Source organism: Nannobrachium achirus (genome assembly GCF_963921795.1).
Source record: "Nannobrachium achirus genome assembly, chromosome: 11".
Classification (NCBI taxonomy): domain Eukaryota; kingdom Metazoa; phylum Chordata; class Actinopteri; order Myctophiformes; family Myctophidae; genus Nannobrachium; species Nannobrachium achirus.
Genome location: NC_137820.1, coordinates 41,773,662 through 41,845,750, shown reverse-complemented (window position 1 = coordinate 41,845,750; position 72,089 = coordinate 41,773,662). Strand labels below are relative to the sequence as shown.

General features: G+C 42.3%; 3 protein-coding genes across 3 annotated transcripts in view; 1 reads left to right on the top strand and 2 right to left on the bottom strand.

The window, feature by feature from the left end:
• slc13a1 (solute carrier family 13 member 1) overlaps positions 1-7,420 on the bottom strand; it is a gene marked incomplete at both ends in the record, with an annotated part of 52,199 nt that extends 44,779 nt beyond the window's left edge. Inside the window, one exon of the mRNA XM_080737081.1 lies at positions 7,201-7,420. Coding sequence (XP_080593207.1) covers positions 7,201-7,420 — 220 coding nt within the window. The remainder of the gene's footprint in view (positions 1-7,200) is intronic.
• Positions 7,421-15,013: 7,593 nt separating this feature from the next.
• On the bottom strand, positions 15,014-33,653 carry iqub (IQ motif and ubiquitin domain containing; the record flags this gene model as incomplete). Its single annotated transcript, XM_080737080.1, has 13 exons — positions 15,014-15,232; positions 17,319-17,504; positions 18,777-19,034; positions 20,287-20,463; positions 20,792-20,962; positions 22,967-23,142; positions 23,508-23,718; positions 24,546-24,704; positions 28,432-28,613; positions 30,772-30,939; positions 32,051-32,185; positions 32,668-32,806; positions 33,480-33,653. The coding sequence occupies 13 exons, from the start codon at positions 33,651-33,653 to the stop codon at positions 15,014-15,016; spliced, it is 2,355 nt and encodes a 784-aa protein (XP_080593206.1).
• A 4,871-nt stretch (positions 33,654-38,524) lies between these two features.
• asb15a (ankyrin repeat and SOCS box containing 15a) lies at positions 38,525-69,915 on the top strand (the record flags this gene model as incomplete). The annotated part of the gene is made up of 19 exons (XM_080737079.1): positions 38,525-38,628; positions 38,773-38,825; positions 40,661-40,795; positions 41,336-41,500; positions 43,204-43,453; positions 44,728-44,895; positions 48,188-48,713; positions 50,410-50,563; positions 51,225-51,399; positions 53,938-54,067; positions 54,626-54,683; positions 55,613-55,744; positions 56,576-56,734; positions 62,665-62,910; positions 65,214-65,385; positions 66,047-66,352; positions 66,929-67,169; positions 68,017-68,170; positions 69,737-69,915. 19 exons carry the CDS (start codon positions 38,525-38,527, stop codon positions 69,913-69,915), a joined length of 3,507 nt encoding a protein of 1,168 aa, XP_080593205.1.
• Between the last annotated feature and the right edge of the window lie 2,174 nt (positions 69,916-72,089).

Below are 72,089 nucleotides of genomic sequence, written 5' to 3'. Positions count from 1 at the left end.
AGGTGCCAGACCATTAAGAGCTTTATAAACAAGTAAAAGAATTTTAAAATCAATCCTAAAAACAACCGGGAGCCAGTGTAGCGACGCTAAAACTGGAGTAATATGTTCTCTTATCTTAGTTTTTGTTAAAACTCTGGCTGCTGCATTTTGAACAAGTTGTAATCTGTCAGTTGTTTTCTTTGGCAGACCAGAGAGAAGTGCGTTGCAGTAATCAAGCCGAAAGAAAACAAAAGCGTGGATCAGCGTTTTTGCATCGTTCAGCGACAGATAGGCTCTAATTCGCGCAATATTTCTAAGGTGAAAGAAGGCAATCTTCGTGACATGATTAATGTGTGTATTAAAATGTAATTCAGCATCAATGATCACCCCCAGATTCTTTACAGACGTGTTACTTTCTTTAGCCAGGTTACCAAGTCTATTTATTATTGATTCTCTCTGGGCAGTAGAACCTATTATGAGAACTTCTGTCTTGTCCTCATTTAGCTTGAGAAAGTTCTCACTCATCCAGCATTTTATGCTAGACACACACGTCAGCAATGGGACTAGAGCACAGGGGTCATCCGGAGCCACCGAAAGGTACAACTGGGTGTCATCAACACAGAAATGGAAATTCACACCGTGAGCGGAAATAAGTTCTCCCAGCGGCAGTATATAGAGGGAGAATAATAAAGGACCAAGAATTGAGCCCTGTGGAATACCAGAGCAGATGTTGTGTTTGCTTGACTCGAAGTCAGCTAGATTAACAGAGTAGCTTCTGCCTGTTAGGTAGGAGCAAAACCAGGACAGAGCTGTCCCTGACAGTCCTACCCAGTGTTCGAGACGTTGTATTAGAATTGTATGGTCAATTGTGTCAAAAGCCGCCGTTAGGTCCAGCAGTAGGAGAACGGACACATCTTTGTTGTCAGCAGCCACCCTAAGATCATTAATAACTTTTAAAAGTGCAGTTTCTGTGCTGTGTCCTTTCCTGAAGCCGGATTGGAATTTGTTGTGCACCTTATTGTTCCGCAGAAACACATCCAATTGTTGAAAGATAATTTTTTCTAGGACCTTGCCCAGAAAAGGCAAATTAGAGATGGGTCTATAATTATCCAGCACGGACGGGTCAAGGTTGGGTTTTTTGAGTAAGGGCTTAACTACGGCCGTTTTCAGTGAGTCTGGAAAGACACCTGATTTTATAGAGCTGTTTACTATTTTTAGGATATCTTCATTAACACAGTCTACAACCTCTTTAAGAAACGGCGTGGGTATTGCATCCAGCGAGCAAGAAGACGATGTCATTTGCGATATGGTTTTACGAAGTTCCTCTTCATCAATTGCACAAAATGATACTAGGCTCCCCCTAGATTTATCGACGCTTTTACACATGGCACCATTAACCGCATTTGCATTTGTGACAGTATTATTCATAATACCAGCTCGAATGTTAACAATTTTGTTGTCAAAGAAGGATGCAAACTCATTACACTTTGCTTTAGAAGCAGGGAGTGACTGCTTGTAGGACTGGGGGGGTTTAAAAGGCATTCAATGGTAGAGAATAAGACCCTAGCATTGTTCTTATTCTCATTAATAATTCCGGAAAAATAGGCCTGCCTAGCCAGACGCATGGTTTTATTATAGGTGGCTGTTGACGACTTAAATATCTCTAGGTGGATAGTTAATTTATTTTTTCTCCAAGTTCGCTCTACTCTGCGGCATTGTTTTTTGAGTGAACGTATATGATGGTTTATCCAGGGTGTTAATTTGGAATTATATTTCTTTTTAGTTTTCATAGGAGCCACTATATCCAGAGCTGACTCTAATTTAAGATTAAAACGTTGAACCATATCATTTACTGAGGGAATATCAGGAAGGGGGGGTGCACATGCAAGAAGGCTAGCAAACTCTTCTGCTGCCGAAGAGCCGAAAAATCTATTTTTTATAGTATATTCTCTATTGTTTTTTTCTAGATCAGAGACAGTCATATTAAAACACAGTAAATAGTGGTCCGATAAGTCAGGCTTAGCGATAATCCTGTCCATAGAAATATTTAGCCCTTTAGAGATCACGAGATCAAGGGTGTGGCCTTGATTGTGGGTTGGCCCGGTGACATGCTGAACAAAATCAAGGGAATGCAGTAACTGTAAGAAACTCATAGCTGTAAGATCTGTAACAGTGGCTGCGTCCGAAATCCACCCTATTCTCTAATGTAGTGTACTAAAAGGGGGCTCCGCCATTTTGAACTAGTGTCCGAATGTATAGTGAGCATTTTTGTACCCTAATATAGTGTACTGAAGTACCCCACAATGCATTTGGATTTGTAGTGAGCATTCGATGGTCACTATTCAAGCGCTATTCAAGCCCTGCCGCCCCACAATGCACTGCGCTGCGGCCGCTGTCTCGCGCTTTGAGCACGCACATGCGGTGTGCACGCGCACACGCACACTGCAGGTTCGTCTCTGCGTCTCTGCATGGCAGGAGGTGTAGCCACCTGTTGCTGAGCAAACGCAACAGAACCGCTCGTAGCAGAACCACCGGCTAAAGAAAACAACTGTCCACAGCATTGTCATCAGAGAACAAAATTTGCTCTTCATCATTTAATGATGTAAACAGCTCTAAAGTTGTTTATGAAGAGAAAATACGAGAATAGACGCTGGAGGCTTTTGTTTTTCGATCTTTTCTTCCCAACCTTCCACAGCTGATAATAATCATGATAAAATAATGTTATTTAAATTAGCAAGAATAACCTATTTTATCACAAACATGGGTGTATGTCTGCATGTGAGACAAATGAATGTGGCATAAGCATTATTCATTCATTGATTCACCAATGAATGAATACAATTTAAAAAATATATATAGGCCTATACATTTTTTAACATTATTTTATTGAATTGTGATGAATAAAAACATAATTATATTTGGCCTATTTCTCATAATAACAACACAACATGTTGGTATGTTATTTCCAATCCACATTGGGGAGTTGATGTACAAGCTCACAACGCGTCGCTTCGCCCCCTGTTGAGAGCTTGTAGATCGGCTATCATTTATTGCTCCAAAAGCCAGCGCTAGAGTGTTTTAACTGTGCGACAGCGATGACGCAACCAGATGGCGACGGGGTAGTGTCCGAAATGCGCTGATTTGTTCACTACTGTAGTACACTACATCTGGATCCCTCATTTAGGGTTAGGGAGTAGGGAACGTGTTCCGCATTTCGGACACAGCCAGTGTCTACATGCAAGTTAGTATCACCAGCAATAAGGGTTCTCTCATAGTCCGTGGAACAGATAGATAGAAGTTCTGATATTTCTGTAAGAAATAAGGCTTTGCTACATTTTGGTGGGCGATATATCGTAATCATTAGAACAGAGGATTGACTCTCAAATAAGTTAGCTTGATATTCAAAGGATGAAAAACTTCCAAAGGTCAGGGACTTAAATTTAAAAATGTCAGAGAAAATGTATGCCAAGCCTCCGCCTCTTTTTCCTTCGCGCACTGATTGAATAAAATGATAGTTTGGTGGACAGGCGATGCCAAGTGCAACAGCTCCATCTGTGCCCAGCCATGTCTCCGTTAAAAAAAATATATCTAATTTCTCTTCACAGATTATATCATTTACAGAGGAGGGCTTGTTTAAAAGTGACCTGATGTTAAAAAGTGCCAGGTTTATTTTATGACATTTTACTGTACTATAGCCCCTACAGGGAATGTAAGTTAGGTTAGCTAAATTAGCAGAGCCACTGCTTGTCCTGGACACTCTATTTGAAATGACAGTAGAAATGTTGTGAGCCTGCTTAATAAAAGCGCCTAGAGGAGCATCGGGTCCAGATACGTTAGTTGCTGGGAATAATATCGGACCCAGCTGACATCAACGGCTGAACGTATTGTCCAGCTGGGAGGCCCGGGTCTTCTGTCGTTGTGCTTGTGGAGGGATGGGTGGGGGCAAAAGCACCCAGGCCACAGATTTCTGGGGCACGCCGGGGTCAATTTCAGGCGTTTTCAAGGATGGTGGTTGTGGAGCCGGGCGTTTGGCCGGTGGTGGTTGTGGTGCCGGGCCTTTGACCGGCGTCTGGCCGGGGTCATTTTAATCGCAGTGTTTATAAGTTCATTCATTCCATTCGTGAATTCTAGAAGAGGCATTGGAGATAGGGAGAAAGAGGAGGATTGGGGTGATGGTGCCTGCTCTTCCTCATTGGTTGACTCATAGTTCGGGCCAGCCATGGCTGAGTCCATGGCTGTAGACTCTCCATTGTCTGTTGCCAGTTCACTCTGTTCGGTTGTGCCAGCCCCCTCCTCTTCTTCTGTCAACTCTCCGTTGTCATTTGCCATTTCACTCTGCTCATGGTTCGGGCCATTTGCCATTTCACTCTGCTCATGGTTCGGGCCACCCACGGCTGAAGCAGAGAATCCATAAAACTCTTCTTCATTACTCTCCTCTTCAAACATTTCCCTGAGTAACCCCATCTCTGCATTCACCATAATCAGTTCCTCGTCAGAGAGGGCAGGGACAACGGTAACTGTTGTTTTTGAATCTCCTCCGTTCGCCAAGGCCGTTCCCCCCTCGGCCGGGGGGGGCTCTTCAGTAACCATAACACCATCTCTTGTTATGGTTTCTTCGTGGGTAGCAGATAAGAGTTGTTCATCACAATCTGTTGTTTTGGATTGTTGTGTTCTGGCCAAGGCCAGAGCATGGAAAACATTCTGCAAAAACAGCTTCGCACCTAGCTTATTTAGTTGCCGTTCAGCAAAGAGGTGTCCTCTGTCGAAGAAAAAACTGAAGTTGTCAATAAAATGCACATTTTTGTCGGTGCATGCAGCTAAAAGCCATTTGCTCAGAGAGAACAGTCTGCTGAAATTCTCGTCTGTGCCTCTGATAGGCGGTAGGGGACCGCTGATGCATAGCTCTATGTCGCTGTTCAGGGAGCTCAATGTGTTGAATAGAGCCCTGAAATTCTCCTTTAAGATTTCTGACTGTTTTTCTTCTGTATCACATGTGCCAGTGTTTAGAATCAGGGTTTTCACCGTTTGGTGTTTGTTGACAAGATCCAGACTGTGTCTTTGGGAAAACACATAACTTTTGCCTTCTTCTTGCTTAAGCTTTTGACACCTTTTAAAGCAGCATCGCCCACAATCAAAATGTCAGGATCAGTTACTGAGGTGGTTCTTACCCTGCTGGGTGGGACGTTCTCTCTGTCAACAGGGGCACTTCGGGGGGCTTCTAGCAGCTGTTCTGTTAGCCAGCTTGGGGAGATGCTACCCCTGTCATCCTCGGCCAGTGGCATGTATCTGTTTGCCAGCTGCACACTCGGTGTGTGTGGAGATTGGGCTGCGTTTGTCTGTTTAGCAGTGTTTTTCCCCTTGGCAGTAGTCCATTTTTGAAGGGGGGTCGAAGCAGCGCTGTGCCGGGGTAATGCCGGCCATTCGTCGGTGATAAGACGACTTTGGGAGGGTGTCCTGCCTGTCGTCCGTTCTTTCATCTTTGGCTTTTCACCAAGGGAATTCCAGGCGAGTGGTTTATCCAGTCTTCGGGTTTGTTTTAATTGGAATATTTCCGTTTCAAGCACTGCAATCCTCTGAAGCAGTTTCTGATAAACCCCTGTTGAAATGGTAGGGCCGGCCATCTTGCTAGTTAGCTAGATGCTACGTATCCAGTCACCAAGTGGCAAAAAATAGAATAATGTTAATCGACACATTATTTGTGAATCGACATCAAGCTTTTTTTCCCCACTAAGCAGCAGCTGAGAGGAGAGCACAACGGCGCATTACTTTAACACTTTCCAAGCCACGGGGAGCCCCTTAATATTAAAACCGGAATATACCGGACATCTGAGCAAGGAGTCTCAGCCGCGCCGTCTTTTACCGCACGGGGAGGAGATGCATCGGCCGAAATCGCCACTCTAAGCCAATGCAGAGGGAGGAATTTGGCTGGTGACTGTGGTGAGTACACAACAGGGATTGCGTGATGTTTATGGGGGATGAAGACCACGTGATATAGCGCTGATGCTCTTCTAAAATGAATGCAGTTCAGATCATAATATAATAATAGAAATTTCACGGCTAATCTACAACAAGCCATTCTATTTCGGCTGTCGAAGTGTTAAGCAACACCACTTATGCAGCTGCACCCATCAGAACTTGCATCAAAGCCCTAATAATAATTATAATAAATAATTGCTCTTCCTTGCGTTAGCATGGAGTCTGTTCTCTAGAGACTAGAAGTGGAGTGACAAAGTCCATGGAACGTAGTGGGAGCGCTCTGGCTGGCACCCCAGGCTAGTGTATCAAATGTGGAGCTTTGGTCTGCCTCACTCTCCCTCCCCGACCGCGTCCACGGGTGTGTCGCATTAACGACGAGTAGAGTATTTTGTGTTGTGTTTTATAGTAAATCTTGACAAAATCACCGCACACGAGGCGACGCTGCCGTTAACAAGCGAGCTTTCGTGTCAAGCATGCATGCAAAGGCAGGAGGTAAACAAAACACATCCAGTCAGCGCGCACTGCTATGACCAGTCCAGCAGTGTTTCTCAAACAGTAGTCCGTGGACCTGACTAGCGCCGCATGCATGCGAATCTGCGATGCATGCATGCACAACACAGACATGCACTCGTCTCCGACACAGACACACACACACCGGTCCTCTCACATTTGGAAAACATTAATGCTTATAACATTTTTAAGCGATTAAAACATTCTTTTGGGAAAAACGTTAGGAAAAAAAATCGACTCATACTTTTTGAGTCCCTAACCTCAGTAAAACTATGCCTAAACCTAACCCTAAAACCTAACCCTAACTAAATTCTGAATAATGAGATGTAGGACTAATGAGATTTCTGACTTATGTGCAGTCCCCCATGCCATCGGCCAGACAGTGGATTGTCAGTAAATTGTTAGAACATTGCCATTGGATTGTTAGTAAACTGTCAGAACATTGACAGTGAGAAAGGAGGGAAAGGTGTTGTGATGTAAATGCTGTTCACATTCTTATTTCCAATGAAAAGAAGTGTCGAAAAGTGACCTTTGTTTTCAGTAACAAAAGAAAAGATTTAGCAGTGCAACGAATCTTGGAAAGTATTTCCAGAAACAAATGCAGGAAAAGTAGTACAGGAAATGCCGACGCACGTTTCGGTGAACATTGCTCGTATTTGCCAAAACATAGGATTAGGTTTGAATGCAAGCCAGCGTGAAAGCCTAGTGTTGTAAAGTCACACCAATCATCCTCACCTGCATCTTCTGTGGTTCCGTGGTCGTGGTGATGGTCCAGGGTCAGCTCCAACTCTGTTCCCTGAGGGTCCAGGGTCAGCTCCAACTCTGTTCCCTGATGGTCCAGGGTCAGCTCCAACTCTGTTCCCTGGTCGTCCTGATGGGTCAGACTGAGCTGGATGTCAGGGGCAGCCTCACACACACAGAACAGGACCAACAGCAAAGCACCGCAAGCCTTCATCCTGAACCTCACTGACTATAGTACACAGAACACAGATACACTCACTGACTAGTGGCTCAGCACAAACCTAACCTCACTGACGAATGACTCAGCACAAACCTAACCTCACTGACCAGTCACTCTGCACACAGCTAGACTCAATGACTAATGACACAGCTCACAGCTGTCTCATATTATATACTCACCACCTCCAAAAGGAACAAAGCCCTTCCCAATACAATGCAGGCTCACATGTAACCCAGTCCTTTAGGATAAATGTCTTTTGTATACACACCATCCTTTTGAACAGGTCTCGATGTAACAACCCCAGTGTCAGGGCCAGTGATCATAATCAGTAGTACATTTCCCTTATTGTCTACCCCATAAGAAGTGTGTGTGTGTGTGTGTGTGTGTGTGTGTGTGTGTGTGTGTGTGTGTGTGTGTGTGTGTGTGTGTGTGTGTGTGTGTCACAATAAGTATGCCGGGTCACTCTACATCCTGAGTCACTGCTGCTGTCTCCGTACTCAGTTATTTTCCTACACTGTATTAAATTCCACTTCAACAAACACTTTTCATTAATCTATTCATTCTTTATTCTTTATTTGAAAATATGTGTGTGTGTGTGTGTGTGTGCGTGTGTGTGTGTGTGTGTGTGTGTGTGTGTGTGTGTTGTGTGTGTGTGTGTGTGTGTGTGTGTGTGCATACTTTGTTGTTTTCCTTTTTTTCTGACTTGGATTAGTAAATATATTTATGTGTGTACTGAGCTTGTAGCACTGCTATTTTTGGAAAAAGAGATAGAGGTATAGATGTAGATTGAAAAAGAATGCACCAGGTAATAGTAATAGAAGTATAGAAGTATTCTGCAACACCCCTGCACCATTTGCACCCTACTATAAACCAGTGGTTCTCAACCCTTTACATTTTAAGGACTCCCAGTTTGGCATATTAGGACACGGACCCCCATAAATCTCACCGTACACGAATGGAACCAAATGGACCCGAAAGTCGGTTCCCTTCGTACACCAATCACAATTACATACCTGTAGTGTTGCCTATGCAGGGCGCGCAACATTTAGAAGGCAGTGAGACAATTGGAATGGGATCTGAAAGATCTGAGTGATACAGTTTCTCTTGATCAACTCAAGCCCCAGAGATAATGTGTACCAGGGACACGCAGAGAATGTTAGAGAGGCAGGGGCTGACATTTCTAAAAGGGCCTTTTGGTGAAAATACTGAAAAGAAGATTTTGATTGTATGACCTACAGTGTTATATACCAACACATGAAGCTATAACTGCCTTCCAAATATTGTGGGCCCTGGGTATGCAACTCGGCCTTTTCTAGTTGTATAATCACCTTGCTTATCTTGCTCTGATGTCACTGTTCCATGGCTTCATGAGTCAAGTGTGGCAAATACTCTTTTTAGTGTTCCCATGCAAGAACTGACCCTAAAACAATTAACCTTTTATCAAAGTTTTGGGGAAACTCAGTTTTCTTCATGTCTTTCCAATCTTTTGTTATAAAATGAAAAATGAAAGCAGCCCCTTGCCCAATTTCTTTTAATTACAAAATTACATTCCGTTCCACTGTTAATTTTTCATCCATGACAGCGAATTTAAATGCTTTGAACTTTCTCCACAAAAAGCCACCCTAAAATCAGCATTCAAAAGGCTTAATAATTTATGATAAGCTCTATGTTTTATTTAGTATTATTTTGGCTGTGATCAAAGCATTCTTCCTTAGACCTTTGAAGTGATGCTGATCTTTGAAATAAATCTATGGGAGTCTGATATTGAGGTGTAATCGGTGTGGTGCAATTCCTTTCTTGTGTGTGTGTGTGTGTGTGTGGGGGGGGGGGGGGGGGGGGGGGGGGGGGGCTTGATCAATCAAGTCTTTAATTGGTAAAGACTGATGAAAGATATGTCAAGAATATTTGTGTCCATCTCTAGAAAATGTGCACGTTCCAGCAGTAAGCCAATTCAATCAAATAAAGTAAAAACACAAAGCAAACATCAACTTGATTTGCATTATTTTGCAAACAAAGGCAATAGTTTTGAGAGCATTATGGATCCTTTAGGGGTTTGCAATCCATCTTTTCTTTCTTTGTTTTTAAATGTCTTTTGTTTACACACCATCCTTTTGAATGACGCACGCACGCTCGCACGCACACACACACACACACACACACCTTTGTTCCCTTTACACCTTTGTTCCTTTTACGGGAATAATCATGAACCTGAGATACATGTCCTTGAGCTGATACATCGTGACACAATTGTTGAAATAATTATATAATATAAAGATATGTATCCATATTGTAACAATGGGGACATTGGTATGTTCTTGGTTGGCAGCAGAGCCTGTTGCGCTGTTTGTTGACGAACAAGCTCTATGTATAGCGAAGTTGCACGGACGATGATTAGACTGGTGACTGCGTCGGAACGCGTCGCGTTCGGGCTGAACAGGTCTCGATGTAACAACCCCAGAAATTGCATTATGGTTCCTTAAAGGGACTACACCATGCTTTTAAAACTCTATTTTTTGAATAAATATATGCTCAAAATTGAGTCTTAGACAGGTCTTAACCCTCAACAAACACTCTGACCATTCCTTTTGTTTCTACTAGCTGTGCTATAATTAGGCTCTGCAGCTGCAATACCAAAACGGCCTTTGTTTGCTCAGGGGCGCATCTAGTGGGGTTTTTCCACCCCTCCCCCTCCCCTCCTCTCCACTCCTCAACGTTGACAACACATAATGTTAATATTGGGCCAATACAAAGAATAGGATAATGTTGCTGCTCTGATTATAGCCTACTGTAGGCCTATGTTGTATGATACTAGAAGTTTGCGGCCCTTCGGGCCGCAAACGTCTAGAGTTCAGGCCGCTGTGCGGCCTTCACCGCCATGTTGCGGCAGTGTGGTGTGTGTAATGGCCAAATATGGTAGTTTTTTGAGAAAAAAAAGTTTTTGAGAAAAAAAAAGTTTTTTGAGAAAAAAAAGTTTTTTGAGAAAAAGTTTTTTTTTGAAAAAAAGAAATTTGAAAAAAAAAATTGAAAAAAAAAATTTGGGGAAAAAAAACGCTTGCGCACACACACACGCGCGCGCACACGCACGCACGCACGCACACACACACACACACACCCCTCTGTTGTAATTCGATACTCTACTCTGCTCAGCTCCTCTCCCCCCTCCCTCCACCTCCCTCCCTCTGTAACTTGATACCCTGATGATCATTTCAGCACTGGCCAGAATGTTCAGAATACTATGTCAGGGACTGGCTGCTCTGCGTGAGGCGAAAGGCGTGATGTTGTTAAATTGAAATAAATGCGTTCAAAGAGTGCATGTTTAAAATTGTGGACAGTTGTAAATTTTCACGCTTGTTCGACGTGGTGGCTATGTTTGTGAGAGGTGTAGCGAGACAATGGAGCTAAACATTCAGGTTCTAAATTGCGACCACTTTGTGCTTACTGAATTGTATGTATTAGATAAGCCTACTGTCAAATGACACAGGGCGACCGTTGCTAGACCAGACATTAGAGAACGTTAATCTACATTAGACAATCAACCCCACCCGCATTGTATTTATGTATAATGTATAAAAATGTATGAAATATAACAGCCCATAAACCATAAAACTGTCTCCGCGACTCACAAAATGGGTCCCGACCCCGTGTTTGGGAAACAGAGGGAAGCATCCATTTCATATAATAGTAAAGTACGTTCAGAATCGGCGATCGCTGTTTGGGGACAGTGAGGGGAGAGGCGGGGTGTTTTAGCCCACTCTAGCCGGGGACAGCGAAGGGAAGACCGGGGGTGTGTGTGCCCTCTGTTGCCGGCCAGCTCCCTCTATAGCCTGGCCACCTGGCCACCGCGGCTCGCTCCCACCCGGCCACCGCGGCTCGCTCCCACCCGGCCACCGCGGCCCGGCCACCGCGGCGAGCTCCGCGGCGAGCTCCCACACGGCCACCGCGGCCGGCCACCGCGGCTCGCTCCGCGGCGAGCTCCCACCCGGCCACCGCGGCTCGCTCCGACGGCGAGCTCCCACCCGGCCACCGCGGTGAGCTCCGCGGCGAGCTCCCACCCGGCCACCGCGGCGAGCTCCCACACCGGTCCACCGCGGCTCGCTCCGTCACTGGATTGAAAATTTAGGCCCAGGCTTCAGAAGGCCTCGGATCATTAAAAATTGTCTTTTGTTTCCTTGTTAGAAGGACGAAGCTTGGGTCCTCGCAGTCTATAACGTCACATATATAGTGCAATCCAGGAACGCTAAGACTTCTCCTTGGACATGTTGATAGCAAAAATGTTGATAGAATAAAAGAAGGAAATGACTCTGTCTACTATACAGGGAGGCAGAGTGAGAGCACTGAGTGAGCAGCCCCAGAACAGTAAGCCAGCTGCAGATGGAGGTGGAGGCTAAGCAAATTAGAAACAAATGAGGGGCTGGGTTTACAACAGTAGCTCTGGTTTTTACCCGAAGGGCGGGGGGGGAATCCGTGTGACGTCACACGATCAACTCTCAGAACAGCACTGTTCTGAGAACCGTGGAAAGCTTTTCAACTCTGCCTTCCCAAAAACAGAGAAAGACACAATGGTCAGAAATAGGACTTTGTAAGGATAGAAGGTGCCAGTGGGACCCCAAAAAAGGTTTTAAAATAGAAAAAGTGAAAATTCATGGTGTAGGTCCTTTAACTCAAACTCTGCCCTCAAAATACCCCTTTGTACCCCTTCTCTGCCATGCCCGTAGAACCCGTAAATGTAATAAAAATTAATTATTATTATTTTTTTTTTATCGGAAGCGGAACTAAAATAGGCCGGAAACTAATGCTCCGTGATCGGTTTCTACACGGACACATTATTGAGCGGACAACTTAACATTGAGTCCCTTGAACCGGAAGCGGATGTCCGTCCTCTATTTTGGCCCGTTAGCTTCTGTCTAAACTCCGCGGCTTACAGATGGAGAACTTATTGATCAATTGAAAACATTTCAACGGATTCGAGAAGCTGATGGAATACGCGAACACACGATGCATAGCAGTGTCCGATCCACGCACGATGGGAACTGGACGAGCGCCCACGTTAACAGGTAGGAGAAGCCGGCAGTGAAAGACATAGAGAAATCTACGGCTTTACGGCCGTAACTACGAATGAGTTAAGGGGTTTGCAATCCATCTTTTCTTTCTTTTTTTTTTCTTTTTAAGATTTGTTTTTGGGCCTTTTACAGTAGACTGACAGGAAATGGGGAGAGAGATGGGGAATGACATGCGGCAAAGGTCGTCGGATCGGAAATCGAACTGGCGACGCCAGCAGGCATCATCGTATGTGGTATGCGCCTTGACCACCAGGCCAGCGGGCGCCCCGCAATCCATCTTTTTCTCATGCTTGCCAACCTAACGAACGAACGCTCGAATCCCGAACGTTCGCTTGCAGCCCTAATAGAAAATATCACAGGAAATGTTAGAAACCAGGGCTGCCCACCGTAGCTTTTTGACTCATTTTAAAATAACCAGCTCAAAAACCCACCTACAAGAAATGTACCTGAGGGGCTCTGGCACTGGCGTATGAACCAAACACACTTGGAATGGGAAATAGTGGTGTAGGTTTCTGGGTTCTTTATAGCTGGGAGGGAATCCGTCAAAAAACATCAACTTTGGGCACTTGGTGACAAGTTTTAGATTTTGGCATGGTGTTAGGTATGGTTATAAGGTTTACAAAAACCATCGCAAACAAGTTGGGCTCGCCCCCTAGTGGTCTGTTTGCAATGAATCAAATATTAGATTAGGTCAGTATGAAACCCCAAATAATTGATGGAAGAGATTTTTCAATGGATTCTGCTACTATTGGTAATGCTAAATAACAAAGGCCTCCTAATAGTTTAGGAAACACTAACTACTGGAAAGGCATAATTTTCATGATGGCGTCCGCTGGAGCTTAAAATGCATATAAATTGGGGAGGGAATATGTGCATCTTGAAAATGACGCCTTTCCAGGAGTTAGTTTTTCTTATTTTTAGGGTGTTATTTAGCATACCCAATAGTACCAGAGTCTATTGAAAAATCTCTTCCATCAATTATTTGGGGTTTCAACCATATACTGACCTATTCAGTTGGATTCATTACAAACAGACCACTAGGGGGCGAGCCCAACTTGTTTGCAATGGTTTTTGAAAACATTATACTCATACCTAACATCATGCCAAAAATCTAAATCTTATCACCAAGTGCACAATTGTTATGATTTTTTATATATTAAATCCCAGTTTATAGGCATTTTAAGCCCCCGGCAGCCTTCGTGGACGCCATCTTGAAATTATGCCTTTCCAGAAGTTTGTTTTTCTAAATTATTTAGGTTGTTATTTAGCATACACAACAGTACCAGAGTCCATTGAAAAATTTCTTCCATCAATTATTTGCGGTTTCAACCATATACTGACCTATTCAATTGGATTCATTGCCAAACAGACCACTAGGGGGCGAACCCAACTTGTTTGTGAATGTTTTTTGAAAACCTTTCACCCATACCTAAAACCATGCCAAAAATCTAAATCTTATGACCAAGTGCACAATTGTTATGATTTTTTTATATATTAAATCCCAGTTTATAGGCATTTTAAGCTCCCGGCAGCCATTGTGGACGTCATCTTGAAAATGATGCCTTTACAGAAGTCATTTTGTCCTACATTTTTAGTATGTTATTTAGCATACCCAATAGTACCAGAATCCACTGACAAATCTCTTCCAATTATTTAATATTTGATTCATCGCAAACAGACCACTAGGGGGCGAGCCCAACTTGTTTGCGATGGTTTTTGTAAACCTTATAACCATACCTAACACCATGCCAAAAATCAAAAACTTGTCACTAAGTGCCCAATATTTACGAATTCCCTCCCAGCTCCACAGAAAGCTCAATGGCTTGTTTGCATTGGGGTCCTATGAGGACACACGTTTTGTGCGCGCATACGTGTCAGGGCCAGTGATCATAATCAGTAGTACATTTCCCTTATTGTCTACCCCATAAGATTATTACATCAGGCCCTGTAATAATCATCAAGATGTATCAAGTTGAGGAAATGTATCTCAGGTTCCCTCAAAGTGAACTGAACTGAAGTGAACTGAACTGAAGTGAAATGTATCTCAGGTGTGTGTGTGTGTGTGTCACAATAAGTATGCCGGGTCACTCTACATCCTGAGTCACTGCTGCTGTCTCCGTACTCAGTTATTTTCCTACACTGTATTAAATTCCACTTCAACAAACACTTTTCATTAATCTATTCATTCTTTATTCTTTATTTGAAAATATGTTTGTGTGTGTGTGTGTGTGTGTGTGTGTGTGTGTGTGTGTGTGTGTGTGTGTGTGTGTGTGTGTGTGTGTGTGTGTGTGTGTGTGTGTGAAGGCCTGTGCATACATTCACACACATTCCTCACTCGCGCCTTCTGAAAAGCATTAGACCGAATGAGAGTTCGGAAATTTGCACGTCGGAAAGTCCAACTCAACGAGAGGAGAGGAGAGGAGAGGAGAGGAGAGGAGAGGAGAGGAGAGGGGAGGAGAGGAGAGGAGAGGTAGAAGGTAGAAAGTGGAAAGAAAGTGATTTAGTTTCAGAGCTTTTTTAAGAAAGATCACAGTGCTTCTTTGAGAGCGGAGAAGGCCACAGTGTTGGTGGCGGGTCCCTTGTCTGTCTCCGTGGTGACGGGCTTGGATGCCAGCTGGTTGCCGCGGGCGATGGGCTCCGAGTCCACATTGCGGAGGTAGCGGGCCATGGCGGGGATCTGGGCAAAGTATCTCTTGGCCATGGTGTGCTTATGCTCCACGCTCTGCACCAATGCCAACCCATAGGCCTGCAGGCAACAAGGTACAGTCAACCCATAGGCCTGCAGGCAACAAGGTACAGCAGGGTTCCCCAATTAGTTTTCCCCAAGGGCCAAATTATGTCTAGGGTACCAAGCCGAGGGCCACAACATTGCAGGGGGCGACGGTGACGTTCCCGCTACTCCAGTGACAGGTCGGATATCGTCGTTGTCGGGTGAAAATCTTGTATGTCCAAAACCGTTTGTTTTGCATTTATTATTTTAGAAATGATTTAAACTAGTGAAAACAGCCGATCTACAAGCACACAACGCCTCGCACCGCAAGGCGTTGTGTGCTGTCTGCTGTTTTCACTACTTTTGTGCGACGGCCTTGTTTGATGAAGCAGAGCTTTACCTTGCGAAAGAACGTACACATTTTGAGATACGGGTTTTCCACCCGACAATGACGATATACTAGTTTTGTTGCTGCTCTTATACCACCATTATTACTGGGGTTGGTGGGGGCCAGAGAGTAGCCCCCTGCGGGCCGCAAATGGCCCGCGGGCCACCTATTGGGGAACCCTGAGGTACAGTCAACCCATAGACCTGCAGGCAACAAGGTACAGTCAACCCGGGGTGTCGCACCAAAGAAAAGTTGGAATGGCTCGGAATCTTATAAAATTGTTACAGGCCACCTGGGTTTGGTTTTGTCATTTCATATTTGTTTCGGAACGGGTCTGAATCGGGGAAAATTTGACAGGTCCATTTCGATTTTGGTTAATTTTTTGGAACCCGTGAAGAGCTTTAACACATCGGCTGCCCAGGATTAATCAAGATTTGATTGGCAGGTGCCCATGGCAACACGCCATTTTAGCTGTTTTGATAGCTCAATGGAAAAAAGTAATCAGAGTAAATGTAATCCCAGTATGTCCTGTTTATTTTCACGATAGTACTTTCTTTCACTCAGGACAGAATATTGACAATCGCAGGCCTCATTGCTTTTGTAACGGCCGGTAGAGAAGGCCACGTTTTAAACATGAACGTGATTTAAAAGTTAGATTAGGAGAAAAATGCACATTTTGTGTCGCAACGTAACATGCATGTCTATGAGGGAGACAGGACTTCCCGGTCACGTGATCTTGCGCTGCATTTTGGTAGATGGAGTGTTTCTTTTCACCGCGGTAGCCTGGTACAGTAGCTACAGATTCATATAGTTTATTAAAAATCGAACCTCTGTTCGAAGTGGAGCTGTGTGTGTGTGTGTGTGTGTGTGTGTGGGTGTCTGGCCTGGCCTGAACAACAGCGCCCTCGTGTGGTCACAAAAGGTACTGTAGGCTACAGACAGACAGACAGACAGACAGACAGACAGACAGACACGCAGACATACCCACACACACGGCCACGTATAGGGAGCTTGTGTTCCACACAGCTCCAAAAAGTCCTTAAATTGTCACTTTAGAGATGTGCAGATAGACTTCAATTTGATGTAGGTTTGTTTACTGTCGAGTGAGCGTCAGCTAATGGGGAACCATTCAATAAACAATAAACAATGTTGTACATTAAGCTAATCATCTGGGGACCACCCAAAATAATTTGGGGACCCCCCCGAGTGCCGCGCTGCGAGCTTGTAGATCTGCTATTTTTGAAAAAGTCGTGAAAATGTGTGCAAATCTTTGAATATATGTATTTTTAAAGCGAACGTTTGTAACTCAAATTTTGCTTCTGGGTCGCCCCCGGAACTAAATATTTTGAGATGGGGGTCCATGGCCAAATACATATAATTTTGGGGGTCTTTCACATGAAAAGGTTTGAGCACCACTGACATAGTAGTCTCTCAAAAACAGACTAACTGAGCTCCAGTTAAGTGAAAAGGACCTTTTCTTTGACGATGGCTGGCCAGATTGCTGACCTAGAAACATTTTTTTTTAAAACCAAAGAAGGATTCAAAAGACACTTATAGAATCGGGTCAAAATTAAAATTTTCACGATTTTTCCAAAAATAGCAGATCTACAAGCTCGCAGCGCGGCACTCGGTGCCGCGCTGTGAGCTTGTATATCTACTATTTTTCAATAGTTAAGCATAAAATAATGATACACAATAACGTGTGCCCGCTCTGAATGCGTTATTAAAACATACCTGGCCGAGGTGCTCCAGCTGGCGGTGTGCGGCGGCCTCGTCCTTGGTGAGCAGGATGCAGTTCCAGGGGCTCCAGGCGGTGCGGCGGTCCCAGCGCACCATCAGCAGCTCATGGAGGTCCCTGCAGGCGCACAGCGCCGACTGGCACCCCCACACCACGTCCACCAGGTGGCACACGTCCTTCTCCTGGACGCCACGCAGGAGGCCAAAGGACCAGAGGTGTGTGTGTGTTGAGAAACAGTTCAGATCAACACAGTGGTGTAAAGTAACTAAGTATATTTACTTAAGTACAATTTTGAGGTATTTGTACTTTACTTGAGTATTTCCAATTTCCAATACTATTACTCCACTATGCCTCGGATCCAAACATTGTACTTTTACTCCACTACATTCATTTGAAAACTTTAGTTACTACTTACTTTGCAGATATACTTTATAATATTATAAAACATACATAAACCACTTTAGCCCTATTTTAAACCTATCCACACAACTTTCCAACATCCCATTGTGCATTGCGCAGAAGTTGCACAGAGCTTCCGGCGTCGCAGCCGAGTGTGATCTACAAGCTCACAACGGTTGCATCTGCGACGCGACGTGAGCTTGTATGTCTGCTGTTAAAGGTGATACACCATGCATTTAAAAAGTATTTATGTCATATTGTTTATGTCCCAAAAACGTGTTTCAAAAGGTTTGAGGCTAAATTACCACTCCTGAATAGAGAGCCTCTCTCATTTTTGAATACCACCTTTGGCCTGAACTGCGCCACCCCCTGCGCCAATATTTTTGGGGAAAAAAAAATATATATATATGTTTTTCTTCAAAAACGGCCGTCGCTGACATCAGCGACGGCAGCAAATCTGGACAGCCTGTTTTGAGAACCCGTGGGATGCTTTTAACCTCCGCCTTCCCAAAACCAGAGAAAGACACAACGGTCAGAAATGGGACTTTGTGAGGATAGAAGGTGCTAGTGGGACCCCAAAAAAAGGTTTTAAAATAGGAAAAGTGAAATTTCATGGTGTATCACCTTTAACCGGAAGTGTGGTGCAAAGAAATCTCCAGTAAATTCCCATGGAAAGAGGTGGATATAGGCTATTTGAAAATAGTCGATCTGCAAGATCACAACGCGTCGCATTCAGTTGCAGTTACATTTTGATACCAATAAATTTGTACTTTTACTCAAGTCAATTTTGAATTCCGGACTTTTACTTGTAACCAGAGTATTTCTACATTGCAGTATCGATGCTTCTACCTAAGTACAAAATGTGATTACTTTTTCCATCACTGCACACACACGCACGCACGCACACACTCGCGCACACACGCACACACACACACACACACACACACACACACACACACACACACACACACACACACACACACACACACACACACACACACACACACACACACACACACACACACACACACACACACACACACACACACACACACCTGCAGCAGGTATGTGAAGCTGGTGTCCGTACTGAGCGCCTCCTCGTCATGGCGCAGCCTCTCCAGGATGGCGTGGTACTTGGAGAAGTCCTGGCGCCGGCGGGCCTGGTTGTCCAGCTCGCCACACCGCCGACACTGTCCGGCCACGCGGCGGGCCGTGGCCGTCAGGGAGAAGTCGGTGGAGGGCAGGTAGCGCCGGCAGCCATGGCAGTAGTACCTCTTCTCCCCCTTCAGGTGGGCAGCGGGGTCCTGGGGCACCTGCAGCAGTGTGGTGGCAAGGAACTACAGTAAGTACATTAAACCACTGGATCCCAGACAGTGATTCCAGTCGTGTCCCATAAAATTTGGTCCGAGACCCAAAAGATATGTTATTATTTTCTAATAAAAAAAATGTATAATCATTTTATACATTTTAAAACAAACAAAATCAGCTAAGAAATTTAATGAATTAAAAAAGTTATAATAAGTAGTGAAAATAGGGAAGCTTTTATGTAGTAGCCTCGTAAACCAGTCTCTTCCTGCCTTCATTATGGGAGTAGTCAGTTTACTAGGCTATTTATGTAGATCTGCTATTTCTTTTATATCCAACTCTTTTTTGATATCTGATCTGACTGAGCTTGTAGATCTGCCATTTTTCTTTCTTTTTTTTTTATTTCTGACTGTTATATATTTTGCATAGTATTGTTATAGATTTGTCATTTAATGTCTCATTGAATGAGTACAAAGGACCCCAATGTAAACAAGCCATGGTGCTTTCTTGGGTTTAAATCCTATTAGTAGACCTTCTATCTGAACATAAGAGCAGGGAGACAAAATACAACCACCTGATTGTATAAGTTATTAGAGCATTAATATACTCTACCATACCACAAGTCAAAATGACATTTTATTCATTTAAAAGTTACATAGTGCCACTTTATGTAAAAGAAAACCAGAGTACTTCTGATCATTAACTCATCAGTTAATGTTGGAGCTGGGGAAATCATCGGCTGTTAATGTCGCTAACATTTACATAACGTTAAATCCCTGTGTAAATGATTTAACAGAATATTCTGGGCGTAATTAAAAATGGGAACATAATCTATACATGAACCTATATGTGAAATCCAAACGTTAATGGGATTAAGTGTTACAACAGTATCATGTACCAGCTATCATAGCAATGTTTGCAGTTGTCACGATGTGAGATTAGTTAATCAGATGCCATGTGATACATTTAAAAACAGCCTCTCACATACTGTGTAGTGTGAAGGATATTATTGCTCACATTCTTCTTCTTCTTCTGCTAATTTAATATTTTTAATATATCAAAAAACAAAACAAAAAGTGTTGTGAATCATTGTGAGCTCATAGTTTTGTTTAGTTTTTTGTAGATCTGCTATTTTCACTATTAAATAGGGCTTGAGTGGTTAATTCATAATGTACGTTTGGGTCCCAGGAACTAAATTGATATTTTGGGTCTCAGCTAAAAAGGTTTGGGGAACCCAGTGTACTGTATGCTGTACTGTACCTTGAGCCACCTGGCCACCTCGGGGTTAAAGGCGGGAGTCTTGATGTACTGCAGGAAGAGTGTGGAGATCCTCTTCCTTAGCCCTTCCAGATCGCTCTTCTTCACCCCTCTCATCATTAGGTCCGCCTCCCTGTCAATCAACTCCACCATGTCCCGCGTCAGCTTACAGTCATGCTCCTGTAGACGGTGTGTTTGAGTGTGAACAGTCTTACATTGACAGTGTGTTTGAGTGTGAACAGTCTTACTTTGACAGTGTGTTTGAGTGTGAGCAGTCTTACTTTGACAGTGTTTGAGTGTGAGCAGTCTTACTTTGACAGTGTTTGAGTGTGAGCAGTCTTACTTTGACAGTGTGTTTGAGTGTGAACAGTCTTACTTTGACAGTGTGTTTGAGTGTGAACAGTCTTACTTTGACAGTGTGTTTGAGTGTGAACAGTCTTACTTTGACCGTGTGTTTGAGTGTGAGCAGTCTTACTTTGACAGTGTGTTTGAGTGTGAACAGTCTTACTTTGACAGTGTGTTTGAGTGTGAGCAGCGCGTCCAGACGGTCCTCCTGGCTGCAGGAGGTCAGGGCCAGGCTGGTGTACAGGTCTCTGAGCTCCTTGGCCCGCAGGGTGGACGGAGTGTCCATCTGGGTGGTCTTACCGTCCAGCGCACACCACCTCCTGGGGGCCGCACACTGTCCCACAACAACCAGACGTGTATATATATAAACAAGAAATGACACAGTCCTTTTATAGCAGCTTGCGCCTTGTGGACTAGCCTTGCTGAGATGGTGATGTCACCGAGAGCGCTGAGGAGAATGTAACACGAAATCTAATCATATATACATTCACACTTGTTCTCATGAATTTTTACCATATATGGTAAAAAAATCTGGAGATTTTGGCATACTGTGGCGGCTAGGTGGCTGACGATCTGTAGACCAGCTTTGCAAGATTGTAATAATCAATCACACCTCATAGTAGTTATACTGTTAGTATACCATTGCTGTCAGGCATAAACATCTCCATTATTCTAACTTGTTTTTTTGGGGCCCACTTGATCATACTACAGCGTCACACAAAAGTATCAAAAGTAGCAGATCTGCTGCGTTACTATCAAAACCTCCACCAGCTGTCAGTCCGTCTGTCAGTCTGTCCATCACGTCACATCACACTTTTGCCCTACTCATATCTCTGCCACTGTTGCCCCTATCCATGCCAAACTTGCACACACACTCCTTGGCTGCCAAACCACAACCTCCTCCCCTTATTTCTCAGATGGCCCTCTTCTACCACCTCCATGAGGCAGATTCTTGCAAAACAAATTTTTGGACACTGCTCCTACAGATTTTGCCCTAAAATCACGCAAAGCGGTACACAGTATACTCTACAGTCATGTCATCAACATGGATCTGTCCCATTTAGCGCCACCATCAGGCCGATTTTTGCAAAACACATTTGCGACCTGACGGTTGCTTATCTCCCGATTAGGGAGTCTTACTGGTACTATTGAATTTGAATCCTGAAACGAAACCGTTTTGGACATATGAGGTTTCCACCCAACAGAGACTATACAGTGGTTGGTTCCCGTCCCCCCCAGGACCCTTGGGCGGTCCTTGGGAACCATTGTGCTAGCTGATGCCTTCATGCCCAGTGCTGCCCGTGATGGCAGTATCTTATGTTCTGCCCACAGGGCAATGCAGTTAGGATGTATCATTTTACATAGCAGTGACCCCTATTGGCAAATGTATTTGTAGCACAGTTCCCTAACCTAAAACCGGTGCATTTTATTCACTAATCAAACAGGGTGTATTGAATTTGTTAATTAGTGGACTCTGGGCAGACATCACATGTTGCTTATTTTTTCTTTTATCTCCTGATGTCTTCCTTTCTTACTTACAAATACATATGATTTACGGTATGTTATGCATTAGCTTTATTAGACATTTAGATGAACCCAAAATACACTGATGATTGTGCTGTCAAACAATTAAACTACACTATATGGTATCTATGGGTTGTGGGGGTCCCTGCTTCATCTCTCTCTCGACTAAGGGGTCCTTAGCCTGAAACCGTTGAAGACCCCTGGTCTAGTACAACAAGGGTACCCGATTCTCAGGGTAAACAATTTAGAATAATAGAGTTTGCAAACATAATGCGAGAAGAGATATACTGTACTGTTCCTCCTGGATCTCCCTATAACAGGTGGGCAACTTTGATGATGGCGAGGGCCACTATATTTCCACCTTCACTCCACAGGGCCACAATGCATATTGCTACGTCCTACTGTGTCATTCTAGTATCTCATACAAAATAATCAAAAATAGCAGATCTACAAGCTCAAAACGCATCGCAGCGATCGGCTATTTTTTGCTTCTTTTGAATTGGAATCCTGAATAATGTTTTGTTATTTTTGAATTGGAATCCTGAAATGTAACATTTTGATTTAATTTCAAACACGTTTAATTATATACTCATGTTAACTATGAACTTGAATACAAATACATTGGACATAAAAAAAAAAAAAAAAAATACATTTTAATACTACTATACTAGTATAAAGACTGATGGAATTCAAGCAGGTCATGTTTGGAATAGTAACAGCTGAAATCAAAGGATGAAGAGGTCACTTTTTTTCCTACCAGAAAAAGAAAGGTGTGTAACCCACAGATGGTGCCGTCACAATTCAGACCTCTCACCTTGTCCAGGAAGGAGTGCACGGCCTTGTCGTAGTTGTTCTCGTGGGCCAGGAGGCGGTGGCGTCCGATGGAGGAGATGAGCTGCGTCTCCTGCTCCAGCAGAGAACACAGTGCAGCCTTCCTCTCTGCTCCACACAGGGTGGAGTTGATGAGCTCCAACTCCTCCTGCCTCCACTCTGACACGCACGCACACGCACACGCACACACACACACACGGTTCCACTTTATTTTCTATTTCCCGTTATATGATGGGCTCCGTAAAAAAGAAAAAAAGAAAATACATACAGTACATACACATAAAAAAAGGAGCACATGGAAAAAAGGAGATATTTACTCATGACCCAGAAAGATGACCAAATGATTGGTCTGTGACCCAAACAGTGCCGTGAGGGATGGGTCTTATGACAAGACACGAAAATAAAAATGTATTCATTCATACACACGCACGCACGCACGCACGCACACACACACACACACAGAGCTCTCCTCTCCTCTCCTCTCCTCTCCTCTCCTCTCCTCTCCTCTCCTCTCCTCTCCTTACTCTCCAGGGCGTTGTAGAGCAGGTCAAAGTCCTCCTTGCTCCTGGGGTTCCTCTTGCGTTTGTCCTCCGCTCTGACCCTCTCCTCCTTCTCCTCCTGCCTCCTCCGCTGCTCCATGTGTATCCAGGCCAGCCGGCGGTCCCTCGCCCTCCTCAGCTCCTCCACGCAGCACCTGGCCAGCCAGCGCCGCACGCATTTCTGCAGCGTGATCACCTGGGGGTTGATGCAACAGTTATGAGAAGTATACGAAAGATGCAACAGTTATGAGAAGTATACGAAAGATGCAACAGTTATGAGAAGTATACGAAAGATGCAACAGTTATGAGAAGTATACGAAAGATGCAACAGTTATGAGAAGTGTACGAAAGATGCAACAGTTATGAGAAGTGTACGAAAGATGCAACAGCTATGAGAAGTATACGAAAGATGCAACAGTTATTAGAAGTGTACGAAAGATGCAACAGTTATGAGAAGTATACGAATTACGAAAGATGCAACAGTTGAGAAGTATACGAAGGATGCAAAAACTATGAGAAGTATACGAAAGATGCAACAGTTATTAGAAGTATACGAAAGATGCAACAGTTATTAGAAGTATACGAATTACGAAAGATGCAACAGTTGAGAAGTATACGAAGGATGCAAAAATTATGAGAAGTATACGAAAGATGCAACAGTTATGAGAAGTATACAAAAGATGCAAAAATGATGAGAAGTATACGAAAGATGCAACAGTTATGAGAAGTATACGAAAGATGCAACAGTTATGAGAAGTGTAGGAAAGATGAGCCAGGGTTCATGTTTGTGCTGGGCATGAACTAACCCCTAACCGTTGTGGGGACCTACTATTTTGTCCCCACACTGTCAGAGGTCCCCTGCAGGTGACTGTGTGAACATGCGTTTAGTCCCCATAAGTATAGCTAGACAAACTCACACACACACAGACACACACACACACACACACACACACACACACAGACACACACACACACACACACACACACACACACACACACACACACACACACACTCTAACTCACAGCGGCCAGTCTAGTGCTGTGCAGCTGGGCTGCAGTAACATAGGTGCCGGTGGGGGTCAGCAGCCTGTCCTTCATGCAGGAGACGTAGCAGCCGATGCTGGTCATCTGAGTGGAGACACTGTGGGAGCACTGCTGGGCCTGGGTCTTCACCACCACTGTCTGGAGGGGAAGGGAGGGCGCGCACACACACACACACACACACACACACACACACACACACACACACACACACACACACACACACACACACACACACACACACACACGCAATTTACAACCAGTAAGACTCCCTAATCGGGACAAATAGGCCAAAAGTTTGTTTTACCAATTATTACACTCTATGTGAACATTTACATCAACAAATCCCAAGTACTATGCAGAACGACCCATTTCAAGTTTTTAATGTACAACAATATTTAGAAAATAGGTCTACAAGCTGACAGTCCTCGTCCCTTATATTCCCATAGGTTATATGGAGATCTCAGTGTTTGTCAGTCCTTGTTCATTTATGCCCATATATGGACATCTCTATATCTACTGTAACAGTCCTTGTCCCTTTATGCCCATATATGGAGATCTCTTAACTGTAAGTCCTTGTCCCTTTTATGCCCATATATGGATATTCCTGATGTCATCAGTATATGAACATATATGGGCTTTCTGATATGCCCATATATGGAGATCTCTTAACTGTAAGCCCTTGTCCCTTTTATGCCCATATATGGATATCCCTGATGTCATCCGTATATGCCCATATATGGGCTTTCTAATATGCCCATATATGGAGATCTCTGTATCTCCATATATGGGTATAAAAGGATACTTCAGGTCTGACATCAGGTTTGTTTATATTGGGTTGCTAGGTTTGACATCACAAACTCTATGGGCCATCTGACCTAGAAATCTATATTTGGGCATAGATGACTCATCGTGACCTCATCACACGTCGACCGCACGTGTGACGTGCGGTCGACCGCACGTGTGACCGACGGACGGCCGGTGGAGGTTTTCATACTAAACTGCGACCTTACGGTCGCAATTAGGCATTTAGCAGACGCTTTTAATCCAGAGAGATTTACAGTAATCAACACAAGGCAATACATTAAAGGAGTAGTTCACCCCCCAAATGACTTTTTTTCTATTGATTACTCACGCCATGGAGACTTTTATGGAGAATATTTTTAGTATTAGTTGCATTCCATGGAGACTTGAGTTCAATAGTATTTTCTGTTTTTTTTGTTGCACTCCTAAAACAAAAATGATGTTCAGGAGACATACGATGCTCTAAACACCATGTACATACATACGTGCTACTACACATGCTATCTGTATACAGTATGTATAGCTTTGATTTTTGTTTTGTATCTTGTGTTCTTTTCCTCTTACCTCTCCTGCTCTAACCCTACCTATCCTCTCTGTAACCTACCTATCCTCTCACTTCTCATGAAAAGGAAAAAAATAAAAAGAAAACAGAATTTCACGCAATTCTTTACACATGTAAACCGGTAAAATTTGATTCTTGATTCTATCATCATCTACCAATCCACCTTTTTAACCACATGGATGGATCCTATATCATCCCTGCCCTGTAGGAGGCCCTTATGATAAGGGATGCACACAATAATAGGGGCCTTATCATTTAAGTCTGCAAATTTGACAAAAATAGGCAAACATTTGGCAAAAATAGTCAACAAGCATTGCATAGTTTTATGGGCTATTGAAGTCACCTTTTTGATGTAGAAAACCCATTGGTTTTTCTTTAGTTTTTTAATTTAGAGTAGCCTATTATTTTTTACACCAATTTAGTAGTTATGACAATTAATTCCTCCCCACACACCACACATTTCCAGAACACGGGCTGCATAGATGCCCGACAAAGCCTGAACCACCACGGTGGATTCGAACCCACAACCTCCATGATGGTGGGCAGGGACTTTACCACTGTGCCACCCGAGCTCCCTTTAGATGACCTCAGGTCATAAAGGGTTAAAGAGCTCCTGGTCTCAGATCCCAGCCGAAGTGGCCCCCGCACGCTCTAATCTGTCTCATTATGCAGAACATCAGACAACATTGAATGCACACCATTTTATACAAACATAAGAGCTCATTACTGCAGCAAGGTGTGCATAAGCATAAAGTGTGTGTGTGTGTGTGTGTGTGTGTGTGTGTGTGTGTGTGTGTGTGTGTGTGTGTGTGTGTGTGTGTGTGTGTGTGTGTGTGTGTGTGTGTGTGTGTGTGAGAACGTCTGTATCACTATACTTGTGAGGACATCAACCATTGTTTGCCAAATGAGGAATAATGTAGGTGAGGCCACGGTGTACTTTTATGGATATTTAGTAGTAAGTAGTAATATACAGTAAATACTAACACACACTATGTTCTCCCCCACGGAGAACATAATGTGTATGAGTCATTTTCTTGATCCACCACCTACAGGGAATAGTGAGACCATGCACGCATGGTGCCAGCATGGATTAAACCTGTGGTTTTCAACCTTTTTCATATCAAGGTCCATTATTTATTCGGCATTTGAGCCATTTGATGAGATTTAGCCTCTCAGACCCAAGACTCAGAAATATATATTGTCGTTTTATAAGATGAAAACCACTGGATTAAAGCAAAATACAATCTCACGACTGAATCTTTTGTGTAAGACTTAAATGTGCGAGTTTGAAACAGTATGAAAGGAGCCTAACCTTGTTGTATGAATAATTGAGATGGTTTTAGGGAAGGTGCTTCTGATCATATTGCTAATGATCAGAAGCTTCTTCCACCTCAAATGCTCTAATCTTAAAATAATGACAGAAAATAGCCAATCTACAAGCTGTCAATGCATCACTGCGCAACATGCTTCCATCTATACCTACATTTTAGAACTGCAGCCAGCGGTTTTTGTCAGTTTGTGGATGTGGATCACTCAGACACGACCAAATGCAGCACTCCAATTGGCTAGGACTGATCACGTGGCACACGGAGTTCTAAACCGGAAGTGCGTCCGGCGATCAAATGGGTCCGACCGGAAACGATTTTTTTTTTTTTTTTTTTTTACTTTTTTTTTTTTTTTTTTTAACTAGATGGGAGCGGCCCGAAGGGCCGTGACCCTCTAGTAGAATACATTCTGGCCTCTATGGAATCCAAATGACTGAAATCAGTGGCGGCGACTGAGAATCTTAATCCACGAGAATGCCACTGACTCATAACATCCGTCTTCCTTCGCCAGTCTCGGGGGTAATAATGCACGTCCACCTACGTCCATTATGTGCTCAGCACCACTGGCATCCGCTTCGTTCCAAGGACTGCAACGTGTTCTGTGTGTCAAAGCAAAATCTGCTTTCCCACCTGATGTGTCACACAAGCAGTCAGCAGCATTTCACTGGACTGGACTGGACTGGCTGAATGCAGATGAGTGGATAAGCGTAGGATTTCATGAATGTAAAATTCTAGGGGATTAGAAGTTAAAAAAAAAAGAAAAAAAAGAATAAATGCTGTGGTGAATAACACCTGCTTTAAGAAATTAAACTTCATTTAGCTGGTGAGATGATGCTGGCACACATGGCAAAAAAATAAAATACCCGGCCTTCCTTTGATTAAATGTGCAATCTGTAGCTGGAGAGATGATGCTGGCACACATGGCAAAAAATAAAAATACCAGGCCTAGCTATTATGATTAAATGTGGAATCTGTATGGACTAATTTAACCTATACAGCACATTTTGGAAGCTAAATGTAAGGTCCTTTTGTTCGGGTAAACATCTGGGGGAGCCGTAGATTAGGTGTGTAGAGAGACCGATAAACCCATTGTAGGGATGCATGATTTATCGGCCATCATAACGGTATCTAACCGATACCAGCTGAGCTAATATGGGTTTTGTTATCAGTTTCTTACCTGTGTGTCGCGGCTGAAGACGGCCACGCCGCCGTGGGGCCTCCTCTTGGCGGCGGTCTGGACGGCAGCGTGGTGGTACTCTGTGCCCGTCACCTTGTGCCTGTAGCCACCCAGGAAGGCCTTCCGCTGGGTGGCGCGCTCGATCTCCACCACCACCTCCTGGAACTCACTCTGGTCCGCATCTGTGCGTGCGTGCGTGCGTGTGTGAGCCAAAGAGAGAAAGAGAGAGAGATAGTTACAATAAAATGTGATGATTAGAACAGTGGTTCTCAACCTGTGGGTCAGGAAATTTATTTTGGGGGGTCCCCAGATGATTCATTAATGTGGAACATTGTTTTCTCACTCAATAGTAAACAAACCGACATAAAGTTTAAGTGTATAGAGGGTAAATGCACATTTCTAAAGTGACAATTTAAGGACTTTGTAATACCTCTAAAATGACAAATTAAACGTTGTCCAAATTGTCAAATATTAGAGGCAGAAATTGTGAAAATAACCGATCTACGGCTAGAATGTAATTCCTCAACTCTTAGTGCTCGTCAGGGTGGGGGGGCCCCCAGTTAAAATATGATTATTTTGGGGGTTGTGGCCTGAAAAGGTTTAGAACCACTGTAGTAGAAGGTAAAATAAAAATAAAAACGTACATGGTCATTGTAAAGCCTAGAGTCGTGGACCCCCCATCTAAAAAGAGTTTGTGCCAGTGACCCCCAAAAGCATTTTCCTAACTTTGTGGGTTGTGATACTGGCTTCTAAGTTTGAGATTGCAGATTATCTGCAGCAATAGCAATACTTTGTGGCCAGCAGGTGGCGCTGGTTTCAACGGCTTGCCACAGAGCTGCTGTGGCTCCTGGGGGTCCTCTGACACTCAGACTCATTAATGCAGAGAAAGGCAGGATGTCACAACCAAGAGCAGATGGAAATGTCTCTCCCACGTGTGTGTGGGGATGACTGATTTATCCTGCGATGCATTGATTAGATCCATGCACAACAGGTGTGTCACACCTGGCTAAGAGTCTTTTTAGTTTGGATTTCAGGCCCGGTTTGACTGCTTCAATCAGCCACACCACAGATGGGACCATATAAAGCTGCTGTTCAGGGTTTTTGAACCCTTGTTCAAAACCTCTTGAATCTTGGAACAGCATTGCATGCATACTGTAGTGCCAATAGGGCATAGCAGTGGGCATGGTTTACGGGTGCCACTAAAAAAAGTTTGTTTTTCACATCGAGATTTACAAAAAAATATTTATATCAATTATTGATTCTAGGCTTAAAATAATATTGATATAAATATTTTTTGTAAATCTCTGGGAAAAATGTATGGCTGATTTCTTTTTTCTTTTCTTCTTTTTTTTTATGGCACCAAACCACACCCACCACTATGCCCTATACTGCAGTTGCTACTGAAGCTGCCCTGAGCCGGTGACTCCATGTTAAGATCATAGCTCTTACACTCTAGGGTTTAGGAGCCTCTATCCCCCCATGCTAAAAATATATGCACAATGGTGCTTGTAAATCACTTTGGGATAACAGCATCAGCACACCAAATGCTATATGGTACACTGTATGGATTTACTGAAGGCAAGAATAGTCACCATCTTCCATTCTTCTCAGATATAATACCCTGGATCTCATAGTCCAGGGGTCCAGGGACCAACAGATGTCCAGATGAACCCTTACTTCTGAGAGAGTATAAATTGAATTGTACACTCTCTGAGTTAAATAAGCAAGACTGGTTCAGACCAAGCAATCTGATTGGTTGGAATAGCCTAGGCTCTCTATACCGTGCTGAAACAAATCAAATATAAAAATCAGTTGTGCTGAACAGATGGAGTCTTGGCAGAGCAGTGCCGGTGGCTAGGGTAGCAGTTTGCATAGTAGCTAAATCTGGCCCTGAATTTCCAGGATAACAGAGAGAACACTCGCATTTCTCAATTCATCTCTCTATTTATCTCTCATGATGCGTTGCATGGCGACGCATTGTGAGCTGTTGTGAGCTATTGGGAAATGTAGGGTTGAAGCGCTTAATGTATGTTTTGTAACATCTTACAATAAATGCGACAAGTCTCTATGAGCGACCCGTATACGGGCATAAAATGGACGCAGACACACAGATACAGATATCTCCATATATGGGCATAAATGGACACAGGTCCATGGTAATTGGTAAAGTATTGGTATCAAGTAAAGTACAAATATCTCAAAATTGTACTTAAGTACAGTACTTAAGTAAATGTACTTAGTTACTTTACACCGCTGGCTTTACCGTGATTATTAGCACACCCTCTTGTGTGATATTGCAGTGTAGACTGGCTGTGTGTCTGTGTGATGACATCATCATACCTTGCTGCACCCTGACAGTGATGACATCAGGCATGTTGTAGTCCATGTGGGGCTTGGCGGGCCGGACAGGGTGGTTCAGGGGGTCCGTGGAGCTCAGCTCCAGCTGGGTGGTCCCGTTGGGTTGGACCCCGAGGTCCATCAGGGTCATGTGATCCTCAACCACATTACCTTGGGAAAAATGAAGAAAAAGAAAGATCATAACAATCATGTGGTTCTCATGATCCAATGTGGATATGGGATTTTATGTGGCCACATCAGTCATCTATGACAGTGGTTCTCAAACCTTCTCAAGTCAAGGACCCCCAAATTGAGTGTATTTGGCCACGGACCCCCATTTGAATAATGTATTGTGCCATTCCATACCTTTCAGTTTAAAATGTTTGCACTAAAAATGTATACGGTACATACTGTATATTCAAAGATTTTCATGCTTTTTCAAAAATAGTAGATCTACATCATAACTTGATGAGCTTGTATATTATCTGCTACTTTTTAATTAAAAATGGTTAAAGTGGTTAAAATGATTGTGGTGCTATATAAACAAATTTTGACCCCACTTTGAACTGATCTATGACATGGTTCTCAAAGTGTGGTCCGGGGTCCTTGAGGAGGTTAATATGAATTAGTTAATAGCATAAAAATCAGTTAGACCACATTTACCCTATGTTATACTTTGGCTATTTGAAAACAGCTAATCTACAAGCGCAAAACGCGCTGCACCGCGATGCGTTGTGAGCTTGTACATATTTTCAAAATATTTAGATATTTCAATTTGGAATAATTTTGAAAGTCTCTCTCCAATCATCTTTTATTAGAGTCTGGTGAGTGTCTCCGAACCAAAAACACATCATTGTGGCGTTCCTCACTTCCTTGACATGAAGATGTTTGAGAACCACTGGTCTATGATGACATACTATAACCATGACAAATGAAGTGTCTCAAAATATGGGCAGCCCGAACCCTTTGACTTCCATTCAAGTTTGTGGTTTACTAGATTAGCTCTGCACACACCGGTAAGAGCCAGGCTGTAAAAGAAATTACAAGTTCTCACTGACTACTATTACAGTAGATTCATTGTTTTAATCCCATCTATTGTGTGGCCTGACTATTGAATGGTAAATTTAGAATGTTTAAAGCCTATGCTTGGCACAGCAATGGAATAATACAACTTTGGCTATATTAATCCCATTTAAAATTCCGATGCAATTACAGTAACCCGTATTAATTTCCTCTGAAAGTGACGGTGTTAGCGGCGGTATTAGTGTGGTCGGCAGCTTACTGTTCCATGAAACGTGCAGGACTTCTGGAGGGACCTTGAGTTCCTCTGCAAAGTGGAGCTTCAGCTCTTCAATGCTCAGTCCGATGGCAAAGGCCATGGTCATCACCTGACCCTCCGGCACCAGGATGAGCTTCACTGCAATCAAACAGTCAGGGACGTGCAGAGAATGTTAGAAAGGCAGGGGCTGAAATTTCTAAAAGGGCCTTTTGGTGAAAATATCGAAAATAGCAGACCTCCAAGCTCACAACGCATCGCACTGTGACGCGTTGTGAGCTTGGAGGTCGGCTATTTCCGGTGCTTGATACCACACTGAACTAAGCATAGTCAAGTCAATACTGGAGATGTGGCATACGGCATGGATTTCTACACAGAGGGTAATTTTTTCAATATAAGATGCTGCATTCAAGTTCAGGAGAGTTTGGACAAGGCAATTCTCTTGAATGCTGCCTTCAAGTATAGCATGGAAAGAGGGCATTTGCATTTCTTTCACCAAAGTAAAAACTGCATTCAAGGTCTGGAGAGGGCACTTTTTTACAGACGGATAAAATGGGGGTTTGAGTTAACTTAGGGGGTTCTAGTCCTTCACCAGGGGGAGCTACAGAGGTGGGAAATCTCACCGGTTGCTGTAGAGTTTCCAACATATGTAGATGTGTTCTTAGGTGCCTCTCCTCCTTCACAGTCTTGGGGATGAATATCGGTCTGGGAAACGGCCTCTTCCCAACCCTGACCTGGACGTGGGAAGATGATCGTGTCCACCTACAATATAGTTTACCATTAAAGGCATGTAAAAGTCCAATTAAATAGAGTGCAGAAGCGCTACAATCAATATACCAAGAAAGATACAGGGGTCTTCTGTGTTTTTCAGGCTGTGAGAGATTAAGCAGGGTCCCCCACCACCACACTACATTTTGTAAAAGATTGTGTTGCAGGTTAAACTTTTTCAAAGATTTCATAGATATAATCATAGACTTGTTTGACAGCGCTGTCATCTGTGTTGTTTAAATTAGTGTTTTTTGTTGATTTGTTTACGCATTATCTTTTCTATGTTGGATTCATGTTATTAAAATTTGTATTCTCAGACATTTAACCACTTAAATACGGCAAAACACTAATAAACATGACCTTTGGCTCTGTAGCTATTTGGTCTGCTCTTTTTTCCTTCACCATAAAACCTCTTTGCCGAAAATAGCCGATCTACAAGCTTAAAATTAATACTGTATAGATCTGCTATAGCCTATACACACACGCACGCACGCGCGTGCGCACACACACACACACACACACACACACACACACACACACACGCACACGCACACACACACACACACACACACAATGATACAACAAGCGTCTTTACAGAAAAACAAGCCCAAAGTCGCTTATAATAAGCAGACCTGGCAACACTGAGAGAGGGGCGTTGTTGAATCACCTGTCCTCCATTCACTGCAGACTCCTGGTCCTCCTCCTCTGCGTTGTGAACTGGATCCGTGCCATCAGAACAGAGCTGTGGTGAACCTAGCTCTGTGTTCTCCCTTCTGTCAAGTGCTTCTGAGCCACTTTCCACCGCTGCTGCTTCTCCCCTTTCTCTTCTTTGCTCGGACATTCTTACCCCGACAAAGTAGGCAAAAGTCAGCTGGTTTATTTAATTAACTTTAAGCGAACGTGCAATCAATAAAAAAGCCAGCGCCGCAAAATAATTAGGCCTAGCAGTGAAGTTGTAATTGACCAATCCACTGGCAAAACGTTTGATTATTTTCCTGAACCAGTTCGTTTTGTTTTGTCTTTAGTTCGTGTGTGTGGCTTGTGTCTCTCATTCAATCCACCAGTGTGTACATGTTGCCATGGCAACTTCTAAGGGATCTACCCACTAGTGTCTGCACAGGATCCTATGGTCCAGAGGGACGGTTCGGGTGTAAAACAAAGTACATTTACTCATAATGTAATCCAGTACAATTTTGAGGTAGGCCTATTTGTACTTTACTTGAGTATTTCCAATTTCCAATACTTTTAGTCTACTTCTACTCCACTACATCTCAGAGGAAAATATTGTACTTTTAGGCTACTCCAACATTAGAAAACTTTAGTTACTATACTTTGTAGATTTGGATTAATATTACAAAACATATTAACCACTTCAGCCCTATAGGGCTATACCTATAGCCTTAGGCCATTTGAAAATAGCCGATCTACAGGCTCACAATGTGTCGAGATGCAAAGCATTGTGAGCTTGTAGATCTGCTATTTTCAAAAGATTGTTGTACATCTGAACTGAAGCTGATAAGCGGATTCTGCCAATGCATTTCAATGGGAATGGAGCAGATTTGGGGAGAAATACCTTTACTCAAGTACATTTTAAATTCCGGACTTCTACATTGCAGTATTGATATTAAAAATGTCACAGGTTATCATGTGTAATGTGTAAACATCTTTTGAAAATAGCAGAGCTGCAAACTCACAATGAGCTTGTAGATCGGCTATGTAGTTTATCCACACAGAGAGGAGAACTTTTCCTCTGACAAACAAGTGGTTTTCCAAATGGAGGCCTCCAGGGGGCGCCAATGGGAGCAATTGGAAAGGAGCACAATAAAATAAATAAAACGATAATCATTAAAAAAAATCACACTCGTGTGAACTGAGCGGTGGAGGCTGCGTGTGTGTGTGTGTGTGTGTGTGTGTGTGTGTGTGTGTGTGTGTGTGTGTGTGTGTGTGTGCGGGCGTGAATGTGAGTGTGAATGTGAATGTGTGTGAGTGTGCCTGGCCTCAGTGGCCTGAACAACAGCGCCCCTCCCTTAACATGTGTGGTCAAAAAAGGTACTTCAGGCTACAGACAGACAGACAGACAGACACACACGGATACACACACGGCCACGCTATGGAGACGGTGTGACCACCGCTCAAAAAAAGATTAAAAACAAAGTTACAAAGGGGGTACGGTGGCGCAGTGGTTAGCGCTTCACCTCACAGTTAGAAGGTCCTGAGTTCAATTCCCGCCGGTGGATGCTGTGGGCACTGGGGGCGTGTTCCTCCCTTTGCATCATCAGTGCCCACACCCTAGGTGGGGTTGGCGTTTGCATGTTCTCCCCATGTCTCCTAGGGTTGATACCCTCACAAAAACATAATAATGCCTCCCCCTGAGGGGAAAGGAACTGGTTGGAATAACGTGTTCCTTCCACGCGCTACGTCCAAACTGGGGAAATCCCCCTGTCAGGTGAAAAGAAGCAACTTGGGCTCCTCATGCATAGAAGGAAGCATGAGGTCAGTCCGTTGTCCCCCCAGGTGCGGCAGAGGGAGAGCAGAGCCCAGCTGCAGGATTACATAGGCAATTGGCACTGGGTGAAAAATGGGTTACACAATCGTGGGATAAAAATTATCCCACGTTACATAAAATAAATGGGCTGACAGACAGACACACGTATGCATGTACGCACACACACGCGCAAGTGCGGTGGCCACCACAACTACGAAAATCCTATCACACAAAGATTTGTAGTAACTCTGAGGACCCCAGACCTAAAGGAAATGTAGCCATGATGAGTGGTTGTTAGGTCAAGTGCTGGCCTATGCTGCAGGGACTTTGAATTGAATCCATTGGCAAAGTGGTGCTTCAGTGATGACCATGGACTCTTTGGAAGCATAGCATTGAAGTAGGCTACTCAAGGACTGCACCACTTTACCAACTCAACTCATGGATCTCTATGTGTAGTCTTTCTCTCTCGAAGGGCTCACAACCCCACTGGACATTTTATTATCCCTGAGGAGCAATTTGTTGCATTATAGACAAAACCTCTTATCTCCAAATACCGCAGATCTACAAGCTCGAGATGCATCTCGAAATGCCATGAGTTTTGAACTTTTCAATCTTTTGCTATTTTTTTATTTGAATCCTGAAAAGTAACCACTTTGGACATGAGATTTCCACCCAACAGAGATGATATATTTTAACATATATTATATACATAATAACATACATAAAACATTATATTTACAAAAATTCTGTCAAAAGGATAAGACACAAAAAGCTTGAGAGCTTATTTCCATTATTATGCTTTGAGTGCAAAGGTGTGTGCGTGCGTGCGCCGTGTGTGCATGTGTGCAAACTGACCCCCATTTGTTGGGGAGCAGTAGGCTACAGTAAATACAATCATTATCGACAAATCAAGCAACGCAAAGTAACTCCCTGTGTGGAATTATATACTGCTATTTTTGAAATTATGCTTACAAAGCCAGGATCTCACAGGGGTCGCCTTCAGTTAACCTTGTGGAGGATGCGACACAGTGGCTCCTCCCCAAAAGCCATGCTAATCTTCTAGTCCACATCTCCCGGCTCCCTGGGGATAACCCCTATACGCCAGACTGGACTCATATATAGTCTATCTGCAGCTGCATCTATTATGTAGCCCAAAATGTGATTAAGTTGATCTCTATCACTGTATAAAGTGCAGTGGTGGAAAAAAAGTGCTCACATTTTTTACTTAAAGGGAGAGTTCACCACAAAAATTATGCTTTTCTATCGATTACTCACCTCATGGAGACTTGAATTCATGGATATTTTCTTGTTTTTGTAGCATTCCTAAGCCAATAATTTGATGGCCAGCAGTGATTCCATATGGAGACAGAATAAAGAGTAAATACTGAATAAAGAGTCTCCTCAAATGACTGGCTTAGGAATTCAACAAAAAAGAAATTCCATGGGGTGAGTAATCGATAAAAAAAGTCATTTTGAGGGTGAGCTATCCCTTTAAGTAACCTATAACATGTATCAATACGACAATGTAGAAATACTCTAAAAGTACAGAATCCCAAATTTACTTGAGTAAAAGTATAAAAGCATTGGTATCAAAATGTTCCAAAAGTAGAAAGTACTCATTGAGCAATGTGCAGAATGTCCTGCAAGCGTTCTAATGTAAATAATGTGTACAAATCTTTAGAAAATTGAAGATTTACAGGCTCACAATGCGTCGGAATGCAAAGCAATGTAACGTAGATCTGCTATTTTCAAATGGCCGAAATGTATAGGGCTGAAGTGGTTAATTTATGTTTCATAATAATGATCAAAATCTACAAAGTAACTAGTAACTAAAGTTTTCAAATAATAGTAGTGGAGTTGGACAGTATAATATCTGCCTCTGAGATGTAGTGGAGTAGATGTAAAAGTGCTGAAAATTGAAAATACTCAAGTTAGTAGTTATTTGAGTACATACAGTACTAAGTTACTTTACACCAGTGGTTCTCAATCTGTTCATGCTATGACCCCCAAAATCCTATTTTAACAATTTCCGCTTCTACCCTGGATTTGAACCCAGTTTCCAGCACAAGCGCTGGCATTTTTACCATTGAACGAAGAGAGCCTGCCTTACCTGCTTGCTCAGGGGATACATTGAGAGCTTGTAGATCTGCTATTTTCAGAACACCCAAGCGCAAGCATAACATTACTTTTAGTTCTACTGGATCTCTTCTCCACTAGTCCCTCCCTAACTAACATAGTCTATTTTTTATTTGTTGGTGAAATTGTCAATAAATAATTAGTTTTAGTTTTAGTCATCATAGCTTTTTATTTCGCTTTTGTCTGTGAAAAGAGGTGTTAAACATTTGTTGTCTTAGTATTAGAAATGAACACTGCTGCAAAGGTGTGCATGCTTTTGGGGGAAGGAGGAGGATTTCAGAGGAATCACTTTAGATAAACAGGGCTTTCCATCAGCCTATTGTGTCTGCTCCCATCTCGTTAACGATGACCCAGTTTGCATTCATGTTCCTGGTAAACAGTCCCAGGAGTGTGTGAAACAATAGAGACAGGGAAATCACACCGCTTAACTCTCAATTTCAGAACAACAGTCCGTCATCTCATATTTCTTTGGATTTGAAAAGAGGGAGGGGGATGCAAAAGCATGCATGGGCATATTTTTTGACATCCATGAAACAATGGATTACAAAACCACAAGCATGAGTCTGCCATAAAGCCCAGTTGGAGTCTTATGATATGACTGGTGGGGCTCAACATAACAAAGACCCTGGCTTAAAATCTATAGCTGCACTACTATATTTAAGAGAAACTACCAGGTGCCTACAGTCCCTCACATACAACGCTTGGTTAGTTTATTAAAACATTTTTTTTTATTGCTGGCAACGTTCACAATCACAATAGACCATCTGCAATATGTCAGTGATAGGGCAGGCATGGCTTGCATTCCTTGAATTTGGCCACGGTGAGAGCAGGTCAGTCTCTAAATATAAAAATGCTCTCCTGTTTAGTGTGAGTGCAGCGTGTTAGTGTGACCGGCTATACCTCCAAAGAGGTGAGTAGTACTGAAGGGTAAAGGTACAATTAATAAGGAGACAAGAAAACGAGGATTTGTGTTGAGTCCTATAGGATGTTTTTGGACTAAGCTTTTCTGCTAAACTTTTTCCCCCCCCTTTGGAAACCAAACAACTTTACAATTTTGACGTTTGGAATAATTTGGACTTGGTCGAGGAGTTATGAATACGTATGAAGACTTGAGTGACTATGAGCTCTCTGACTACATCTTTCAACTGAGCATCCAAGAATCTTGCCAGGATGCTTTTTTAAAGTCAAGCGCCAGGTATGGATGCTATTATATTCTCTATGACTATACGTTTTTCAATAAAAGAAAATACAAGTACACATGCCGATTTTAATGGTGCTTAAAACTGTTTTAAAATGTTCAACAAAATGTTAACATTCATTTTTCCTTCCCATGTATTAGTTTAGAAACGGAGACTGATGGCAATTTGAGAGTGATTGCAGCGATAGAGCAAGGTATGTGCAACACCTTCCTCAAATGCTCTGATAAAACATATTGTCTGTCGGGTGGTAAACTCAAACTGTATGTCCAAAACTGTTACCTTACAGGATTCAAATTCAAAAATAGCAAAAGTAACAGATCAACCACAAGCACGATCTTGTAGATGTGCTACTTGATATTTTTGTGTGACACTGTAGTATGATCAAGTAGGGCATTAGGTATATTCAGTGATTGTATTTCATTCAAATAAAAATATAATTGGTACATTTTCCATTCATTCTCCTCACTAGAATGTGTGCTGACCATATAAGGACTTCCACCATGGCCCGTGTTACGACTTACAAGCATAGCTAGATTCCGTTTTCAGAGGTAGCCAGCCATTCCTCGACCAATCAGGGTATAGTATGGCCATAGTTATGTTATGATGTTTAGTCATGACTCATGATGGTCAAAATAAAAGTTTTGAGAACCACAGTCGCTCTGAATTAAGAACGTCTGCTAAATGCCTAGATTGTAAATTACTGAACTTATAAAATGCCACAGTCTCATAGTAAATCAGTATCATACATATCCTGAAGCTGGAGACGTAGGCCTACCAATATTCAGTGCTTGGGTCTAATGATCAAAACGAGAACATTATAATGTAAATAATCTATAAAAAACTAAACATTTCCACACTGTAAGGCCAGTAAGAGACAAGATGACCCCCGGCCACTTTCATTATCACTGAATACACCTTTAAGGGTAAAAAAAAAAAAAGGTAAAATACAGTATGGACATACTGTAAGAGGTTTCTGCCCGACAGCAACAATCTGTTTTTGTGTTTGCATGCAAAGCCCCGTGCTCCCCCAATGCCATCCGCCTGTCACACGCCAGGCAGCTGTTTATGAGAGAACTGCCTGGCATCATCATCACTGCCAACCATGGCTGGCAGGGAGAGATGGACAGACCTACAGATTGATGGGAGAGTGGAGAGAGTGAGAGAACATAAAGTACGTTGCAGTACTTTATGGCAAGAGGAGAGGAGAGGTGAGGAGAGGAGAGGAGAGGTGAGGCAGAGGTGAGGATGGGTTCAGTGGTTCAAGGTCAGCCAGGAGGTCAGGCACATATTGCTCTTAACATGTCTGTCCCAAGGACGTGCAGAGAATGTTAGAGTGGCAGGGGCCTTTTGGTGAAATGACGGCTATTTTCAGTACTTGATACTTGATATACTGGATGTGGCATACAGCATGGATTTCTACACAGAGAGGACATTTCTTTCAACATAAGATGCTGCATTCAAGTTCAGGGGAGTTTGGATAAGGCAATTTTTTTGAATGCTGCCTTCAGGTACGGCATGGAAAGGGGGGGATTTGCATTTCTTTCACCATAGTAAGAACTGCATTCATGGTCTGGAGAGGGCAATTTTACAGACAGGTAAAAGGGCAGGGGCTCAAGCGTGCCAGTTCTGTCCTGTTCAACGGTTGTAGACATCTTGGTTTGATTCTTTTGCCGTAATCTGAAGATGTCACCTCTTCAGACTCTAACTAGTTCGTAGCACTTGCAGTAGCACTTTTCCTATAGCCTTGATGATCTTGCAGGCTAATGCAAAGGCTAAAATGTCATTTAGATAGCATGTTATGTAGTATTACTGTATGTATTATTAACTTTCCAGGTTGTACTGTTATAGACTGATTATAGGTTCTTCATTTAGGCTACCTATGATCCTAGATTACTATTTCTATGCATTTGCTGCATTACCTCGTGTTTACTTTGCATGCGTACAGTAAATTGTGAATCTCACTGGATTAGGAGCGTCTGCTAAACGACTTAATTATAAATTGGTTTGGTTCCTTCCTCTTGTGTCCAGGTAAAGTGGCAGTGCTCAGAGAGATGCTGCACCAACACCCGTGTGCCTTCAGCGAGTCGGACACAAGAGGATGGCTCCCCCTGCACAGAGCTGCAGCACAACCCGTCCTAGCGGTCCTGGAGACTTTGCTGCATGGTAAAGGTCCCATAAGGTCTTTGTTGAATCCTAACCCAAACATTTTGACGTACTCAATTTGAGCTCTGAATCATACAAAATCCATGCCGTGATTATGTAATTGTCCATTGTAGTCGCGCAGCTACAAGTTAACTGTTCGGTTGGTGCATTTATTAACATATGACACTAGCAACATTATTTATCAAAGCAAAATGTACAGTTAGTGTTAAGATTCTAGGTTTACAGATACATTTGCAACTACTGAGAAGTGATGCTTTTTTTTACAAATTATGTCATTTGGTGCTATAAAGGCGACTATTCTCTGTGGCAAAAGTAGGCTAAGTACATTCCTGTGCTTGTCTGTGACACCCTCAAACCCACCACCCCCACAATTCACAATCAACCAAATTCATATGCCAGCCAATGGCGAGGCAGCGAGATTGGGCTGGGCTTACCGGTCAGTCCCTCCCAGTTCATACAACTGTTGACCTGACATCATCATCATGAACACCAGGAATGTCATCCCCGGTGACCTTGGCTTATTTCCCCCCTTTCTTTCAGTGGCTTCATGTGGGCTTAGTCTGGAGGAGAGGACAACAATGGGAGGAGAGACGGCGCTAACTCTGGCGGCTAAAGCCGGCTTGGTGGAGAATGTGAAGAGTCTGCTGGTGCACGGGGCTTCTCCACACAACACCAACAGCAAGAATGAGTCCCCACTGCTGCTGGGTAAGAGCACAGTGTGAGAGATTCAGGTTGGGGTTAAGAATAGGCATTTAGAGGTTAAGAATAGGGGTTTGGTTTAAGGTTAGGCTAAGAGATTAAGGTCTGGGTGAGGGGAAATGAATCCAGTGTAGTAGTAAGTACAGTCAAACACCCTGCTTAAATGGAACGCCTCAGAAAAGCCCTTGTGGTTTGATTGATTGAAGACTTTATTAGAAGTTTGCATAGGAAAAGGTACAGTTTCATGACGGTACAGTTCACTGGTACAAGGTCTACTAAAAGGAGATCCATGAAAAGACTAAGCTTATTTCCACAGGTTTCCACAAGTATCTCATATAACATTGAATGACAGACGAATAGAACACAGTACTATGCAGTAGATATGTAAATAAAATAAAATGAGAGAACAAAAAAAAGAAAACAGTGGGTCTAAACAAACAGTAAGTGTATACAAAGAAGGGGCAGGGGAGGGTAGGGTTGGGCTAGGTTAGTTTTTTTTACCAGTTGCGAACGGCTGCTGCCTGTAAGTGGTTTTTCAGGGCAATTTTAAAGGATGCTAGTGATCCACACTCCTTTATGGCCTTCGGTAAGGCTTTCCACATTTTGGTGGTATAGCAGAAAAAGGAGTTTGACCCTTTGTTGGTTTTGACTCTGGGTTGAAAGTGATCTGTGGCGCTGCCTCTGGTGTTGTAATTATTTATTGTTGTAATTAATTGGTCTTGTTTCTGTTGGAGGTCCTTGGTATTTAATTCATCAACATATAAAATAGCAACAAAAAACATTCAGTAGCATCACAAGTATAAAACACTATATGTACAGAGTACGGGGGAAAAGGTATGGGAGAAGTGAGAACTAACTCCGCCTCTGGCCTCCTGAAAGTGAATTTTCATGGCAATTAGTATACATGCATTAAAATCAACATTTTGATGCATGCATAGTCTAACTTTTTTTTCCTCGTAAATTAACGACCTACTCATCATACTGAAGGCTTCCTTAAAAACCTCTCTCAGGAGGCCAAAGGGGAGGTAAATCTCACTTCTCCCATGGAAAGGTGATGGCCTTCACTGCCTTGATGAATTGAATACATATAGGACCACAATGGAAACAAGTCCACAGTACTCTTTTGTGTTATCCTTTTAATCCTTTTATCATGTTGACCCTTTTATGCCCAGCCCAAGTGTATGACATTTCTATGTAGGCCTATGAGTATAAGATGTTTCTGTCTAATAAAGTATTTAGGCTACTCAATCAATACTAGGCCTACAGCGTCACACAAAAGCATAAAAAGTAACAGATGCGTGTCTGTTACTTACTACTCTTATCTCTGCCACTGTTGGCCCTATCGATGCCAAACTTTGCACACACACTCCTTGGATGGCAAATCACAACCTCTGCCCCTGATTTCTTTCTACATTTTTGGACACTGCTCCTACAGATTTTGGCCTAAAATCACACAAAGCGGTACACAATATCTCTAAAGTCATGTCATCAACATGGATCTGTCCCATATATTCCCTCCTGATTGGCTACGATTGCCTTCTAAAGTTTGTGTATGCGACGTGGCGGTCGCTTATCTCCCGATTATACTGGTGTAAGCAGTTTTAACTGAGATCTGTGTGTGTGTGTGTGTGTGTGTGTGTGTGTGTGTGTGTGTGTGTGTGTGTGTGTGTGTGTGTGTATTGTCGTCATCACATCGTGTCATGCTGAAGCGGTGAGGTCGGGCTCTTATGAGATGACCTACGCGCTGATCGCCCACGGAGCCTGGGTGGACCACGTGTGCAGGAAGAACTGGACGGCCATCCATGAGGCGGCCAGGTCGGGCAACGTGGACGTCATGATGCTGCTGCTGCGGCACGGCGCGCAGGTCAACCAGAAGGACATCATGGGCGTCACGCCTCTGGCCGTGGCCGCCGAGCACGGACATTACCACATGACCGAGATCCTGCTGAACTATGGTAGGTAGCAGGGGTGTCGCACCAAATTCTGGGCCCTGGGTACAGGGATTCACTGCGGGGCCCCCCATGAATGTTCTTCATAGGGGAAGGGGGTTTAACCCATTTAGACTGGGAACGCATTATTACGCATTATTTTGTGCTTTAACTACTGAAAAGTGCGGCACCGAGTCAAACACATTTGCTTTTTTCAGAACAATGTAAGTTAACTTTCCCATGGACATAGATGAGGACATCTACCTTAGCCATGCCCCTATTCGGGGTCCATTAACATTTTTTCCGACCCAAAGGGATTGTGCGCTTTGCATGCAACAAACGCATGTCTATAAATGTAATCTCTTCTTTCTTCAAAACAGGAGTCCTCGGGTATAAACCCAGAATGCAGAATGAAGTTTTTGGGTCAAGAGGCAATTCTTTAGACAATATCTTTTCTATCATACTAATCACATCATTCCAAAACGTTTTTTATACGTTTTTTATACATTCCCAAATGCAATGGAACAATGTACCCCTTGCCTCATCACATTTACAGTAGTGCAGGTATCAGGTATGTTATCATTGAATTTATGTAGCTTGACAGGAGTAATATAACTTTAAATTTGTATTAACTGTTTGTGTCTGGGCCTCAGTACAAGCCTCTCTCCAATCTTCCTCAGGGATGTCCTCACTTATGTACTCACACCAAGCATTTATTTTTTTTCACAGATGATTCACCCGAACCCGAAAGTCATACCAGAATGAAATTAAACCTTTTCCCATAATCGCCACCTCTAAAGAGGAAAGTTTCGGTTTAGACCAGGGGTCTTAAACAGGGGGTCCGGGACCCCTAGGGGGTCCGGGACTCAGAGTTACTACAGGGGGTACTCCAAATCTTCCAAACCTTTTTATATTAACAACTTGAACCCTAGTGTCCATATTTTGAGAACTGTAGCCAAAAATAGCATATCTACAAGCTTGTAGATCGGCTATTTTCGGCAAAGAGGTTTGGTGTAGAGGGGAAAAGGTCAAGTGGTTAAATATCTGAAAACACAAATTGACATGAACCCAAAATACACTGATGATTGCTGTCAAATGATTAAACTATATGGAATCTATGAAAAGGTTATGGGGTCCCTGCTTCATCTCTCTCTCAAGTCTCAACTAAGGGGTCCTTGGCCTAAAAACGTTGAAGACCCCTGGTTTAGACAAAGGGTGTCTTTGGCAGTATTGTACTTTTACTTGAGCAAAACATGGGAGTAGTTTGTTCCACCACTGCTTCTGTCCATGTCCACCACTAGGCAGCAGAGTGAACTCCCAAGCCTTCAACGGAGAGAGTGTTCTCACGGACGCAGCCGGCTCAGGGAATCTGGCCTGCATCCGTCTGCTCCTGGAGAACGGAGCCAACCCCAACCTGCCCAGCATCACTGGACATCTGCCCATCCACAAGGCTGCCTACGCAGGCCACTATGAGTGAGTGAGTGATGAAACACGGCCCAAAAGCAGTGGTTCCCAAACCTTTTAGCTCAAGACCCCCAAAAAGTTCCAAACTCGTGAAAATAGACGATCTACATATCTTGGTCCTCAAGTTTGATTGATTGAATACTTTTTTTTAAAATGTATTAACAGTTTGGTAAAAGTACAGAGGTACAGTTTTGCAATAATTCTAAAAGGATAACACAAAAAGCCCTATAAGTGCTTGTTTCCATTGTGGCCCTATGTATTCAATTCATTAAGACAATGTGTAAAGACATACAACAATAAATCATCAATACAATAGGAGCAATACAATTATATGTACAGAAAAACAGTGGGGCGTCATTTCTTTTGGAAAGCTAGAAGACTTGTAGGCCCCGTTGTAAATTGCAGTGCTCTTTTATGGCGGGTTTTGAAGGAGGGTTTGACTTTTTGATGGCTGGTGGTTGTGCCCCATGTGCTGAATCTGGGGGGGAATGAGATCAGTGGAGCTCCCTCTGGTGGTGCCCGTGGGCATTACTCACTCTTGCCATGCAGTGCAATGGTGTAACTATACAATTTTGTGGTATTTGTACTTTACTTGAGTATTTCCAATTTCCAATAATTGTACTTTTACTCCACTACATTTATTTGAACACTTTAGTTACAGTTACTTTGGGGGGCTCAAACTTTTTTCATGTGAAGGACCCCCAAAATGTTATGTATTTGGCCATGGACCCCCATCTCAAAATATTTAGTTCCAGGGACCCCCCCAGAATGAAAAGTTGAGTTACAAATACAAATGTTGGCTTAAAAAATACATATATTCAAAGATTTGCACACATTTTCACGACTTTTCAAAAATAGCAGATCTACAAGCTCGCAGCTTGTGAGCTGTATATCTGCTATTTTTCAATAGCTAAAGTATGAAATGATTAAGGCCCCTCCACCTGGGGCCACCTTGGGGCCACCTGGGGCCCCCTTGTGACGCCCCTGGTCAACCAGGCCAGACTGGCATGGCGACAGGGCTCAGCGCCTGTTGTTAAGCTGCCGACACCTGGCTATGGAAACTGTTCGCAAAGCCACAGTTATACTTCTAGGTTGTGCGTCAGCATGTCTTGAACCCAGATTAGAACTTGTTTTTACACCGGGGACCACTTTGGAAACAAGTGTTACAGTGTTACGAGTAATACTTTTTAAGTGCTATTCTGCATTTTGTGTCTCATGTTGCCATGTGATGCTGTGTGAATCCATTATATATATACGGTTGTGCTCAAAATTATTCAACATTATTAATTATACCTGAAAACATGTAATCAACTGCAATCGACTAATCGAAAGACATTAAATGTGCAATCTGGCCTGACTAGAAGTGTGTTGACTTGTTGACTGTGATTAGAGTTAGAAACATGGCTAAGTTTAAGGAATGGTCAGAAAAGTTTATTTAAGATTATTGCTTTGTAAAAAAAGGAAAAGGATATAAAACAATTTCTGAATGTTACAAAAAGTACAGTTTTGTGCATAAGTCAAAGGAACAGTGGCTATGTAATGAACACATTTGTCAGAGGGGGTAGAATAATTTCGAGCACAACTGTATATAAAAATAATAATAGCGTCACAATCATTTTCATTTTCACTTCAACCATATTCTATACTTTGGATATTCAAAAATAGCAGATCTACAAGCTCATAGCGCGTCACTATGAGCTTGTAGATCTGCTATTGTGGAAAAACTTGAACATTGTATCAAATCTTTCAATATTCAGTACATTTGGATGTTTGGATGTTTTTAACTCAAATCTTTGCACAAAATATTTTCAGATGGGAGTCTGTAGCCTTGACATGAAAAAGTCTGAGAACCACTGAAGTGACTATAAAGCAGGCCTTGCAGCTTTTTTCGCATTCTTATTTTTTTTTAACAGTGATTTATGAATCTGTGATTCTGATTATTTTACTAACCCAGTGGTTCTCAACCTGTGGGGTCCCCAAATTATTTTTGGGGGGTCCCCAGATAATTAACTTAATGTGCAACATTGTTTTCTCCCTCAACAGTAAACAAACCAACATAAAGTTAAAGTGTATAGAGTGTATCTGCACATTTCTAAAGTGACAATTTAAGGACGTTTTAATACCTCCAAAATGACAAATTAAACATTGGTCAAATTGTCAAATATTAGAGGCTGAAATTGTGAAAATAGCCGATCTACATGCTCACAACGCCTCGCAAACGCGAGGCGTTGTGAGCATGTAGATCTGCTATTTTCACAATAGAACCGTGTTATACAAAATGTAGTCTCGCGTACCCAGACAGCTATTCCACAATCTCCGAATGCTATAGAGTCTGGAACGGCAGCTCCCGAACGGCGAGTATCGGAAGTAGCCACTGCTGCACTGAACTGTAGTCCCACTGGAAACATAACAGAAACACAATAGCTCAGACAAAGTCATTCGCGCGGCATATTCTTGTTATGGGTGTATAGTTTAAGAAAACGTTTGAAAACATCATGGAAGTGTTACAAACGGCTCAATTTGTAACAGAGAGGAAGCTCACACAAACCAGAACATTTTCAATTATTTTATTAGCTAACCCTTAATAAACAAACTTAACAACAAAATCATAGAACATTATTGGAAGTCAGTAGTATCAGTGATGTATGCAAGTGTGTGGATGTGTGTAACATGTTGCGTGGGTGTTCAAATCATACTTAAACTGAAACACAAGAGAAAAAGGGTTAGTGTGCTCCCATGCTGGAGCCCGGTGAGAGAGTGTGAATGGCCCAGTAGCCTCTTATATAGAGGCAGCACCAGGTGGGCCAGATCCTCACTGATGGCACACTCCGCCCTCCAATCAGTCTCTGCAATACAGGCACCAGGTTAGAAACCATGACAACCATCTGGGTTACCCTGACAACCCCAGGGTTGTCACAGAAGTAACACCAATAACACCAGAGAAAGACGAAATAACGCCCCCAGAAATGTTGAAAGGAGACATATTGCTTCCAGTAGAACATGTTATTGCTACTGCACCAAGGGAGCGGTTGCGTCACATCCGCTTTATCTCGCACTCATCGTTTCTATTTCCGTTTGCCAGACTGTATGCCGGGAGCATTTGCCCAAATCGCGGAGGCAACAGTCTGGCCTCGCAAGACTATACAAAATGTAACACCTCAACTCTTAGTGCTCGTCAAGGTGGGGGGGTCCCCAGTTAAAATATGATTATTTTGTGGGTCGCGGCCTGAAAAGGTTGAGAACCACTGTACTAACCACAAGGAACTTAACCTTTGTGTCATAACCCCCCTCCCCCCTCCAGCTCTTTGAAGATGCTGATACCTCTCACCGTCAAGAAGGCCATCAAGGAGGCGGGCCAGAGCCCGGTGCACAGCGCCGCCGAGGGCGGCCAGAGCCGCTGCCTGCAGCTGCTCATAGCGCACGGCTTCGACGTCAACTACCGCATGGACACGCGCAACTCCGAGAACTACCGGGACATGCGGCGGAGCGCGCTCTACTTCGCCGTGTCCAACGGCGACCTGGCCTGCACAAGGGCCCTGCTGGAGGCGGGCGCCAAGACGGACCTGGACCCGCTCTACTGCCTCCTGGTGGCGGTGCGCTCGGGGCGCTACGACATCGCCAAGCTGCTGCTGGCCAAGAAGGCGGACGTGAACTGCTACTTCACGGTGGTCAGCGACACCGTGTTCCCCACGGCGTTGCAGTACTGCCTGAAGGACGAGGTGATGATGCGTCTGCTGCTCAACCACGGCTACGACGTGGCACGGTGCTTCCGCTGCAGACACGACGACCCCCTGGATCCCAGCGACAACGTGGACGGCAAGATCCCAGTGAGCTCTCAACCAGACCAGTGTTAAGATATTTCACTTTCAAAAAAACTTTTGGTCATTTTATCCTCTACTCAGGCTTTTGGGAGCACCCAAAAGCATTATTGTATTTTTCTTTTCTTTTTTCTTTTTTTTTCATTTTCCAAAAAGAACATATAGACCCATTTCTTGTTTACAAACATTGAGACTAAATTCACAGGTGACTGTATCATGTAATCAATTCCCAACAATCCCCAAACCTGTTGTTTTGGGGAGCGCTGGTTTCATTGGCTCAGTTGGTACCGACCTGTGAGCACATCTAGGTTCTTATCAGTGTAACGTGGACCAGAAATGCATATATAGAGTCACCAAAACCATGGACAGGTGTTTTCGATGAATCTATCATGGTTAAAATGGAGTTTGGTGTAATAATGGGTTTGTATAGGAAGGGGGCGTGTAAAATGAATGTCAATATCTAAATACTGAATCAAGAAACGTAAAAACTGTCTCGGGTGTTCCCAAAAGTCTGAGTAGACGATAAAATGACCAAAAGATTTTTTGAAAGTGAAATATCCATTTAATTTCTATATAAAAACTAAGCTAAAACTAAGACTGAAATATATTGACAATTTCATCAACAAATACAAACTAGACTAAACTGTTAGGGAGGGACTAGTGGAGAAGAGATCCAGTGTTTTAATTGCGCTCGGGTGTTGCGCACTGAAAATAGCTAGATCTACAAGCTTGAAGATCGGCTATTTTCATCATGCAACCAAGTGTAAAAAGAGGCATTATGAAGCTATCAACGCCTGACAAAATATATTTGTGGCGACAAAATCAACTGAAGGTTAAGTGGACTAACACCTTATGATATTTAGTCGACTAAAACTAGACTAAAAAAACTAAAGCCTTTCAGTTGACTAAAATACGACAACTAAATGAAAATGTAAAAGTTTATGACAAAATCTAAATTTGCTGTCAAAATTAACACTGGCTCTCAACCGTTATTTTTTGTACAACATCCGTTCGTTTTATCAATACGATGTGCTCTGGTGGCGCGGGAGAAAAATACCTGTTCACCAGCTTGGCTGCTGTATACCAGTGGTTCTGGTAGTGCAGTACAGTATAAGTGTATACAGGGTATCTGCATATGTTTCTAACATGACAATTTAAAGACTTTTAAGACCTTTTTAAAAAGAAACAAAAAACACCAATAAGACCATTGTGTCAAAAGTAACTAGACTATATTATAAAAAATGCCCAAACTAAATGTAATGCCTCAACTCCTACAACAAGTGCTTTTCAGAGTGGGGCGCCCCAGTTCAAGTTCCTACTCCTCAACGGGAGGAGTAGGACGTAGGTGCTACCATGGCAGTTGCAAGGAGTCGCATTGGTGTGTGGAGTGGCCTGAAAACAGTTTTGTTGCAAGGCATTGCATTGGTTCAGCTAACAACACTGCAGAGCTCAACACGGCTAATGCAAGATACTAGAGGGCAGGAGTTCCGCGGTGGTGTTGGCTAGACCGTAGCCTACTCTCGCATGGCATGAAATGTTTAATCTATCCATGACAATGACAGCTTGTGAATACACAACAAACTTCAATGTTACTTCAATGTTACATCAGTAGACATTTTACGTAAGTCTACATGGCTGTTAATATTTCTCTAACTTGCTCACATCTGTCTATTATCAATTTTTTCCATCTTTTCTGTCTCTACAGTTTTGTGAGTTCATGAGTCTGTGTTGTCTCATGCACCTGTCTGGTGGAGTCACAAAGATCCTCCTGGATTACGTCAGCCACGTAAAAATCTGCTCCAAGTTCACTCGCCTTCTGGAGAAGCAGAAAGAATGGCCAGAGATATGTAGCATACTGAGTAAGTTCCTTTTTAATCTAGCCTTTCAGTTGAAGGTTTGTTAGTGTGGTTGCCTACAAGGCAAGAACAGTAACCCCAAAACCCCATTATAATTTTTCGAACTACTTACAGTAAGCGATATATACTTCATTGTACGTCAAAAAAGTGAATAGCTGATCTACAAGCTCACAAAAACGCTTTGTGAACTTGTAAATCAACTATTTTCGCTCTATAAACAAATGAAGATTATAATGAACTGAAGTTTTGGCCAAAATAGGGATGCCAGGGTATGTGGTTAACATACATTTTTAAATAAAATGTATTTAAAATTAATTTAATTGTTTAAGGCACGTGACCACATATAGAATCTAATAACACGATAGTAAGTCGCAGGTTCGACGGCCTTCCCTGGACGACGTCACTGCCTCTCTCTCTCTCTCTCTGTCCTGTGTTTGTTTGTTTTGATAGATGATATGATATGATATGATATGATATGATATGATATAGTACTTTATTGTCAGTTCACACTGAAATGTGTCTTGCGACACAGCAGCCATGTATCGCAAGACAAATCTCTGTGTGAACTGACAATTTGTTTGTTTTTTGTTTAGTTTTTTGGACTTCTAGTCTTTAACTAAAAAAAAGGATAAAGGACTAAAAATCTAAAAACGTGTTTCTGCAGGGAGCCCTCGGTCTCTGAAGCATCTGTGCAGACTTGACCTGAGGAGACGTGTGACCTTGAAGAAGTTGAACAACCCTGACTTCATGAACTCTGGGATGTTCCCACCCAGGCTAAAGAACTACCTGCTGTACCGGGAGCTGGACCTGTCCAGCCGTACTGCTGACGTGTGGATCATGTAGGAGGACAGAGTGCTTCCATAAGAGAATGGCTGTTCCATAAGAGAAGATTTGTGTTCAAAATAGTCAACCTTATTCCAGATGTTTCTCTATTTTTCCAGATCTTTCCAAATGTTTTTTTTTTTAAATAGCACGATGCGTCACATCATGATGCGTTGTGAGCTTGTCGATCGGCTATTTTCAGAAGTAAGTCAGTTAGTAAGTCAACTGATTTATGCTTTATTAAAGGGATATTTATTTCACTTTCAAACATGTTTGGGGTAATTTTAATGTCTATACTCAGGCTTTTGTGAGCACCCCAGACAGTTTTTAAGTTGCTTGATTCAGTATTTAGATTTTATATAAATTTTTATCAGCCATTGTAACTTCAAACTCCATTCTAACCATGACAGATTAATTGAAAACACCCATCCTTGATTCTAGTGACTGAAATTATCCTTCTAATGCGTGAGGGGGCTTTGTTTTTTCAATTACCTTTTTTTTAAATGATTATTCTTAGAATGTAACATTGTTCTTTTTCATGCATTTGTTTTACACCAGCTTGTGACTTCTGCATTTTCCACTGAATTTATGCATACATTAGTGAAACTTGAAGGGTTGGGTTGCTAGAAATTTATGAATGTTTGACAGGAGTCTTTTGTGAAGCCACTGCAGCTTTTGTTGCAGGTACGACGTAGTAAATGTTTGACTTTGTTCCAGTGAAATACTACTGCTCATTTGAAATGTTCAAAAATGTAACACTTTCACAAAACCCATAATAATACATTATAAACATAGTTATAATGCATTATAATCTGCTCATAACACTAAGTAGTGATTCACGATATTATCGGTGGCATATTGATATCGGATGATATTTAATTAAAAATGCAATATCGGTTTAGATATTTTTTTCACAGATATTGACCGATGTTTTTTTCACCAATATTGACAGATATTTCAACATTTCACCGATATTGACACAATAATTATGTGACTGTTAATGGCTTTGGAAATGAAACAATTCAGCAAAGAGCTCAATATAAATATATATATATATATATATATATATATATATATATATATATATATATATATATCATCTCTAACTGTAAGTCTAGACATAAATAATTAAACTGGAACATCTCAGACAATGAATTGCCTTTTTATTTACTAATGTTTTGAGGCCGGTTGCATCTTCATGCGGGTGATGAAGCCGCACTCTAAGCCTACTCAATGCTTTATAACAAATAATCACAACACAATGTGGTATATTGTTTTATAAAGTAGCATGATGAGTACTTAAGCTTATAATAATAATTACACAGTGTTATAATGTTTATAATTCATTACACAGGCTTGAAAGTGTTGCCCTACATTGCAGTGTAATCACCACCGTGACTGAATAAACATTCATATAAAATAGGCTATCATATCGTCTCTGTCGGGTGGAAACCTCATATGTCCAAAACGCTTACTTTTCAGGATTCACAAAATGAGGAAAAATAGCAGATCAACAAGCTCAATAAATGACTCGAAAGCTTGTAGATCTGTTATTTATGATACTTGTAGTATACATGTGATGCTGTAGTTGCCTGGTTAAAACCAGACTGCACTCAACACCAATCCCCGAAGTGTGTGATAGAGTCTGGTTTATTAACCAGGCAAATGCTGTAGTATGATCAAGTAGGGCATTCATTTATGAAAAGAAAACGTAAAATACATTATAGAGATAGGTTACCACAACGATATGTTATTATTATAATTTGTCATTAGCAGTGGAACACATGTTTATACACACACATATGTCGCATCACACACCATTAATAATAACATAGTTGACTTGAAACCACAGAGTGCTAATTTATCAGTGTCAGAGTTAGATTATAGCACTCGGTGTTTCACAATGTAAATGCATTGGTTTAGCGAGCACAGCAGGTGAGAGCTATAAATAGTGTTAGCAGTGTGTGGGTGTATGTCAGAGAGGGGGCGGCAGGGGGATTCCATTGAGCAGGGAATTACAAACAAACAACCGACCTCTACGATACAGCTGGCTGGGTTCTGCACAGGACTCCTGCTCTTTCCCCAGAACTGTTATCTTAACAGGTGAGCAGTTATACGGGTTAAACTTTGACTTGTGGCCTTGCATACGCAGACCTGTCTTAAAGCTGCACTATATGTAACTTTACACGTCTTCCCCGGATTTGAGCGCGCAGGCAGTGGTGGAAAAAGTACTCCCATGTTTTACTTAAAGGAGTAGTTCACCCCCAAAATGACTCAATAGAATCAATAGAAAAAAAGTCATTTTGGGGGTGAACTACTCCTTTAAGTACAGTATCAATACTGCAATGTGGAAATACTCTGTTGGAGCATGTTCACACCAAAAGATCCGCTCCATTCCTATTGAAACGCATTGGCAGAATCCGCTTATCAGCTGGCAACCATACTTTGACCGTGGTCACACCGCAAATGTATTCTACCTATGAGAGCGGATTCTGCCAAATGCATTTCAATGGGAATGGAGCGTTTTCTTTGTTGTGGTTGTTTTTCTTTTGCAGAAATCCGCAAATGGCAGCAAACGCTCCATTCCAGTTGAAATGCATTGGCAGCAGTGTTGCATTGGCCCAGTCACGCGTGCACATGCCGTCCAGTCTCTTTTCTGAGCAGCGTCACACCTCTCACAAGCCTGTATGCATAACAGACCATTGTCTGACCTGTTAACTCCTGTAGTATAGGTGTTAAGCGAGGTGCGTGTGACGTAATTAAATCCCCCAAACATTCGATCACCAATGCAACACTGATTGGCAGAATCCGCCCTCCTAGGTAGAATAAAATAAACGTGCAGTGTGACCGTGCCCTTAGGCAGAATGTCCCATTTCAAGTTTTCTAATGTATAAGAATCTTTTGAAAATAGCAGACCTCCAAACACAATGCGACAAATTGTGAGCTTGTAGGTCTGCTATTCAAAAGATTTTTTGTATTATGTGTACAATGTACAGTACATAGGGCTAAAGTGGTTACTACTGTATGTTTTGTAATAATAATCAAAATCTACAAAGTATCTACTAACTAAAGACGTTCAGTGTAGTAAAAAGTAGGCCTACAATATTTGACTGAGATTTAGTGAAGTCAAAATATAAAAAAAAACTGTAAGTAAAGTACTTAAGTAAATGTACTAGTTACTTTCCACCACTGGTTAAACTTTGACTTGTGCCCTTTGTCCGTGTATACGCATATATCTTAAAGTTGCACGATGTAACTTTACTCTTCTACCCCGAATTTGAGCCTGCGGGTCTCCTGCCAAGTACTGATTTTTCGTCTGCCTGCTTGCTCAGGGGATAAATGACTTGACCTTTCCACGCACCGACCCCCTCCTCTTGTTTCAAAGGCAACCTTATGGATCCCACTGAGGATACGGATGAAGACGAGCTACTCGACTATGCTCTACAAATGAGCATTCAAGAGTCATGCCAAAAACAATATCTATCAACAGAAAGGTATTAACATAACTGGGAACTCAGGGAGTGTTAAGACACTCTGAGTGCATGTTAACACTCAAGATATATACACTAATACTCATATTACATTACATATTGCGGTGTGGTTTTCCTTTTCCCTTTTTTGTCCCACTGTTTTCAAATGTATAGATTCAAATCAAATCTTCCTTTGGTATATTCAGACAACAACATTTGAAGGTTGTGGAGGCCATTGAACAAGGTAAATGTCGTAATCATATTCTTCTTTCTGTACATTTACAATAATGGAGTGATGGAAGAAATACTCAAATCTTTTGACATACTGTATTGTAAAAGCATCAATACCCCGGCTGTGAGACATGTCTCACTGTAACAAGTACAAGATAGTAAAAGTTCTCACTATGCAGAAGGTCCCATTTCACATAAAATGCATAAAGAATTTGTTGAAAATAGCAGTATTTTCGAATTGCCAAAGTATATATAGGCTTGAAGTGGTTTTGTAATAATAAAGAATGTGCAGAGAACAATATAATTTGCCTTTGAGATGTAGTGGAGTAAAGAAAAAGAAAAGAAAAAACACCTCAAAATTATACTTAATTACAGTACTTGAGTAAACCCACTTTTTTACTTTCCACCACTGTGGCCAATAGAACTCTAACAAAAATAAACTGATAGAACAGTAGTGACTTTTGGACCTGAGACAGATAACAGGGATGCCATCCTAATCTCTAATCCGTCACCCGCCACCCCATCCTAGGTGACACGGTGGCCCTGCAGGCGCTGTGTGATTTCCCAGAAGCCTTCAGCCAGGCTGATGACATGGGCTGGTACCCTGTGCACAGGGCTGCCATCCAACCACTGCTGCCAGTGCTAGAGATAGTGCTGTATGGTAAGAAGAACTGTGAACACCAAAAAACCCAAAGGGAACAGGAGTACTGTATTGTACTGTACTGTACTCCTCGGTTCAACAGATGAATATTGCAGATCTACAAGCTTCACAACGCCTTGCGACGCAAGGCGTTATGAATCTGTAGATTGGATATTTTCACAAGTTTGGCCCCTTTCTTATGTTATTTGACAATTTGGTCAATGTTTGACAAGTTAGTTGGTTGACTTGAGATGGCTACACATTTTAAACATGATGCACAAAACTGAACATAACAGAGTTACAACTCCCACATGTAACTCAAAGTAATAATATTGTGAAGTGCAGTAGCAACACTTAAATGTAACCACATGAAAGCTAGCATCCCTATTGGCCGTATATGTGAACATTTGGTGGAAATAGCAGAACTACAAGCTTACCACACATTGGGTTGCGACAGGTAGTGAGCTCTGTTATTTTTATTAATTGATGTTCAGTGAAGTATATAGGTTTTAAGCAGTTTATGGGTGTGGGGGTGTCTCAGCTTTTGTCAAGGGGGCTTCAAACTGAAAACTTTGGGAAGTATCCATGTTATAACTTATAACCTGTGTCGGCTATAATCTCATAATTTAACATAAAATTACTTGTCTTTTAGTTCTTACTGGATCTCTTCTCCCGTTGTTAGTCTAGTTTTTATTTGTTGACAAACTTGTCAGTATATACTTAGTCTTAGTTTTAGTCATCATAGCTTAGTTTTATTTTGTTTTCTTGAAAAAAAGGTCATCGACAAACATCTTTCATCATAGTTTTAATCGACAATCGTCAACACTGGTGACTACTCTCTCCCCCATGCAGCATCATTCAGTCTGACCTTGGAGGAGAGGACAGACGAGGGGGAGACCTTGCTGACTCTGGCGGTAAAGAAAGGTTTTTTGGAGAACGTCAAGATGCTGCTGGACCACCACGCTTCTCCACACACCACCAACAGCAAGAACGAGTCCCCTCTTCTTCTAGGTAAACCTTATTGTGCGCTCGCTGCACCAGCAGTTCACTATTTATAGACTATATTCTCCTCGAAACGTTGGCACCTAGTATCTACTCCTACATACTGTACTTACACCTAGAAACACCATTCAAACTTTAACATGTTCAGCTTACGGTGTAATCGTGCACGTGTACAAGATACTTTAAAATGTTTTATAGTTTTTTAGATATTTAACTTTTAAAAATTAATTGATAAAACTTTGGACCCTTCCTATTACTTCATACTTTCACCTAGAAACTTGATGCACAGTTGAGACTTTCCCCTTAAAATAATTTGCAGTTTTCCTATTTAACTTTAAGCACCCAATGCATTCCAATAGGTTTTGCTTGTGGGATTACCAATTTTTTTGTTAAGGCGCTGCAGCCACAATTTTTACACAGCATATATTATATACATATATATACATACATACTTTTACTCCACTACAGTTATTTGAAAGCTTCAATTAAGAGTTACTTTTATAGAGTTCAATCATTATTACTAAACGTATATTAACCACTTCAGCCCTATGCACTTTCTCTAAGTCGTCCACAGACAAGCCCTCCATCATCACTTATTGTTCAATAAAACTGATGGCTTTATCTTACACAGTTACAAGACATTTAAATATAGGAAGTGATGATGGACAAAGGCTAGTTTAGAGACAAGTGAGGGTTAGTGAAACTGGACGTGTTATTGGGTTGGCTGCTAGCACCCACCCACCCATCACGGGTGGGAGATTGTGTACCTATTAAGTCCTTGTTTGGCAAAAATGACATTTCTGTCCCCATAATGGATATAGAGCATTAACATTTCATTTTCAAAGATTATTTTCAAGGCATTTGTGCAATTTCATTATTGGTTTATTAAGGCGTATGGTACAGTTCAGATACTGTAGCAAGGGACAAGTGATGCAGAACAGGTGACAGAGAGACAAGAAATGTCCTCTTCTGTTGTTCACAGTGTGAACAACAGAATGCCATTGAAGTGACTGTAAATATTACCAGTATATACCCATGAACCTGATCGTAAGATGACATAAACTTCATCTCCTTTCTCCAACTGCACAGTGACACCAGTGGCAGAATTGTACTGGCCATCTAAATTATAGCCAGTTGTGACTGCAAGACATTGCTTGTTCTTGTACAGATATGCAAAGCCCCCATGTCCAGCACTATGATGGTGGTAGTAACTGAAGTGATACACTGCTTTTACTGGTGCTGTGAAGATTCCTAGAAGGAAGAAGATTTGTGATGTATTATTTATTTGCTAGCCCCCCAATACATATACACACGTGTGCACACACGTACACTCACCGTTGTGCATACAGTATAGTTCACATACCTGTGTTTGGACTATAAGCATTGCCAATGTTGGAGTGCATCACGCTGTATTTGAGGGTTGTGTCTGTGTTGAAGGGTCCAGTGCTTGCGTCTCCACCGCCAAGTCCAGCTGAGAACGCCACTTTAGATTTAGCTATAAACACACAACAGTTTCAATGTCACGACTGCTGAACAATCTCTCAGTTTATATTTTTTATTGTATTATAAATAAATACTTGATTTCTCAAGAAAAGAAAAAAATAACACCTTTTTTCGGCTCCAAAATCTACCTACTGATGACATCAACCTAGATTTCAAACTTGTTTTTATGTTTGGTTGATTTCATTTTAAAAACGTGGCTATAATATTTTTCATGCCAAGAAGAAAAAGACTGCAGGTTCAATTAGCTTTAAAGACTAAACATCTTTAGAGACACTGAATGTTGATTGTTGAACAACTAGGGGGATGATATTTCGTCTCCTGTATTTCTACTATCCAGTCTTCATGTGTATAATATGACAGCAGGGTTTAAATTTAATTACCCTTAGTTTACGTCATCTGAAATGTTTTAGTTTTAATCTAGTTTTAGTCGACAAAATATTATATGATTTTAGTTGACTATATCTTCAGTTGATTTTTGGTGGGCCTTGATGGTGATTTTACTCTTGGTTGCATGCTGAAAATAGCAGATCTACAAGCTCACAACTGTAGATCTCCTCTTTTCAGAACCGCAACACCTAGGTGCAACCAAACATAAAATGACTTGTCTTTTAGTTCTACTGGATCTCTTCTTGACTAGTCCCTCCCATTTTAGTGTTTAGTGTAGTTTTTATTTGTTGACAATGAAATTGTCAATATATTTAGTCTTAGTTTTAGTCATCATGGCTTAGTTTTTATTTCATTTTTTTATTTAGCTTTCGTCAATGAAAAAAGGTAGTCGTCGACGAACATCTTTCGCCATCGTTTTAGTCGAGGAAGTTAAAGGAGCTATAGTCAACTTTTTCATTGTAGGGCCGACACTTTGTTTACATCCTAGTCTATAGACTAGAATGTAAACAAAGTGTCGGTCTGACAATGGCCAAAATGATTATTTTATCATTATTTTACACCTTTTTGTGGTCATTTTTGAATAGAAACACATAAATGAAGCTTATTTTTTTATAAAATATTTTCGAAACATTATTTTTATTTTAGCATCCGTTTTTCAAGAAAAAGTTGACTATAGCTCCTTTAACACGAACACAGATTGTCCTACCTGATGTCTCCAGCAGCTGTTGAAGATGAATTTCACTGGAGGTCAGCCTGGTGTGAACATCTCTCAGCTGGGACACGCTGCTGTCCACTGCTACTGTTAGCTCTGTAGACAACACACATGTTTTTCAGGTTAGGAAATGCTACTGATCGCTACTGAAACGCTACTGATCCCAGGCTAGGGTCCCCATCTGAAAATTGTTTGTGCCAAGGACCACAATATGAGATTTGTGTTCACACTGTGTTGCCTTGCGGCGCTTTGTGAGGTTGTAGCTTTTTTTTTTGGATTATCATTATTATTTTCTTTTGTCTTTGGGGGAACACGCTGTGTTCGTCAAAGAAGGAAACCTATCACAGTACACGTTCTCCACTGGGATCTACGTAAAAGCGGAAATACGTCATCCCCTACCCATAGGCTAACGCCAAGATAGCCACGGTCTCTTATTTATCAACTCAAAACCGCAGCAATGGCCTTATAAGGCCATGTTTGAGTTTGCGGTAGTGAAAAGAAAAACGCGGACACAGACAAAATGCTTATTGTGTTTGCCGAAGAAAAACTACATCTCTGCTTACAACAACTCCAAGTCCAAGGTCCTATAAATTAATTGTGAAAGAATTACAGTAATACAAGTACTTTTTTACTCTAACTCAAGTAACATTTTGACTGAGCTACTTTTACTTGTAACAGAGTAAATTTTGACCAGGAGTATTTGTACTCTTACTCAAGTACTGGGGTTGAGTAATCTGTCCATCTCATGCATATGTGAATACATTAATTCACCATGTCAATATTTACAGTAAAGTGTTTTGCCATTGTTGGCTCTTATCGGTGAAAGTAAGAGATAGTAGTTTGACAGATATCAGATATCAGTCATTTGTGTGTGTGTGTGTGTGTGTGTGTGTGTGTGTGTGTGTGTGTGTGTGTGTGTGTGTGTGTGTGTGTGTGTGTGTGTGTGTGTGTGTGTGTGTGTGTGTTAATATTTTTGCACATTACAAACAATGAATAAGTTGATACCTTCATTCTCTGTCTGCAGAATGGCCACCTGCTGCTCTATGGCCTTTAGCCTGGCATCCATGGCTAAAAGAAGAGAAGTTGGCCACCAGTTATCAAACTGTGGTTACTTTTTGCCTTTTAATGATAGTACAGTAGGTAGACATGAAACGGAGAGAAAGCTGGGGAGTTACTTTCAGCAAAGACCGTCAAGACCAGGACTCTAACCCGCAACGTCATGCATCGAGCCAATGTGGTATAAGCTTGCTTGTTCATTACGTGATTTTACCTCCATTCTCCATCTGTAGAATGACCACCTGCTTCTCTGTAGCCATCAGCCGGGTTTCCATGGCTGTGGGGGAAGAATATATATATATATATATATATATATATATATATATATATATATATATATATATATATATATATAAAATGTGTGCAGTGTTTGTAAACTTGATTACGTGTCACACCAAACTAGCAATGTCACCTTCGTTCTCCATCTGTAGAATGGCCACCTGCTTCTCGGTAGCCATCAGCCGGGCTTCCATGGCTGAAGGCAAACAAACAAACACATTTTAATTTAATTTAATTTAATGTAATTATTTTATGACTAAAGTTAGTTCCCAAGAAACTTAACACAAGATGTTCATGTGATTTACCTTCATTCTTTGTCTCTGTAGCCGTCAGCCTCACGTTTATGGCTACAAGAAAGAAAGAAAGAAAGACGGCAACAAAATGGCATGTTACAGCACTTACAGGACATTTTTTATTCTTTATCATATTAAAAATGGGGACCGTTATTTTAATAGGTCGACAAGTTTTTCACATTGACATAAGGAGTCTTATCTCACCTTCCTTCTCTGTCTGTAGAGTAGCCACCTGCAGCTGTGTGGCCTTCAGCATGGCTTCCATGGCTGAAGAAAGAAATATATACACATTCATGCAAAATGATGTGGCTAAAGTGGCCAAGTTCCCAACATTGTGCAAATAAAACCTGGAGACTACAGTAGCTGACATTCAATAAATCGGTCTTATGATCAAAATAAGTCTTGCCACGGACCGTACCTTCATTCCGCGTTTCTGTCGCCTCCAGTCTGGCTTCCATGGCTCCGATCTTCATCAGCAGTTCACACATGTCAGGCTGACAGTTCCTGTCTGTCTCGTTCACTTCATGCTTAACTCCTCTCTCTGTCTCACTGAGGATGTTTTCTCTGCTGTCTCTGACACAGCAAAATAGAAGCAGCGCTATGCTTAAAAACACTCTCATTCTGTATTTGTTCTCTCTGGCGACGACTGGCCCCTAGATTTAACTTTACTCTGGTCCTGTTTCAGAACTTTCTACCTGGTGAGAGTCCTGCACTGTACTGTATGATCCAGTATTTATAATGATTGTGTGTGTGTGTGTGTGTGTGTGTGTGTGTGTGTGTGTGTGTGTGTGTGTGTGTGTGTGTGTGTGTGTGTGTGTGTGTGTGTGTGAGAATTTGTTGGTGATAAACACATGTTGACAACGGACCTAGGATCATAACGGTATCACATGACGTGCAGGAAAAAGAGAGCAGAGATGTCTCTCTTTTGTATGTGCGACAACAACACGCAGTCCAACACACATATCGTCTCTGTCGGGTGGAAACTTCATATGCTCAGAACTGTTACTTTTCAGGATTCAAATTCAAAAATAGAAAAAACTGTAGCAGATCTACAAGCTCGAATCTGCTATACTTTTGATGCTTTTGTGTCATGCTGATGATCATAGGATGATCAAGTAGGGCGTTAATTTACGATTACGAATAAAACACAAAAATAAAATACAAAATAAAATAGAGATAATATACTAAACACCTGGACTGATGCCCAATGACATGCACAGTTACAAATGGGGTAAACTGAAAGTATGTGTAAGTCAACATTCTTATGAAAAAAAGAAAAAAAAAACTTGTGCCACAGTAGGCGTCACTTCTCAGCACAGACATGTAACAGTTTGATAAGGTGGGAAAATTCCACTGAAATTGTCGCATGAGACGCAGCTGCTTCATACTTTCACCTAGAAACTTGATTCAGTTTAAAACATCCACATTACTGTGGACATGCACAGTTGAGATTTTCAATTTAAACTAATTTGCAGTTTTCGAAATATTTAACTTTAAGCACCCAATGCATTTCCAATGGATTTTGCTAGACACAGGAGGAATGACCCATGTTTTCATTAAGGCACCAATTCTTTTTTTTTATATATTAACAGGTTCGCACAGGTCTGCTCAATGGATCTGCTCTACTGTACTCAAAGTATATTTTGACGTTGTCGTCCCCCACACACACCCCCTATACTCATATATTCACATATTCTGTTTGTGTACAGCGGTGCGAGCCGGCTCGCACAGAATGGCTTCCACTCTGCTATTCAGAGGTGCGCGTGTGGAGCAGGTGTGTCTGAAGCAGTGGTCCGCCATGCACGAGGCCGCCGCGGTGGGCTGCGCTGACGTCATGGAACTGCTCCTGCAGCACGGGGCCAAGGTCACAGAGACGGACCAAGACGGGGTCACTCCCCTGGCCATCGCCGCAGAGTACGCCCACTTTGACGCCCTGGAGCTCCTTATTAAACATGGTAACGTTTATTTTGTATCATTAATGAACACTGGCAGCCCTATTCTGTGGGGTGAACATTCAGTGGAAATAGTGAAACGTTGTGTATAGATACAGCAAAAAGATCAGGGAAACACCAAGTACATGGATTAAAGCAAAATAAAATCTCGTAAACGTATGTCCTCATGTGCGATTAGATGTCCAAGAGTCTATGAGCAAGACACTATTAGGGCCCTATCTTACCCCTTAATCTTAATCCTTTTAGCAATGTTTTACTATTTTTAAAATAATTCAAATAGCTGATCTACATCGACATGTTTTGAGCTTGTAGATTGGCTGAACAATTTAAAAATATTTTTTCAAAATAGTAAAAAATGCATTTAAGGTTTCTGCACAAGGGGTATGGCAGAACAACACAAGTTAGGGTTAAGTTTTGTTGGCTTAAGTTTTTTACTGCCGTATACACGTACAGTATGACGGTGATGTGGAAGATGTCTTTTGACCCAGGCCCGTGGAATTTCATCATTTTAGGGGGCAAGGCCACTTGGCCGTTGGTGTTGTCAGTTATTTTCATTTTGAGGAAACATAAAAGGTCAAAGGCCAGGGCAGAAGTCCATCATATATCGTCTCTGTCAGGTGGAAACCTCAGGTATTCAAGACTGTTACTTTTCAGGATTCAAATTCAACAGTGGCAAAAGCAGCAGATCTACAAGCTCAAAACGTGTCGCTTCACGTCACATTTCAAGCTTGTATATCTGCTACTTTTGATGCTTTTGTTTGACGCTGTAGTATAATCAAGTAGGGCGTTAATTTATGAAGGAAAAAAAACTCAAAAAGTTAAAATATGGAGTTAAGAGGTTTCTGCCCGACAGCAACGATATATAAAACAAGTTTGTTGTTGTTGCCATCATGAACAGCTTTGTTTATCTGCACAGCATTTTACTTAATGCTACCCAATAAGAATTCAGGAAGAGAAGTCGCTGCAACAAAGCAGAAGGCCCGCAACACTCCAAATTAAATAAAGTCTTTACGGTGCACAGCTCAATAATATCATGAAACAGTGAAGAAGTTGCCAGCACACAAGGAATCTCCTTTTCACATGAATTATTTACCTCTTGGACAGAGAAGAAAGTATGTTTCGACCCGACTTCTTCACAGTTAACCAATAAGAATTCAGAATCTCAAGAAAAGACACTGGAAAGAGGCACAATGTGATGGGCATAAGGCCATTCTGAGGGTCATGATGATGACCATGGCCTTCACAACCTCCATGAAATTCTGCTTTGACCTGAAGGTTTTTTAGCCCCAGTTCAGAAAGCATTCTGCATTACAGTAAGGGTAAGGACATAGAGAACCCTAGTCTCTGCCACTAGAGGCCGCTACAGCTCCCCCTGGGGGAGTTGAATACCTTTGGGTCTCAATATTATCATGGCATACAAGAACTGGGTTCCAAAAATAAACATTAACTAGACCTTACCCGTTCAAAGATATGTGCTCCAAGTTACTGTAACTGGTGCATGCGTGAGAATATGTGGGAGCATCATAATGTAAGGAGCAGCCCATGGAAGAGTGTATATTTATGATGGATACAAATAATTTAACAGCAAAATTAGGTGAATAGAAGTATGGGGATGTATGCACTTACTGTCTCCACATAGTTTTTTCCATACCCGTTGGAAGATGACCCGGTGCATGCATGACCCATGAATGCAGAGAGAGAGAGAGAGAGAGAGAGAGAGAGAGAGAGAGAGAGAGAGAGAGAGAGAGAGAGAGAGAGAGAGAGAGAGAGAGAGAGAGAGAGCGAGCGTGTGTCTCTTCACTGCAACATTCCTAACTGTGAGAGAGGTGTGTGTGGGGCTATGGGATCCCATGGCCTGGAGGAACGGACCGTAACCCTGACAACAGGCTGAGCTGAACAGGCTGTGCACCATAAAAATGCTAATATACAGCATACGATTTGTGAAAGTGACAAACGGGCTTCACAGTTATGTTAGGTGTGTTCATATGCTAATGGTGATGCGATTTCAGATCAATTGCTCCAGCCACTGAGGAGAAACGCTGTTTCAGACAGACAGACAGACAGACAGACAGACAGACAGACAGACAGACAGACAGACAGACAGACAGACACTCACTCAGACATTCGCAAAATTATAGTATAGATAAGCAGGCCACAAAAAAAAACATTTGTGGCCTAATGCATATCCAACCGGGGGTGCTTGAAATTAAAAATGTTGAGAAGCGCACTAGACTTGGGACAATTTTAATGACATCACAAGTAGATGCGGCCATCTTGAACCATTGCTGTGTCATCGTTACATGAAGGTGCTGATGTGAACGCCCAGGCGCCCAACGGTGACAGCGTGCTGTACGACGCCGCGGGTTCAGGGAACCCAGACTGCATTGACATCCTGCTGCAGCACGGAGCCAACCCCAACATCCCCAGTCTGTCCTCACAGCTGCCCATCCACCGCGCTGCCTATGAGGGACATTACCTGTGAGTCCTCTCCATATTCTAACTTTTAGTGTTTTCTTTTTTCTTAAAGGACAACTTTAGTTTTTTTACAACAAGGGTTCATATTTTAGATTGTAATTAAAGAATATAAAAGGTTATTTCATTTACTTCTTTCTATTTTTTTAGAGATTCTTATTTCAGTGGTTGGGGGCATGCGTACAAGTGGCTAAATATGTCATTTTACACAGAATAAGCCCATTCCCAAGATACAACTCAACCTTTCATGGTTGGATGTGACTTATGGGGGCTAGATATGTTACTGTAAATAGCAATACAGAAACTGCTGGCTAATTGTGTCTAAAAAGATATATTTAGCCACTTGTACACATGCCCCCATGCGTACGCATGCCCCACATTTTAGCATGGTAAAAGCGATAAAACAATAGAACGAAGTAAATGAAAACAAGCTACTGTACATTCTATGAATAATTGCCATAGGTGCCATCACAGATTATCGCGATGGCACCACTTTTTTTCTCAGATCGGTGCATGGATCGTTGTGAAAAATAATATTCTATGATTTCTTTGAAGGTTCTGAAAACTCTCTGAATCGCTGGCATGGGCAGGGTAAACACTGTTTTAACTCTGGCAGTTAATGGGCTGAGTTAAAGAGAATCTCCTCTGTGTTTTTTCCCTCCACCAGGGCGCTGAGGATCTTCATCCCCATCACCACCAGGAGAGCCATCAGGCTGTCAGGCCAAACCCCTGTCCACTCGGCGGCCGACGGGGGCCACCTGCAGTGCCTGGAGCTCCTGCTGCAGCGGGGCTTCGACGTCAACGCTCTCCTGGGCGATCACATCTCGGAGAACTACGGTGACATGAGGAGGAGCCCGCTGTACTTAGCCGTGTGCAACGGAGACGTGTCCAGCACTAGAATGCTGCTGAACTCTGGAGCCAAGCCGGACCTGGACCCTCTCAGCTGTCTCCTGGTGGCCGTCAACACAGGGAGGTACGGGTATATATAGCATATTGTCGCTGTCGGGAGGAAACCTTGTCCAACACAGTTCCTTTTTTTATTATTATTTTAAAAACGAGTTTAAGTAGTGAAAATAGCCGCTAAGCAAACAACGCCTTGTATGATGATGCTTTAGTTTACGAAAGAACATACCATTTTGAAACTTGGAGATACAAGGTTTCTGCCCAACAGTAACGATATGTTGTGTTCCAAATGTAGTTCTACAGTGTTCATTTCGACAGCAAATTTTGATTTAGGCGACCGTCAGGTCGCAATTACTATCAAAACCTCCACCGGCTGTCTGTCTGTCAGTCACATGTCACGTCACACGCCTAGTGGGTACTGTCGAGAACGGAGAGCTGCTGATGTAGATCTGTATAGCACTAGTATGACTGGTTTTGTTGGGTTCTTCGGGATCTGCAGATCGGGATCAGGATCAAGCTCACAGTGAGCGTGTATATTTACTAAACAAGTAGCGGTACCTGAACGTCTGGTTTACGAAAACACACAATAAGTGTTTCTATCCCGACACCAACGATTTCATGACAGCGACAACGACAACCCCTACAGGTACGAGATCGTGAAGCTGCTGCTCGCCAACAAAGCGGACGTGAACTGCTACTTCACGGTGGTCAATGACACTGTGTTCCCCACGGCGTTGCAGTACGGCATGCAGGACGAGGTGATGATGCGTCTGCTGCTCAACCACGGCTACCAGGCCGAGAAGTGTTTCTGCTGTCACCACGAGAGAGACTGGAACGAGTGGACTGACGTGGACTACTCCCCCGACCAGGAGGAGGAAAAAGTTCCTGTGAGTTATTCGTTTTTTGAGGCTTTTTCTAGTTGTTGCGACCGTCAGTTTAGCACCACCATCATGCAGTTTTTTTCAAATAGAGTCTTGGACACTGCTCCAACAGATTTTGCCCTAAAATCACACAAAGCGGTACACAGTATGTCTACACTCATGTCATCAACATGGGTCTGTTCCAACAAAATTTTGGACACTGCTGACCTGACGGTTGCTTATCTCCCGATTAGGGAGTCTAACTGGTATAGGCACGCAGCAAAGGTCGACGGCCTAGGTCGTCGTAGCCTATAGGTGCCCAGACGGCAACGCCAGCCGCCCAAGTTCTTTGTCAATAAAAAGGGACTCTTAGACCAGGGGTCTTCAAGGTCTTCTTTCCAGGCCAAGTACCCTTTAGCCTAAGAGATTGATGAAGCAGGGATCCCCCCACTACATATCGTTGCTGTCGGGCAGAAACTGCAAAACTGTGCCCCAAAAAATGTGAAGCGTGGCCTACATCTTGGCACAAACAGCTCAAAGTGTGTTTTACATCCATTGGCCAAACTTCGCAGGACGCGCTGTGATTGGCCAGCTTGGACGCTTGATGAAATTAACTCAAATAGCACAGCTCACTTCACACTAAGCGTGATTTTTTATACTACAGCATCACACAAAAGTATCAGATCTGCAAGCTTGAAGTGACGCGTAAAGCCGCACGCTTTGAGCTGCTACTTTTGTTATTTTTAAATTTGAATCCTGAGAAGTAACAGTTTTTGAGGTATGAGGTTGCACGGTATATATGGAAAATGAATAACCATAATGACCTAGACATATTGTCATCATCGTCTCTCTCAATATGTGTCCTCCACCCCAGTTCTGTGACTTCGTCGGTGTTTCCTATCTGCGTCACTTGGCCGGCAGAGCCGTGTCGATCCTTCTGGACTATGTCGGCCACGTGACCCTCTGTGGCAAACTGACAAAGATCTTACAGAGACACAAAGAGTGGCCTGACATCCGCCAGATAACAGGTAAGTGAAACAACACCCATCATCCCAACAAGTTATAATATTCACAATTTAGGCTGCAATGCAGAATTTCTTTAGAAAGGTGCAAGCGCACACAAGTGGCGACGAGATGTGACCGCGGCAGATTATAATGTTGAGGGAGAAGGAGAAGCCTCACAACTCAAAAAACAACCTAAAAGAAAATCTTCAGGAAACCAACTTTTCAACAAAAAAATTCTTCATTCTCTGTATTGTCCATTACTTCAGCATACAAAAATCAAACCCAGTTTGAAGTGAGCGGTGCAATTGAGCAGATCATTTCATTAAGCTATACCCTGTGTGTGTGTGTGTGTGTGTGTGTGTGCGCGTGTGTGCGTGTGTGCGTGCGTGCGTGCGTGCGTGCGTGCGTGCGTGCGTGCGTGCGTGCCACTTGCTCACCCAGGCCTGCCACTGGTCACCCAGCTCATGCTACATACTAGGGCTGTCTTCGACTCAGGATTTATCAAGTCGATTCGAGTCGCGGGGGTTAATCCGACGCATCGACGAATCGTTTATGTGTAAAAAAAAAAAAAAAAAAAAGTTGTGCTTTAATGACTGGAGAGGAGAAGCGACCGCGACGCATTGATAGAGTACCGGTACAACAGCTGTTGTAAACCACTATGATTGGTGGATTCTCTGCTTTGAAAACTGCCTGGTTGTAATGATTGTATGCCTCTCCAAGGCTAAAGGAACAGGGCTAAAGCGCTAGCATGCTAACGATTTAGCCCTGTTCCCTCAGGAGGAAAAACAACACCAAAGTAGGCTAATGGTAACAATAATGTAACATCAGTGCGTCGATGCAGAGCGGCACACGGCTGCATCACAATGCAAGCAAATTGTCATAATCTAAAACTTTTTAAGAAGTCCTCTACTCCACCGCAGTCCTCTGCCTTAGACCACCACCACAGAGCCACACTCAGCGACAGTGAGTGAAAGTGAAAGCGCATCGCGCTGCTGCTTCTTGTTCAGCTTTAACAAGTAGAATAACAACAAGTCGACGCATTTCCTCTCAAACTTCAAAATAAGAGCACCTTGTTATATGATCAAGGCAACTTTCAAGTCACGTGAACTGGTTTTATTTTCAAGTCTAGTTGCAAGCAGTAGGAAGTATGGACTAAATAGGAAGAACATGACAGTCCAGCGCTCTCATACCGCACCGGTGTGATAAAAAATAATATATTTTTGACGGCTCGACTCAAACAATTGGCGTCGATTCCGGGGGCTTAAAACGACGCGTCGATTCGTCGAATTTTTGAAGACACCCCTACTACATACATAGTTACATACATACATGTAGTTACACACTCAGTCAAGCATTGGAGCCGGTGTGCACCGCTCAAAAATAAGGCAAAAATAAACAGTAACTGTTTGCCTCTGCCAATCAGCAACACCTGTGCTTGATCACAGACCTTGTTAAATAACCTGGCCATAGTGGCCAACCTTGACCATGCCCTGCAGTGACATCATCAAAGGAGAACCAACAACATAAATCCTATGACAATGACAAACTCACAGTGACCACTCTCCCTCTCTTCTCTCATTACCTTCTAGACAACCCGCGGTCTCTGGCACATCTGTGCAGGGTGGTGATAAGGAAACACGTGTCCCCCAGCAGACTGTCAGACCCCTGCATCAACAGCTCCTTGCAATTACCTCCCAGACTCAGAGACTATGTGCTGTTCAAGGAACAGGATCTGTACGCCAAGATCATATGCACCGAGGAGGAGTGAACGTCTAAGCGGGGGTGTCGCCGCTCAAGGGGAAACAAAAGGTAACGATAGTGACGTTATTTTCGGACAAAAAACCTCTCATCTCCATATCTTTTTTAAAACTTTTTGTGTTTTTCTGAATATTATGTCCTACTACAGCATCACACAAAAGTATCAAAAGTTGCAGATCTACAAGCTCTGTGAAAAGTACGAGAAAACTACTGATTGGACACAAAGTTAAAACTATGGCCTGCGGTTTTAACTCAATAAAGACTGATTTATACTTGTATGATCAGCTATTTTTGTATAAAGGTGCTATAAAGGAGTAGTTCACCCACATAATGACTTATTTTCTATCAATTACACACATGAAGCATTGAATTCATGGAGACTTTGTCACCAATAATTTGATGACCGGCAGTCTCTATGGTAGGAGATTCTTGGGGTGATCAACCCCTTTAAGTGATTTTTGTTAACAAACCGTGTTTTGTTTAAACGTTCTATACATTCTGAAAGCAATCAGTGCCCAATCATTGAGTGCTTGTTCAGTGGTCTCCCTGTCTTTCGAGCCCTTTAGCAATCAGAAATTATATCCAATCAGCATATCAATTTTAAGTTTTCCAGTTCCAATTGTGTCTTCTCATTCCTTGTTTTGTTTCTTCACTTGTTTATCCTGTTTCCTATGTATGTGTTCTCTGACCTGATTGGGTAAAATGGGCTTCCCAAACCTGAAAATGTATGTTCTGTTTGCTAAAGAGCTTGGAGAGATATTGAGACACACAAATGATTGCTATTGGAATGGCTATTTAACATTATTTTAATTTAAAAATAAAATGTGGACCACAATGCAAGAAACAGCCTCTCTGGCTATTTTTGTGTTTTTATGCATTTCAGAATTGTATATTTATTTGTTGCACTGTATACTTTTAAAAAATGTAAATAAAAATATTCAATTCAATTGTAACTCAGAGAGTCTACAATAGACCTGTGTTTTTAGTACTAATGTATCAATGCCACTTTGAAGAAATACTCTGTTACAAGTAAAAGTCAGACCATTCAATATTCACTTGATTAGAAGCACAAACATATTGGCATCAAAATATATTTAAAGTACTCAAAGTAAAAGTACTCATTATGCAGAACGACCCATTTCACAAGTTTTCATATTGTATACATTCTAGCATTCTAGCAGATCTACAAGCTCAAATCACATCGTAAAGCAATGCGCTGTAAACTTGTACTGTACTGTACTGTACTGTTGATCATCTATTTTACAGGGTTGAAGTGGTTTAACCTCTTGAACCCCATTGCCCCCGCCGGAGACCAAATCAAACTATAATTTATTTGCTGAATATTGTTACAATGGGCCTACAGCATAGTAATCAGCTGCCATTGTACTTTTGGTAAATGGTAAATGGTGCATTTATATAGCGCTTTTAATCCAAAGCGCTTTACATAGATTGTGCATTACATTCACCCATTCACACACACATTCATACACCGGTGGCGGAGGAAGCCATGCAAGGCACCAACCTACTCACCGGAGGCAATTAGGGGTTCAGAGTCTTGCCCAAGGACCCTTCGACATTAACTCAGGGGGAGCCCGGATTCGAACTGGGAACCCTTCGGGATTTATACCCTTCGTGCTCTAATACCAGTTTCTCTACCCCTGAGCTATGCCGCCCCTTTTCATCCATACATTACTCATATTACAGTATTATTACAACTTATTGTTACTCCTTTTTATAATTTTTCACCCTATACTTTAACATTACTACTTTTACAGCACTACTATCACAAAACATCTGTAGAGTTTACATAGTTTGGAATATATTCATACAATTTTGCCTATCAATTGATGACACCTTGGTGAACAATTTCTCTATTCACTATATATGTTTTCAATGAGGTCTTGAGGCTCATTCACTATTCAGAAGGCAAAATTTCCATAGGCGGAGGTCTTTTTCAATCATCTTGTCCCAGGTAAATGATCACAGCAGGACAATTTGGTAAGAGAAATGTGATGTTTTACACTGCATTTGTGAATTTTCGGGGGTCAGCTGACATTTGGTGGGCCATGATTAGCCACAATCATTGTAGTTTTTCCAATTTGGGCATACATTTTAGGCGGATTTTTCCCCTGGACCCCCCTGGGGCTTAAGAGGTTAAGTATCTTTTGAAATAATAATCAATAT